Source organism: Delphinus delphis, chromosome 3 (assembly GCF_949987515.2).
Source record: "Delphinus delphis chromosome 3, mDelDel1.2, whole genome shotgun sequence".
Lineage (NCBI taxonomy): Eukaryota > Metazoa > Chordata > Mammalia > Artiodactyla > Delphinidae > Delphinus > Delphinus delphis.
In genome coordinates this window covers 17,794,843-17,866,931 of record NC_082685.1, presented here as the reverse complement: position 1 = coordinate 17,866,931, position 72,089 = coordinate 17,794,843, and the positions used below count along the sequence as shown (strand labels likewise).

The window sequence follows — 72,089 nt, the reverse complement described above, 5'->3', positions numbered from 1 at the left end:
AGCCCCTTCTCTCCACCTGCCTGTGTCACAGGCCTTTGCCCAGGCAGTCCCCTCCTGGACAACCCTCCCCTCTCCACAGTGGCTCTCAGGCCTGAGCATCCCACTCAATAGGCCAGGAGCCTAAAAGTGACCCTAACCTGCTAGAGATCTCAGTCAAGGGTGAGGCTGGGTGTGTCCTTGATACCATGTTGGCTCCTGCAGGTGGTGGGAGTGATGGCCTGGATGGGCGCCCAGCCCCCACACAGTGTGATTGACTATGAAGAGCAGCGGACGGTGGAACCAGAGCAGGCCAGAGGGGTGCTCAAGTGCGACATGTCAGATCTGTCCCTTGTCGGCTGCCTGGGCTACAGCCTCTTGCTCATGGTCACATGCACGGTGTATGCCATCAAGGCCCGTGGCGTGCCTGAGACCTTCAATGAGGCCAAGCCCATTGGCTTCACCATGTACACCACCTGCATCATCTGGCTGGCTTTTGTGCCTATCTTCTTTGGCACTGCCCAGTCAGCTGAAAAGGTAATCTGGGTCCCCCGTCAGTTTCATGACCTCGTTTATTTCCTGCCTGTCCACGGAAGGGCTCGATTATTCCAAGAGCTGGGCCACCCATATGAATGCTTGCTTGGTTGGCTGATTAATTCATGTACTCATTTGTCTTTCCAATCTCCCTCCAGTTGTTCTCTTAGTCCCCTTTCCATTGTTTATTCATTCATTTTTTTCATCCATGCTTCTTCCAACCATCAATTAACTTTATTTTATTCAATTATCTTTTCATATACTTTATATCTGCCAATCCATTCATCTGTCGGTCTATTTGTTTGACAGTCATTTATTCATGTGTACAGTGGAGCATTTGTTTATTCACCTCCGTCTTCCCTTTGTTTGCCTACTTGCTCCTTTATTCAGGTTTGGTTCATCCATTCATTTGTACATTTGAAAACATGTTCATTCATTCATTAACATTCTCTAGCACTTTTTAGGCATATGGACCATTTCCCCAGGTGTTGCTCTCTGTGAATGAACCTCTCACTTCCCTTGATCACTTGTCCACTCAGTCCTGTGTCGTTTACCCTTCTTCCTGCCTATACCAGAGCCAAACAGTGACTACCAGTTCTTCATGCCACGGGGCCTTTGCTTACACTGCTCTCCTTTATTGAGTGCTCATTCCCAGTCACTTGACTGAAATAGACTCACTTCCAGGCTGTGTGGGGGTGGAGGGCGGGAGAGACCTGGGCTGAGTCCCACCTGGTCCCTTCCTCCGTGGCCTAGATCTACATCCAAACCACCACACTGACTGTGTCCTTAAGCCTGAGTGCATCGGTGTCCCTCGGCATGCTCTATGTACCCAAAACCTACGTCATCCTGTTCCACCCGGAGCAGAACGTGCAGAAGCGGAAGCGGAGCCTCAAGACAACCTCCACAGTGGCAGCCCCACCCAAGGGTGAAGGCACAGAGGCCCCCAAGTAGCAAGTAAGGGATGAATGGGACAATTGCTCCCCATCCTCTGTTCTTTTCTTTCCCTTGCTTCATGGTGGAAGCTGTGAAGAGCCCAGATCTGCAGTGAGCAATCAGGGTGGGGAGTCCACAAAGGCCACGGCCACCAAGATGGAGCTGGCCTGGACCCACAGGACACCTTTTTCTGTTTTTCTGTGCATGATGGCATCATACTTCCTCACTGCAGACCAGACTTTCTACTCATGGTGGGAAACAGCCACTGAGAGAATCCTACTCTGGAGAGGGACTAAACTTATACTCACTGATTTGAAGTTCAGAGATCATGATGAAGCCCTGGGCTTGGCCCAGTGTGAGTGGATTTCCACCCCTTGATCGACCACCAGAATTTGGGGATTGGGCAGCATGTGAGAATATGTAGACCCCAGAATGAAATTCAGGGTTGGAGTCAGGGAGGAGCAGTTTCCACAAGAGCTCTGTGGGTCTGTATTTTGGACTAACTTGGGCTTGGGTAAATATTTTGCTGGTACAGAGGGATCGAGCCTTGGATGAGAGCCCTGTGAGAGAAGATGGGCCTGCACAGGACAGGGGAATGAGCAGAGGGAACTGGCATGCTCCCATGAGATTATTTGTGGCAGGGTCTTTTCCTCGAGATCTTTTCTCCTGGGATCTGGGGGATGTCACACTTAGAGAACTGCTTTTTTTTCCTTTCCCATGTGTATTCCCTTAAATGAACCCTGAACTTTAAGAAAATCAGATACACTTGTGTGGTGGTAGGGGTGTGAGAATAAACTAGCAAGGGTGGTGTTTGCCCTCCTCTGATGCCTGTAAGGGATGGTGTTCACAAGTTCTAGGTTGGGACCAGTGACAGAGAGAGTTGTGTCCATGGCGAAGATTAATTCCAAGTGGATAACTTAGGATGAACATCAAAACTGTTCTCTTCCAATATTTCCTGGGGAGATCCCCTTCAAAAGGCAAGCATGAGGCATGGGAAGGAAGATGCTTGGACTTCAAATGCATTTTTCATTAAACATTTTTTAACAAGAAGTTCAGTTTAAGTTAATGGAATTTTATTTCCCTGGGGTAGAATTTAAATTTGTTAAATTGACTCTTTTTATTTATCAGTATGAATTCTCTAGTATCTAATGTCTGGAACTGATTTTGAAGATCAACAACACTTCATACAACATGGAGACTCTTCCTTAGACAGAGTCTCTGCATAATCCATTTTGACCTTGGGACTAGGTGTTTCTGCATTCTTTAATAGGGCTTCTCCTCAGAATAACATTTTTGGTGTACAGATTCTCCTTCCTCACATTTGTTGCATTCCTAGGAATTCTCCACAGTGTGAACTATGACATTTCATATATTGCTGGATGCTTACCAAAATTCATTATTTCATACAGGTTTGCTCCTGTGTGGGTTTCCTGATGTACAATGAGGTGTGTTTTCTTACTGATGGCTTTTCCACATTAGTGCTTTGATAGGGTTTTTCTCCTATATTAACTCTTAGAGAACAATGAGCTCTGATCTCCGAATGAAGGTTTTCCTGTATTTATTATTTTCTTGGTGTTTCTCTTGGTATGAATTCTCTGATGTGCCGTGAGTCTTGACTTCTAGTTGAAAACTTTCCCACAGTTTTACATTTTTATGGTTTTACCCACTCTGAACTCTGTGACTTAGATTTTGGATGATTTCTTAGTAAAAGCTTTTCCACATTTAGAGGTTTTCTCCCCATGTGAAGTTTCAGACTGAGAGTCCTGGTTTCCTGCTGAAGACTTTCATATACCCCCACATTCATTCAGACTGGTCTCTCTGATGTGGATTCTTTGATGCACAGTGAGTTCTGTCGTCTTCTTCTGGGCCTTCTCACATTCAGTCCACTTGTAGAAAATGCATGCACCATTTTGTGTGCAGTGGGGGCATGCTCTATTGCTAAAGGCATTGTCATATTTAGTACATTTGTGAGATTTCTCTCCTTTCTGAATTCTCTAATGTGTACAAAAAGTTCTGACTCTTGGAAGAGGGCTTTTCCACATTCAGTGTGTACATAATGTCTCCACCTTGGATCATTTCTTTGATGTTCAGTGGGGGTTGACAAATCCTTGAAGGTTTTTTCCATGCTCTTTGCATGCATAGTTTGCCTTCTCTGATGTCCAATCAATCAATTTGAACCCCTGAAAAAAGTTTTTCCCCCAAATTTGTGGAATTTATAAGGCATTCTGCCTATGTGTTTCATTTTCTGTTGAATAAGAGCCAGGATATACCTATAGGCTTTCTTACATTCATTGTCCTTGAATGATTTCTCACCAGTATGGATTATATGTTCCAGTGAAAACGGGGTTCTGGTTGGAGGCTTTTCCACATTACAGTCACAGTATTTCTCTCCAGTGTGAGTTCTCTAAAGCAGAGTAAGATTACATTTTGTTATAAGCTTTTATTCACTATGTTCAATGTGTTGAGACTTGTACAGGAGGGATTTTTTTATATTACTTATACTCTTATGCATTTTCACTAGTGTGGTTTTTAGTGGACACATTTATAACATTTATTACAACTTTGTCACATTTATTACATTTTGTGGTCTTTGGAAATTTCTCCCAAATTCATTATATTCATTGTCTTTCACTTTATTCAGTAATTTCTCTGTAAATAAATGTAAATTTTCCCAAACGTTTGACTTGGGTTTTCTGTTCCTTTTGTATATAGTTATTAACTTGCAAGACTCCCTGTAAAATGGAATAAAATGATAACTCCAAGTGAAACATTTTATAGAAGGAAACCTCTTCAGGAATACTGTTATATTGACGTCTTTGCCTCTAAATATGAAAAATTCCTAAGTGTAAACATTTCCTACCTCTTGGGCTTTGAGGGGAGAAATCTGCTCCAGTGTGGACAGAGCAGAGTACTGAAAGCTATGACAAGTAGGTTGGGAGTTTCAGAGATGACATTTTAATCTGTGGAGGAAAGAGTAGGAATCAAGATGGGCTGCAGCTCTGAAAGGGGAAGACTGAGTGGGAGGATTGGATGGAAAAGGCAAAGAAAGGTAGAGAGAGGCACTAATGGTGATGGGACTGGGTTTGGACGTTTTTAGCCTCATCACTTCATTCATGGATTACTATTGCAAAACTTTAGTCTTTCTGCTTTCTGTATTTTCCCCCCTCTCATCCTACACACCAGTATCAAAATCATCATGCCAGGGCACCAGCTCCCCACACTTATAGGAACATTGCTGTGGGTCCTGCCCTCTCCCAACACCTGCATCAGGCTGTGATTCATTCTCATATTTACCTGTAGACTCAGAAGCAGAAATTGCAGGAAGGGTGCACTAGTCTAGAGAATCATGGCCTCATGCACTGTTCACTGATATAATCTGACAGATTAAGCATCATTAGGTTATTCTACCAGAGCTCTTGAGTGCTGAATTTACCTGTAGTATCAACTTTCTAGTTTTTTCCCCATTCTGATTTGCTACACAGGGAAAATTTCCAGGATCCGCAGACCTTGTCTTGCCCCTGCCCCTGTATACTTCCTTCACTCAGCTTTCACATCTTGACTTGTACAACACTGAGGTTAAGACATCTTGAGATCAATTCCAGCTCTGCCACTTACTAGATGGGTGACTTTGGGCAAGATAATTAGCCTCTCCCATAGCCAGTCTCCTTAAAGATCTCCACAGAGATGCCCAAGCCATTGACCCCATTTACCTACTACTGACCCTCCTAGTCCTACCAATCACTGTCCATGCAGACCCCATTCATTAAGCAAAGTCCTCAGCTGACAAGTCCCATCACCCCTCTCAGACCCACTAGCCCTCTGATTCACTGATCTCCACAGACTGCTCATTCATTGCTGCTCCAACAATTATCATTGGGTATTTCCTCTGTGCTAAGCACCTGGGATACATCAGTCTATAAAATAGACAAGGATTGTCTCCTTCATGGAACTTACATTCTAGTTGTGGAGACAAACAATAAACAAATGTAACACAAATAAATTATGAAATATGTTAGGAGGTGATAAAGTGCTGTGGAAAAAAGAAAACAGAGCAGGATAGGGAGAAAGGGAAAGACTAGAGGGGATGGGCTGCAATTTAAATAAAGTGGTTAGTATAAGCTTCCTTGAGAAGGTGGAACTTGAAGGAAGTGGAGAGTGAGCCATGGAATTATCTGGGGGAAGAAGGGTCTAGTGGATGGAGCGGCCAGTGCAGAAGCCCTAGGGCAAGGGCATGCATGTGTGTCTGAAGACCCAGTCAAGAGGCTGGTGCGGTTGCAGCAGGGCAAGTGGAGGAAACAATGTGAGAAAGGTAGGTGAGGTATATCAGTCAGAGTTCTCCAGAGAAGCAGAACCAATAGAACATATTGGTTTCTGTGGAGAACGCTGATAGATAGATTAGATAGAGATAGAGATAGAGAAAATATATAGTATGTATAGATATAGATAGAAAGGCTAAAAAAATAGATGGATAGATCTATCTATCTATCTTATCATCTTACTAACTATCTAACTTATACCTAATAGGATGTGTGTGTGTGTGTGTGTGCGTGTGTGTGTATGCATAATGTCAAGACATATATTTTAAGAAATGGCTCCCAGATTGGTTCAAGGTGGTGGAATAGAAGGATGTGTGCTTACTCCCTCTTGTGAGAGCACCGGAATCACAAGTAACTGCAGAACAATCATCAACAGGAAGACACTGGAACTCACCCAAAAAGATACCCCACATCCAGAGACAAAGGAGAAGCCACAATGAGATGATAGGAGGGGCACAATCACAATAAAATCAATTCCCATAACTGCTGGGTGGGTGACTCACAAACTGGAGAACACTTATACCACAGAAGTCCACCCACTGGAGTGAAGGTTCTGAGCCCCATGACAGGCTTCCCAACCTGGGGGTCCAGCAACGGGAGGAGGAATTACTAGAGAATCAGACGTTGAAGGCAAGCAGGATTTGATGGCAGGGTTTTGACAGGACATGGGAAAACAGAGACTCCACTCTTGGAGGGCACACACAAAGTAGTGTGTGCATTGGGACCCAGGGGGAAGAAGCAGTGAGACTGAACCAGACTTACCTGATAGTGTTGGAGGGTCTCCTGCAGTGGCAGGGGGTAGCTGTGGCTCACCATGAGAACACAGACACCGGCAGCAGAAGTTCTGGGAAGTGCTCCTTGGCATGAGCCCTCCCAGAGTCTGCCATTGGCCCCACCAAAGAGCCAGGTAGGTTCCAGTGTTGGGTTGCCTCAGGCCAAACAATAACAGGGAGGGAACCCAGCCCCAACCATCAGCAGACAAGCAGTTTAAAGTTTTACTGAGCTATGCTCACCAAAGCAACACTCAGCTCTACTCACCACCAGTCCCTCCCATCAGGAAACTTGCACAAGCCTCTTAGATTACCTCATCCACCAGAGGGCAGACAGCAGAATCAAGAAGAACTACAATCCTGCAGCCCGTGGAACAAAAAACACATTCACAGAAAGATAGACAAGATGAAAAGGCAGAGGGCTATGTATCAGATGATGGAACAAGATGAAATCCCAGAAAAACAACTAAATGAAGTGGAGATAGGCAAACTTCTGGAAAAAGAATTCAGAATAATGACAGTGAAGTTGATCCAGGACCTCGGAAAAAGAATGGAGGCAAAGATCAAGAAGCTGCAAGAAATGTTTAACAAAGACCTAGAAGAATTAAAGAACAAACAAACAGAGATACAATGACTGAAATGAAAACTACACTAGAAGGAATCAATAGCACAATAACTGAGGTAGAAGAACGGATAAGTGACCTGGAAGACAGAATGGTGGAATTCACTGCTGTGGAACAGAATAAAGGGAAAAAAAAAGAAAAGAAATGAAGACCACCTATGAGACCTCTGGGACAACATTAAAGGCAACAACATTCGCATTATAGGGGTCTCAGAAGGAGAAGAGAGAGAGGTGGGACCAGAGGAAATGTTTGAAGAGAATATAGTCAAAAACTTCCCTAACATGGGAAAGGAAATAGCCACCCAAGTCCAGGAAGTTCAGTGAATCCCATACAAGATAAACCCAAGGAGAAACAAGCTGAGACACATAGTAATCAAATTGGGAAAAATTAAAGGCAAAGAAAAATTATTGAAAGCAGCAATGGAAAAATGACAAATAACATTCAAGAGAACTCCCATAAGGTTAACAGCTGATTTCTCAGCAGAAACCCTACAAGCCAGAAGGGAGTGGTATGATATATTTAAAGTGATGAAAGGGAAGAACCTACAACCAGGATTACTCTACCCGGCAAGGATCTCATTCAGGTTTGATGGAGAAATCAAAAGCTTTACAGACAAGCAGAAGCTAAGAGAATTCAGCACCACCAAAGCAGCTCTACAAAAAATGCTAAAGGAACTTCTCTAAGTGGGAAACACAAGAAAAAAAAAGGACCTACAAAAACAAACCCAAAACAATTAAGAAAATGGTCATAGGAACATACATATTGGTAATTACCTTAAAAGTGAATGGATTAAATGCTCCAACCAAAAGACACAGGCTTGCTGAATGGAAAAAAAACAAGACCCATATATACGCTGTCTACAAGAGACCCACTTCAGACCTAGGGTCACATACAGACTGAAAGTGAGGGGATGGAAAAAGATATTCCATGCAAATGGAAATCAAAAGAAAGCTGGAGTAGTAATACTCATATCAGATAAAACAGGCTTTAAAATAAAGAATGTTACTTGAGACAAAGAAGGACACTACCTAATGATCAAGGGATCAATCCAAGAAGAAGATATAACAATTATAAATATATATGCACCCAACATAGGAGCACCTCAATACATAAGGAAACTACTAACAGCTATAAAAGAGGAAATCAACAATAACACAATAATAGTGGGGGGGGCTTCCCTGGTGGCGCAGTGGTTGAGACTCCGCCTGCTGATGCGGGGGACACGGGTTCGTGCCCCGGTCTGGGAGGATCCCACATGCTGCGGAGCGGCTGGGCCCGTGAGCCATGGCTGCTGAGCCTGCACATCCAGAGCCTGTGCTCTGCAACGGGAGAGGCCACAACAGTGAGAGGCCCATGTACCACAAAAAAAAAAAAAAAAAAAAAAAAAATTAGTGGGGGATTTTAACACCTCACTTATACCAATGGACAGATCATCCAAAGGGAAAATTCATAAGGAAACAGAAGCTTTAAATGACACAATAGACCAGATAGATTTAATTGATATTTATAGGACATTCCATCCAAAAACAGCAGATTACACTTTCTTCTCAAGTGCGCATGGAACATTCTCCAGGATAGATCACATCTTGGGTCACAACTCAAGCTCCAGTAAATTTAAGAAAATTGAAATCATATCAAGCATCTTTTCTGACCACAGCGCTATGAGATTAGAAATCAATTACAGGGAATAAAACGTAAAAGACACAAACATATGGAGGCTAAACAGTACATTACTAAACAACCAAGAAATCACTGAAGAAATCAAAGAGGAAATCAAAAAATACCTAGAGACAAATGACAATGAAAACTCGATGATCCAAGACCTATGGGATGCAGCAAAAGCAGTTCTAAGAGGGAAGTTTATAGCAATACAAGCCTACCTCAAGAAACAAGAAAAATCTCATGTAAACAATCTAACCTTACACCTAAAGCAACTAGAGAAAGAAGCACAAACAAAAACCAAAGTTAGCAGAAGGAAAGAAATCATAAAGATCAGAGCAGAAATAAATGAAATAGAAACAAAGTAATCAATAGCAAAGATCAATAAAACTAAAAGCTGGTTCTCTGAGAAGATAAACAAAATTGATAAAGCATTAGCCATACTCATCAAGAAAAAGATGGTGAGGACTCAAATCAATAAAATTAGAAATGAAAAAGGAGAACTTACAACAGACACCGCAGAAATACAAAGCATCCTAAGAGACTACTACAAGCAACTCTATGCCAATAGAATGGACAAACTGGAAGAAATGGACAAATTCTTAGAAAGGTATAACCTTCCCAGATTGAACCAGGAAGAAATAGAAAATATAAACAGACCAAACACAAGTAATGAAATTGAAACTGTGATTAAAAATTTTCTAACAAACAGAGGTCCAGGACCAGATGGCTTCACAGGAGAATTCTATCAAACATTTAGAGAAGATCTAACACCCATCCTTCTCAAACTCTTCTAAAAAATTGCAGAGGAAAGAACACTCCCAAACTCATTCTATGAGGCCACCATCACCCTGATACCAAAAGCAAACAAAGATACTACAAAAAAAGAAAATTACAGACCAATATTGCTGATGAATATAGATACAAAAATCCTCAACAAAATGCTAGTAAACAGAATCCAACCATGATAAAATGGGATTTATCCCAGGTATGCAAGGATTCTTCAATATATGCAAACCAATCAGTGTGATACGCCATATTAACAAATTGAAGAAGAAAAACCATAAGATCAACTCAATAGATGCAGGAAAATCTTTTGAAAAAATTCAACACCAACTTATGATAAAAAAGTCTCCAGAAAGTGGGCATAGAGGGAACCTAACTCAACATAATGAAGGTCATATACGACAAGCCGACAGCAAACATCATTCTCAATGGTGAAAAACTGAACGCATTTCCTCTAAGATCAGGAGCAAGACAAGGATGTCCACTCTCACCACTATTATTCAACATAGTTTTGGAAGTCCTAGCCACGGCAATGAGAGAAGAAAAAGAAATAAAAGAATACAAATTGGAAAAGAAGAAGTAAAGCTGTCACTGTTTGCAGATGACATGATACTATACATAGAGAATCCTAAATATGCCACCAGAAAGCTACTAGAGCTAATCAGTGAATTTAGTAAAGTTGCAGGATACAAAATTAATGCACAGAAATCTCTTGCAATCCTGTACACCAATGATGAAAAATCTGAAAGAGAAATTAAGGAAACATTCCCATTTACCACTGAAACTAAAAGAATAAAATATCTAGGAATAAACCTACCTAGGGAGACAAAAGACCTGTATGCAGAAAACTATAAGACACTGATGAAAGAAATTAAAGATGACACCAACAGATGGAGAGATATACCATGTTCTTGGATTGGAAGAATCAATATTGAGTAAATGACTATACTACCCAAAGCAATCTACATATTCAATGCAATCCCTATCAAATTACCAATGGCATTTTTTACAGAACTAGAATAAAAAATCTTAAAATTTGTGTGGAGACACAAAAGACCCTGAAGAGCCAAAGCAGTCTTGAGGGAAAAAAACGGAGCTGGAGGAATCAGACTCCCTGACTTCAGACTATACTACAAAGCTATGGTAATCAAGACAGTATGGTACTGGCAGAAAAGCAGAAATATAGATCAATGGAACAGGGTAGAAAGCCCAGAGAGAAACCCACACACATATGGTCACCTTATTTTTGATAAAGGAGGCAAGAATATACAATGAAGAAAAGACAGCCACTTCAATAAGTGGTGCTGGGAAAACTGGACAGCTACATGTAAAAGAATGAATTTAGAACACTTCCTAACACCATACACAAAAATAAGCTCAAAATGGATTAAAGACCTAAATGTAAGGCCAGACACTATCAAACTCTTAGAGGAAAACATAGGCAGAACAGTCTATGACATAAATCACAGCAAGATCCTTTTTGACCCACCTCCTATAGAAATGGAAATAATATCAAAAATAAACAAATGGGACCTAATGAAACTTCAAAGCTTTTGCACAATAAAGGAAACCATAAACAAGATGAAAACACAACCCTCAGAATGGGAGAAAATATTTGCAAATGAAGCAACTGACAAAGGATTAATCTCCAAAATATATAAACAGCTCATGCAGCTCAATATCAAAAAAAGAAACAACCTAATCCAAAAATGGGCAGAAGACCTAAAGAGACATTTCTCCAAAGAAGATATACAGACTGCTAACAAACACATGAAAGAATGCTCAACATCATTAAACATTAGAGCAATGCAAATCAAAACTACAATGAGATATCATGTCACACCAGTCAGAACGGCCATCATAAAAAATCTACAAACAATAAATGCTGGAGAGGGTGTGGAGAAAAGGGAACCCTCTTGCACTGTTGGTGGGAATGTAAATTGATACAGCCACTATGGAGAACAGTATGGAGGTTCCTTAAAAAACTAAAAATAGAACTACCATACGACCCAGCAATCCCACTACTGGACATATACCCTGAGAAAACCATAATTCAAAAAGAGTCATGTACTTCAATGTTCATTGCAGCTCTATTACAATAGCCAGGACATGGAAGCAACCTAAGTGTCCATCGACAGATGAATGGATAAAGAAGATATGGCACATATATACAATGGAATTATACTCAACCATGAAAAGAAACGAAATTGAGTTATTTGTAGTGAGGTGGATGGACCTAGAGTCTGTCATACAGAGTGAAGTAAGTCAGAAAGAGAAAAACAAATACCGTATGCTGACATATATATATGGAATCCAAAAAAAAAGGTCATGAGGAACCTAGGGGCAGGATGGGAATAACAACCCAGACCTACTAGAGAATGGACTTGAGGCCCTGGGAGGGAGAAGGGTAAGCTGGGACAAAGTGAGAGAGTGGCATGGACATGTATACACTACCAAAGGTAAAACCGATCGCTAGTGGGAAGCAGCCGCAAAGCACAGGGAGATCAGTTCGGTGCTTTGTGACCACCTAGAGGGGTGGGATAGGGAGGGTGGGAGGGAGGGAGACGCAAGAGGGAAGAGATATGGGGATATAGGTATATGTACAGCTGATTCACTTTGTTATAAAGCAGAAAATAACACACCATTGTAAAGCAATTATACTCCAATAAAGATGTTGGAAAATAAAAGAGAGAGAGAAACATCTTCTGTGCATGTGTCTTTTCAGAGTATATTACATGCAGACCAGTGTGGTGGACACATTCATTCATTGAAATAACACTGTTCTCAATCACGTATGCACTAGCATTCTTAGAAACACCTTTTGATGTCACCTTATATTTTGGGAAGTGTATAAAAAGGAAGAGAGAGAAGAGGTGAGTGGAGGACTCTGGCAGCCAGAGTGACAAAGTCTCCAATCCATGGCAGTGCAGTTTAGTGTTTAAGGGTTTGGTTTCTAGACTCAAAAAGACTTCACATTTAAACACTTCTGTTACTCTAACACTGTGACTTTGGACAACTCACAGATGCCTCATCTATAATGTGAGTATGATAATCATATCTAGCTGATAGATAATCATCCATCCCCACAAACCTGGGGGTTTTGTATAAATTTCTTGGCATAATGTAGGTAAAGTGTACAGAGCCTGACCAATAGTACGTGCTTAGTGAATATTACCTATGATGTGAACACATCTGTGACTCTATGATGGTAGGAATAAAAACAACTAGAAAGCGTAAGAAAAGTTGATGATTAAAGAAAATCTAAAAGATGAGGATGAAGATGAGGATCACGGCTTACTTCTCAAAGAATAGCCATAGACACTTTCTTTACCGATATTATCATTTAACTCACACAAATTATAGTAACAGCTGCATAACTGGACTCTCAAGATCCAGTCTCCCCCTAACTTCAGGTATCCACAATAATTTCCTGCCACAGAATCTGTTGGAGTAGGGCCAAAGACATAAATAGATACATTTTTTAACACCTCCACAGGTAATCCTGATAACCATCCTTGCTAACAAATCACTTCCCTAATGAAAATGCGTAATCATGACCTTCTCTTCTCTTATCATCCCAATCCATCCCCACTGCCTACTTAATAAGATCAAACACATAACATTGGTAACAAAAGCCCTTTAAGATTCATTCTCAGACTACATCCTCATTGACAAAGAATGGCAGAAATAATATAAGTGGATAGGATATTTAAAATTCTCTGGTCTGCTCCTTTTTTTTAATCAGTAAAGAAACTAAATACTAGAAGATATAAGATTTGCCCCAAGTAACACACCTAGGAAATGCCAGAAATGAAAGGCAAGTCTGTGTCTCTGAGTACATCACCCCTACAAAAACAGCATGACTCTTTCAAAAGTACCCACGCATAGCTTCTTCCACATTGCTTACCACGTGATTTCAGTTTTAAAGATCTTACTGTATGTAACCAAGTTTCATGAAGCCTTTGCCAAGACTTCTGTCATTTCTGTGAATTCCAACAACAATTTGTTCTTATCTCCTCATGGCACCTCATGTATTGTGGCTGCTTGTGACCATCAAACCAAATGACCTCTAATAGTTCATGGCTCATTCATCTTTTTCATCCCCAGTGATTCTGAACATTCATAATCAAATCTCAGGAGAAAATACTTGCAAATATATTAAATTTAAACCCTTAATTTTTTAACAATTCTCATCTCTAAAAAACAAATTGGGTAAAACTTAGTATTAGGACAAATAACAGAACTGTGTGAACAATAACATTAAGGTGGAGGAATTACTTCTGCTGATACTAAGGCCCAGTAATTTTCATTCAGTATTTATTCATCTCAGAATTTTTTTCATACAAACGCTTCATAATAATACAGTAACATCAGAGGCAATATGATTAACTAATCAAGATTGGCCCCATTAGAACTGATCGAAATTTAACTTCACCTTATGTTCAAAACTTATTACACAATTTCTCCCAAATGATGTACCTTAGTTTTCTGGAAACATATATTTTCCAGAAACAGGTTACTGAATATCCTTGTTTACATGAAAGCCAGACTCTACTTACAACTATTCTACTCCAACTTTAGATATTCTTTGCCTAAAAGATAATTTCCATGTAATGTATTGACCTACGGAAAGCTTCTGATTTGCTATACTGTTAGGTTTCAATGTTGATCCCTGGATATTAATGCCCGTTTCAACTTTTAATATAATGTCATGAAAAGAATGAGGGTGGACATGTGCATACAGAACAAATTTCAGTTCTAAATAGCATAACACAAAGCTATGACAAAGGCCTACTTTTCTTTTGTCTTCACCTCTGTAAACTGATACATAGCCTTTTGGTTTAAGTGGCCAATTAAACACACACCTATCTTCTCACCTACTTAAGGCCCCACTCAAATGACACGTATAAAAATTATATAAACTCAGATGAACAAAGAGAGTATAAAAAGGGACAAAGTAAGCAACAGTACTATGGAAAATGTAAAGCAGAGAGGGCTAATTTGCACAAGAGTCTCCCATAAAGACTGAATGCTTAGAAGTAGTAGGTAAAGAAAAGAGGGGGAGTGTGCCTGGGCAGGGACAGAGAAAACAGGGAGTTATTTTGAAAGTCCATCTATGACACAGTACACCTCTACATTCACACCAGATGCAGAAAGCCACCAATAGACACCTACTCACCAGGGATGAGAGAAGAAGATAGATTTTTTTCTTAGAGACATTGACTGGCAAAGACTGAGGTCTTAGATACAGGGGCAGGGCATGGCAGGGTACAGGGGTGAGGCAGGGGACTAGAAACAAGGGTATTATTTACAAACCTAATTACAGAAAAATTCATCTGCCCCTCACCCACCCTTAGAATTCTATAATCAATCAACTACCAATCTGAAACAAAGGCAGAATGAAGACATATTCAGACATGCAAGGACATGAAGTTCATCTCTCATGCTTCCTTAGAATGCTTTTGGAGGATATCCTCCAACAAAAACTACATAGTAGGGACTTCCCTGGTGGCGCAGTGGTTAAGAATCCACCTGCCAATGCAGGGGACATGGATTCGAGCCCTGGTCCAGGAAGATCCCACATGGCGCGGAGCAACTAAGCCCGTGCGCCACAACTACTGAGCCTGCACTCTAGAGCCCGTGAGACACAACTACTGAGCCCACATGCCACAACTAATGAAGTCCTCGCATCTAGATCCCGTGCTCTGCAACAAGAGAGGCCACCGCAATGAGAAGCCCACGCACTGCAACAAAGAGTAGCCCCTGCTCACCACAACTAGAGAAAGTCCGCACGTGGCAACAAAGACCCAATGTAGCCAAAAATAAATAAATAAATTTATAAAAAAACAAACAAAACCTACAGGGTAAACCAAGAGAGAAGTGTACATGGGATCCAAGAAACAATGGATCCAATCCAAGAAATTAGTGAAGAGAGCCATTACCTCCCTTGAGTGTTCTAAAATATCCCAGATCATGAGGTGTTTCACACAGGCAAATGCAAATCTTCTCTGGAAGAATGCACCTTCAACTAGGCTTCAGAATTCCTCCAATATAGTTATTCAAAAACAAGGAACAGCATAGCATCAAAAAGTAATCAGTCAAAGAGGGAAATAAAGCACCATGATAAACAACCAGCAGAAAACTATCTGGAGCAAATACTCCAGATATTGAAATTATCAGACACAAATTAAAAAAATAACCTGCTACACTTTCCCAAAATCACTTTGAGCCTGGGAAATAAGCCTCTCAACCCCTGCACTAGCATTGCTTCTTTATAAACTGCTATGTAGAAAAATCTGAACTCTATTTCCTTTATAAAAATATGAATTCTTCAACCAGACTCCTAGTGACAGACTTAGGTTTCCTTTAAGTCCAAGGTTATTTTTTGTAGCTTTCTTTTTTCCTTTTTTATACTAAACAAAAGCTAGTGATGACTTCCCTTGAAGTATTCACATGGAAAAAAAGGACCACATTTTCAAGAAAAAATAATAAAATAACCTGCTTACTATGAAGACAAGCTTGAAAATATCATCCATGAAGGGGATCACACACAATCTAGCATTTCAAGTAGAATAAGAGGTCTACATTAGCTTTGATATGTAACATTTCATTACCATCAGTTTTCTGCAGGGGTCAATGATGCATTCTGTATATAGTCCTATAAGGTCAAGTTTGTTAACCATGATTTCTTATATCATACTGACTTTTTGTCCAATGACTAAAGTTAAAAATAAAGCAAGAAAAGATAAAGGGCTAAAACCACATAGAAACAAAGACACATGGACGCCCTTAAATGTGCCAAAAGCAGTGACTCTTGAGCTCCATTCAGAGTTTCTCCTTAGACTAGGTTGGTTGTCAGGGAATTCAACTGTGAAGGAAAAGGATGTGTACAAAGGACTGAAACACATCCTTGAAAACTGGGTCTAAAAGGTAAGACCCAGTTTCTCACTTTTTAAATCTTCATTGAAGTGAAAGACTTAAAATCTTCATCGACATTCTTCCCAGCATTAAAATCAAGTTATAAGGCTTCCCTGGTGGCGCAGTGGTTGAGAGTCCGCCTGCCGATGCAGGGAACACTGGTTCGTGCCCCGGTCCGAGAAGATCTCACATGCCGTGGAGCGGCTGGGCCCGTGAGCCATGGCCACTGAGCCTGCGCGTCCGGAGCCTGTGTTCCGCAGTGAGAGAGGCCACAACAGTGAGAGGCCCACGTACCACACACACACAAAAAAAATTAAGTTATAATTATCCTCTTAAGTAAAGTGAAGAAAGATTTTGAGATAAATTACTTCAGAAATACATAAATTTTATTGTCTGTATTTTAAGGTCAATCTATATAAACATATATACATATATACACACATATATATCAAGCTATAATAATTCAAAGTACTGCTTCATAGATCATAGACCAATGGGACAGAATGGTCCAAATAGACCAAAATATGTGTGAAATGTGGTGAAAGATAAAGATGACATCTTAAATCAGCGGGGGGAAATATGGCTTAATTAATAAACAATGTTGTGACATCTGGATAGCCATCTTGAAAAAATTTAAATTTGCCCTATAGTCTCACATCTTACCCAAAATTATTTCAAGGGCTCAAAGATTTTAAAGTAAAAAATAAAACTGGAAAACAGTGGACAATTTGAAAAGTAATCTTGGTGTGGATAAGTACTTTTTACCTGTGATTTAAAACTCAGAAGCCATGAAAGAAAAAATTAATCAATTTTGTTTAAAAATAAAGCTTTGTAACAAATAAAAACACCATTATGTACAAAGTTAAAAGACCAAAAACAAAACTATAAAATACATTTGCAACTCATGACAATGGGCTAATTGCCTGGTTATGGAAGAGAACCTACAAATTGATTTCTAGAAGCCAACAAACCTAGAATGAGATATACAGTGGCTCTTAAGCACACGAAATGATGCCCAATCTAATTCATTGTAAGACAACTGCACTCTCAGTTATGAGTAAGTGCCAGGATCTAATGTTCAGCATGGTGAATGAGTTAACAATACTGCATTGTACATTTGAAAGTTGCTATGAGAGTAGAGCTGTAATGTTCTCACCATACAATGAGAACAACATGGTAATTATGTGAGGTGAAGGCTGTGCTAACTAACCTCATTGTGGTAAACATTTTGCAATATATATGTGTATCAAATCATCACATTGTGCCTTTTGGCCATCTGTATGTCTTCTTTGGTGAAATATCTATTTAGGTCTTCTGCCCATTTTTTAATTGAGTTGTTTGGAGTTTTTTTGATATTGAGCTACATGAGTTGTTTGTATATTTTGGAGATTAATTCTTTTTCCATTGCTTCATTTGCAAATATTTTCTCCTATTCTGAGGGTTGTTTTTTCGTCTTGTTTATAGTTTCCTTTGCTGTGCAAAAGCTTTTAAGTTTAATTAGGTCCCATTGTTTATTTTTGTTTTTATTTTCATTACTCAAAGAGGTGGGTCAAAAAAGATCTTGCTCTGGTTTATGTCAAATAGTGATTTTCCTATTTTTCCTCTAAGAGTTTTTATAGTGTCTGGTCTTACATTTAGGTCTTTAATCCATTCTGAGTTTATTTTTGTGTATGGTGTTAGGGAGAGTTCTAATTTCATTCTTTAACATGTAGCTGTCCAGTTTTCCCAACACTACTTATTGAAGAGGCTGTCTTTTCTCCATTGTATATTCTTGCCTCCTTTGTCATAAATTAGGTGACTATATGTGTGTGGGTTTATCTCTGGGCTTTCTGTCCTGCACCATTGATCTGTATTTCTGGTTTTGTGCCAGTACCATACTGTCTTGATTACTGTAGCTTTGTAGTATAGTTTGAAGTCAGGGAGCCTGATTCCTCCAGCTTCATTTTTCTTTCTCAAGATTGCTTTGGCTACTCAGGATCTTTTGTGTTTCCATACAAATTGTATGGAATTAGAAAATTAGAACAAAAATTTTTGTTCTAATTCTGTGAAGAATGCCATTGGTACAGATAGACAAGAGGCACATGAAAAGATGCTCAACATCACTAATTATTAGAGAAATGCAAATAAAAACTACAGTGAAGTATCACCTCACACTGGTCAGAATGGCCATCATCAAAAAAATCTACAAACAATAAATGTTGGAGAGGGTGTGGAGAAAAGGGAACCCTTTTGCACTGTTGATGGGAATGTAAATTGATACAGCCACTATGGAGAACAGTATGGAGGTTCCTTAAAAAACTAAAAATAGAACTACCATATGACTCAGCAATCTCACTACTGTGCATATACCCTGAGAAAACCATAATTCAAAAGGACACATGTACCCCAATGTTCATTGCAGCACTATTTACAATAGCCATGACATGGAAACAACCTAAATGTCCAATGACAGATGAATGGATAAAGAAGATGTGGTACATATATACAATGGAATATTACTCAGCCATAAAAAGGAACGAAATTGAGTCATTTATAGAGATGTGGATGGACCTAGAGTCTGTCATACAGAGTGAAGTAAGCCATAAAGAGAAAAACAAATATCGTATGTTAATGCATATATATGTGGAATCTAGAAAAATGGTACAGATGAACCTATTTGCAGGGCAGGAATAGAGATGTAGAAGTAGAGAATGGACATGTGGACACAGGATGGGAAGGGGAGGGTGGGGCGAATTGGGAGATTAAGATTGACATAAATACACTACCATGCATAAAATAGCTAGTGGGAACATGCTATAAAGCACAAGAAGCTCAGTTCAGTGCTCTGTGATGACCTAGATGGGTGGGATTGGGGGTGGGGTAGGAGGGAGGTCCAAGAGGGAGGGGATATAGGTATACACATAGCTGATTCACTTCACTGTACAGCAGAAATTAACACAACATTGTAAAGAAATTATACACCACCAACAAAAAAATCATCACATTGTACACCTTAAACTTACAGAATGCTGTATATTGATTATATCTCAATCAAGCTGGAACAAAAACCCACCTTAAGACACCCTTTTTATCAGATTGGCAAAGATCAGAGAGTTAGCTAATGTTCTGTGCTGGCAAGTTGTGGGGCATGGCCCCCACCTCCCATGGCCCGTGGAATACACACAGTACAGCCTCTAAGGGGGGCTAGATGGCACTGTTTTGCTAAATTTAAAAATGCGCACACCCTTTGAACCTAGCAGCTCACTTCAGGGAGTTTTTCCACCAGAAATACTTGCACGAAATGGCACATATCTAAGAACATTAATTGCAGCATTGTTTGAAATAATGAAAGATTGAAAACAACCTCACTGCACCTCAGTTGGGAGCACTGATTTAAGTGTATTATGGTGCATCCATGTGTCGATGAGGCCAACCAATAAATAATCTATAATAGGAATAGAAAACAGTTTTATTTGAGCCAAACTGAGAACCATAGCCCAGAAGACAGCCTCTCAGATAACTCTGAGGAACTGCTCCAGAGAAGCATGGCTTTCAGCACAGTTTTATATCTTGTTAGAACAAAGAACATTAAACAAGTCAGGGATACATTCCTTCAAGTTTTCAAAAAACAGATCAGCACATACACAGTAAGTCAGTATGGCCTTGGCACCTGGAAAGCAGCCTTATCATAGAAGGAGTACCAGTATTGGTGTCCCAGGAAGGGAGGCATTTAATCTTTATTTTTAATATGGACATTACTTTTGGTCAATGTGTCCTTTTCTTTAATAATTAAAGCAGATGTACAATGTATGTTTGATAGGCCACAAACAGGCTGTTTTAGTTAGCATCAAATTCAAGTTAACACATGTATAAGCCAGAATGACTTCCCCATACTTCAATATGTGAATATTTCCTTTATCACAAGCAATGGAATATTTTGCAGCCACCGGAAAGAATGAGGAAGTTCTATATGTACTACAATGAAAACATCTTTGAGATATGTTGTTAAATAAAAGCAAAACACAGGACAACATATCTAGTATCTGTGTTATAAAAAAGTTGGGGAGTGCTTCCCTGGTGGTGCAGTGGTTGAGAGTCTGCCTGCCGACGCAGGGGACACAGGTTCGTGCCCCAGTCCGGGAAGATCCCACATGCCGTGGAGTGGCTGGGCCCGTGAGCCATGGCCGCTGAGCCTGGGCCTCTGGAGCCTGTGCTCCGCAACGGGAGAGGCCACAACAGTGAGAGGCCCACGTACTGCAAAAAAAAAAAAAAAGTTGGGGGTTGTATATGTATAGACTATCTCTGGAAGAACACATAGAATCTGGTAACTGCTGTTGCCTCTGGGGAGAGAAACTGGGAAGGTGGAGGAATGGGAGAGAGGCAGTTGCTTTTCACTGTACAAGTTTTGAATTTGTACCACGTGCTATCAAAAAGGAAAAAAAGAAACCACATTAAATCACTTTAAAAACAGTGATATATCTACTGAATAACATTCAGAGGATAACGCAGCCACTCCTCCCACTTCCTTTCTCCTCCCCAACATTTATACACAGGGTAGCTGGCTGAGTACAGAATTTTCCCTTATAATGTAGCCCTGGGAATAGAAGTGCATTTTATAACCCATAAGCCAACTGAAGGCATTTTACTTTAAAGAGATATGTCATAAACCATACAGGCCTCAGCAAATTATTTGTTGGAAATAGTGAGGATCACCTGTTTACTAATTTAACACATATCTGTTGACACCATTATGTGCTCAATTTGAGTTGGGTTCTGGGCCAAGTTCTTAACATTAGCTCACAGCCTTCTTGGGGAACTAGACAAAGAGATGATGATAACCCAATCTGGCATGCCAGGAGCTACTGGCAGTTCCATTTTTGCAGGGTAAGGTAGGGAGATGAGGCTGGAGAGTCTACATGGATCTGGTTGTGAAGGGTCTTGAAGGCCTTGCTTTTAAGTGGGTGAGACCTCACCATCTGCAGGGTGGACACATCACTGGTTGCTGGAGTGGGAGATGGACTGGAGCACACCAGAAAGATTGGTCAGGAGCCTGGGGCAACTTACCAGGAGGAATCTGGCATATGCCTGCCTGAAAATATATTTATAATTCTTTATTTTTTGTAGCTAAGAGCTAGAAATTATAAAATAACATCAGGTAATAATCAGGGTTGTGTCAGAGAGCAACCCTGTACGTTGGTTAAGGTATATTGCTGAAATAAATTAGCAATTGAACTTTAGGTGGTTAAATAGTTTTTCCAACTTTGGAATTTCTTATTCATTACAAGGGAAATTAATTGGGAAAGAAAAAAATCAGAAAAATTTACAATCTTTTATGCTCTAGTAAAATTTATATATCAGTGGGAACTCTCTGTAGCTTAGAAGTTTGAAATGCAAAAGCTAAAACCTGACAGTAGCTTCCTTTGTGTTAAACTGCCAAAGCTCATCGCACAGGCTGGTCCGGCTGTGTGGTCTCACCTCTTCTCATCCGATCTCACCTTGCTCACATGGTTCCCAACTCTCCCTACCCACACGCCCCACTTTTTTAAAAAATTTATTTTTTATTTATTTTTGGCTGCGTTGGGTCTTCGTTGCTGCGCAGGCTTTCTCTAGTTGCAGCGAGCAGGGGCTAAACTCTTCCTTGCAGTGCACGGGCTCATTGAGGTGGCTTCTCTTGTTGCAGAGCATGGGTTCTAGGCATGCGGACTCAGTAGTTGTGGCACACGGGCTCAGCAGTTGTGGTTCACAGGCTCTAGAGCTCAGGCTCAGTAGTTGTGGTACACGGGCTTAGTTTCTCTGCAGCATGTGGGATCTTCCTGGACCAGGGCTCGAATGCATGTCCCCTGCATTGGCAGGCAGATTCTTAACCACTGCACCACCAGGGAAGCCCCAGACCCGTTATCTTGAGATGGCATAGTCGTGGGTGTGCTGGGAAGTGTTTGTGCCAGTAAGGAGTAGTGGGGGTTGGGCTGGATGTGCTAAGGACGGCACATCTAACCCTGGAGTGTCCCAAACAGTGGTCCTCATCTTCTGTCATGGTGTCTATCAGTAAAACTAGAAAAGCGAGGTGCAGAATGAACTGCTCCTCCTAGGAGGTTGGTGTAGAGAAAAGTCCCTGTCAATAATTGCTCAACTCTTGTTAGGCACAGATAAGACAATTCATATGAATATATTTTTTATAAACTAATTCACCAATATAAGCTTAATATTATCTACATTACTTTAGACTTTTTCTATACAAGATATTCACGAAAAATTACTATGAGATAAAGTATGTTAAAGAAATTTTTAAAAATAAATAATTGCTCAACTCTTGTCTAATACCATGCAGATCAGCTGGCAGAAGAAAAGGTGGCTGAGGGACTTTAACTCAGAGTTCTCAAAAACGCACTTTTGGGGGGTTAAGCCCAAGGTTAGACTGTCGGTGTGGAGAACCTACTTCAGATTTAAAAAGTATGAAATAGCACCCAGGCGAATTTTGGCTCACTTAGTTGAGGTGGTCATACCATAAGTTGTTAATCATATGGCATAATGTAATAAAGCCAATGCTAATGGTCTGGTCAGATGAACAGTACTATCATAAATATATCCAAGTTGACTCAGGCATTTCTAATAGGCCATTTACTTTTTGTCTCCCCAGCCAGGGGGCATCTCAGAGGCATCTCAGAGGTCTAATTTCATGAAGACCCAAGCCTGACAGTGGTGGGCTCAGGGAAAGTGGACTGTAATCATATGGAGGGCCTTCAGACTGCACTAATGCTGGTGGAAGCACAGCTGCTGGAGCTGCCACTGGGATGAGTGGCAGAAGGTCTTGGCCTTAGCCCAAATGCAAGCACATTCCAAGGGGCAGCAGCTCTCATTAAAAACAAAAGGAATGGGCTTCCCTGGTGGTGCAGTGGTTGAGAGTCCGCCTGCTGATGCAGGGGACACGGGTTCGTGCCCCGGTCCGGGAAGATCCCACATGCCGCGGAGTGGCTGGGCCTGTGAGCCATGGTCACTGGGCCTGTGCGTCTGGAGTGTGTGCTCCACAATGGGAGAAGCCACAACAGTGAGAGGCCTGCATACAGAAAAAAAAAAAAAAATAAGGAACAACAAAGTTAGCTGAGAAATATGTTCCTTGTGAGGGATTCAAGGCAAGGAGGTAATAGTGAGGACAAGGCGGGCCATAGGGATAGTACTGAAGGCAGATCTCTGTAGCAGTGAGCAGCTTTCCAAGTTTATTGTGGAATCTGGGGTTGCCAGCCATGTAAGGCTGCAGATGAACATGTGTGGGCCCAGGGCATGGAGAGTTCCAAGCAACCTCTTGAAATGCTGCTTCACCTGAAGCACAATAAGGAAGAAAGGATGAGTTGCTGATCTAACAGGAGATGCCTACCCACACCACTGGCCTTTATTAGGTGGGAGCTGAATTTAGAGAACTTGGGTATTTAAAGCTGCTGGAAGCTTCCAAGTCCATGTTCAACCTGAAGTCCTGATTCCACCATGACAGACTATCCTCTCCTGTAACTTGGAGCTGAGGTGCAGCATTCGTAGGGGCCGGCAGTTGCCCAAATTGATAGAGAGCACTTCCACAGACCAGGAACCTGTCACACTGCTTCCCAGACAACAGTTGATTTGCTCTTCCACCTTCATGCTGTAGTATGCTCCAGTCTGCAGTAGTGCAGGCTCCACATACTTTGTGGTGGGGAAGGGGAGGTGCCCCCAGAGGCTGTGTGTGAAGGGACACATGTTATTTTATCTGTGACTTCTACAGACAGCACTGAAGAATTAAAGATAGTGAAGGAACTGTACCTGCAGGACTAGAGTATTACTCAGACTTCTGGGCATGGACACTGCCCCTGCCAGAGAATGTCATGGTGCTGTTGACTACTCCATGGAATTACTCAACACGCTGCTCACCACTGTCAGAACGGAGTAATCTTTAAGTGGTGGAATACCCAGGTGGAGGACACGAAATGGCCACTTCCAAATGCAAAATCAGAAATTCAAAGCTCTCTGTGTTTTCTGTGAACAGAGTTGATACCTTCAGAAAAGTAGACAAAAGCAGGGCAAGAACCAGGATGCAGCAGTTCAATATTCTGGGAGTAACAAATATACACTAATGCAGTGGACACAGAGGATTGCCCAGTCAAGGGAAAAAGTGGGTGAGAGCCTTTTGACAACTCCCTTGAGGCTCTAACCTCCCTTGTCAGATGCACATCAGGAAATGGCAAGTCACAGAAGTAGCAGTGCCCAGAACATCTCTAGGTGGCTGGGATCGTCACACCCGAAGCTGAGCATGCCCCTGACTGCCATGTGTAGTGTAACTACAGTGCAGAACAACTGGCGGGGGGAATGTCTGCACAGATTAAGCCCCTACTTTAGGGATTATCTGAGGGTCAGAGTCAAACTGAAGCCCAGAGGACCTGGGTTACTCAGGAATTTTTATCAACCTCTGCCTTCCAGATAGGGGTCCTGAGTTCTGAAAGCTGGGTTTGGAACAACATCCAGAATCATGGACTGTGTGAGGTCAGATAACCACAGTCTTCAAGGGCAAACTGGGTGGTAGTAACTGATGTGATGTTATCAGTTAGGAGTTGCTAAATCAAAAAGGGACACACAGTTCAAATGAATTGTCCCAGGAGAAGAATACAGGTAAGAAGCCAGTGGACACATGAACCAGGGAAATCTGACAAAAGTTGGTTTGAAGCAGAAGGTGGGAAGCATAATTTAAGTAACTCCTGGGCCAGTGCACAGGTGATTGCACTTTCTTTACACTGGGTGTAAATAGTGGGGGTGAGGAAAACAAAGCATTCCATTAAAGGTAGAAACCCTCCTACATAAGAGAATCAAGTACAGTAAAATGCTTATAGACCATTTTCTTACTTTTTTGTTCCTGTGCTTCTCAATTTTTACAATTTTATAATTTATCTTAATGGTCAACTAATTTCTATATTGTTAATGAAGGTCCATGTTGGTTCTGATACTTGGTAATTCAGACTAATTCAGACTATTCAACTGAGGCAGTTCTGAATTATGAGGAGTGTTTGACATTCTTAAGTTCTCAAAACCCACACTACTGTGAACCTTGACTCTCAGTAAATAAAATGACTATCTTCATGTAAGCTTTCATGGTTATTATGTAGAATGGAAATTCTCTTGCATTCAATAATTAATACACTTAGTCTCAAAGCTCTTCCATATCACTTTTCTCCAATATGATGTCTCTGATGCTGAATGAGGTTTGCAGTCTGGTTGAAAGCTTTCCCACATTTATTACATTTATAGGGTTTCTCTCCCGTGTGAATCCTCTGATGTTGAGTCAGATGTGTACTTCGGATAAAGGCTTTCTCACAGATTTTACATTTATAAGGTTTTTCTCTAGTATGAATTCTCTTATGTTGAGTGAGGGCTGAATGGTCACTGAATGCTTTCTCACATATATTACACGCATAAGGTTTCTCCCCAGTATGAATTCTCTGATGCTGGGCTAGGGCTGATTGGTCCCTGAAGGCTTTCTCACACAAACCACATCTGTAAGGTTTCTCTCCAGTATGAATTTTCCGATGTCGAGCAAAGGATGAATTATCCCTGAAAGCTTTCCCACATTCGTTACACTTATAAGGTTTCTCTCCAGTATGAATTCTTTGATGTTCAGTAAGGGAAGAGTTCACCCTGAAAGCCTTCCCACATTCATTACATTCAAAAGGCTTCTCCCCAGTGTGAATTCTCTGATGCTGAAGAAAACTTGTACTCTGATTGAAGGCCTTCCCACATTCATTACATTTATAGGGTTTCTCTCCACTATGAATATTCTGGTGTTTGGTAAGATGTGCCCTGCACACAAAGGCTTTGTCACATATGTTACATTTAAAAGGCTTCTCTCCAGTATGTATTCTATGATGGTGGGCAAGGTGTATGTTTCGGATAAAAGCTTTTCCACATAAGTTGCATTCAAAAGGCTTCTCTCCAGTATGAATTTTCTGATGATAAGTAAGTGAGGAACTCACTGAGAAGGCCTTGCCACATTCCTTACATTCATACGGCTTCTCACCAGTGTGAATTCTTTGGTGATGGATGAGGTGTGTGCTCTGGTGAAAGGCTTTCCCACATTCTCTACATTCATATCGCTTCTCTTTAATAAGAATTTTCCGATTTGCATTAAGTTTTTCAGTATGAATCTTCTGATGTTTATTGAGGGTTGAACTCTTAGTGAAGACTTTTCCACACTCACTACACTCAAAGGCTTTTTTGCTAGATTGAAATCCCTGACTCTGAACAAAGGATGAGCTCATGGTGCAGTGCTTCCCAGATTCATCACATTTCTGGTTACCAACCACAGATGAAGTTTTCTCATGAGCAAGCATCACTTGCTGCAACTTTATCTCCTGGCTTCCATGCTGCCATTCCAACAGTGTATCATATTTCCAGTGAGTATCTTTAGTGAATCTTTCCTTTATCATCCACTGACCCAATTCTCCTTCAGGAATATCTGCCTTGAGAGTTGATTTCTTACTCACAGGTGTAGTCATCCAATCTGAAAGACATCAAAAATTCAAATGTCTGTTTTATCTTAGTAAAACATCTAGTTGGGATAAGAACGTGACCTTGTTTATAATGCTAACAGAGAGGTTGTAATTTTGAAGATTTCTTGAAGTGAAGATAAAACAGGAAAAGGGAGAAGAGGTGAACAGAGGACATGGCAGGAAGGGGTTGACAACTATACAATGTATGAAGCAGGAGAGCTTGGAGCTGACATTCAGAAGTCACAGGCCTGAGCTGGGATCCTGAGTACAATATTTATTTTCTTTGTGATTACAGAGAAGTTACCTGAATTTTGAAGCCTCAAAAATACCTGTAAGACCACACTATGCTAACAGATAAGAAAAAAATGTACCTTATCTGTTTTAGTGATATGGTCTTTAAAATAACCTAGATGTGACCTTAAGAAACCATTGAAACTAGAGGTCAACACTTGGTAGAAAAAAAGTTCAGCTTCGGAGTAACTACTAAAACCGGCATTTATGTTTTATAGACACATTTTAGCATTCAGATGGAAAATAAAAAGTTAGGCTACTATAGAGCCTGTGAAACACTGATACCTACTAATAAAGTTAGAACCTCCTGCTACCAGTGAGGAAGCAACATCTTCAAACCTATATGAATAATGTGACATTGATATAAGGAAAATGTACCATGAGGATGTATATGTGAGCATAAAAAATTAGGAAGAAAGCAGCAAATCTGCCAGGATATATCCAGTATGTCTTGGAGGCAAGGCCCTGAACTTGGGGAAAGGAGTATAATAGTCATTAGAAATGGGACTCTGCTACTGGGATCTGGGCCAAGGTCCCATGAATTGTCTGACAAAATTATTCCTCTCCCCCAAAACAAATTCCACACTTACTCAACAACAGTCTCACTTGGTCTCATGGGTATCCTGATATTAACAAGTAGAGTTCTGAATGCATACTAGTTTTCTGTACGTATTTGTGAATATCTGTCTTTTGTGTTAAGTCTATTTAAGACTTTGTACTAAGAAATGCAATGATAAGGACTTGATACTAACACAGATGATGCAAAGATTCCTGGGAAAGCCTATCAAGAACAAGCCTCCCTCAATGCTTTTTTCTCCTACTCACTCCAGAAAATCTATAAAGAGCTATAATAATAATAATAATGAAACTCCTTGTACTTACCTGGAAAAGAAAGTTAAACAGGTGCACTTTAAGGCTACAATCCTTGTGAGCTTAGAATAATATATCCTTGCTCAAAACAAAGAATGTTTAAAGTTAAACACCAGTTTTGCCAAATCTCAAAATCTTAAGAACTGACTTTCGCTTCTGGACCTGACAAAGTAGCCTGTGGAAGACCAGGTTCTTGCAAAAAACACCCAAAAAATCTGAATTGAAAAAAAAAATCTGTCTAAAGGCATCAGATATCACTTGAAGCCAACTTGATAGTCTAATATTTGGGATAGAAGGGAAATACAGAGGTGATTCTAACAGTGTTTTTTTTTTCGTCAGAGAATTTGCTGAATTCTTAAACTTCTCAGGGCAAGAGACTAAGCTAAGCAGAAATTCAGAATTCTCTATAGTCTTATAGTACTGTTGAGCCAAAAACTGGAGTTCAGGACCTTCTGGGGGGCTGTGGGGTAAACAGTGGTCAGAGTAAACATGTAAAGCTCTCAGTTGGGACTCCTGGAGGTCTACAACCTAACAGCAAGGGCAAACAAGAGATAGGTAAAGCTTCATAAACATTCAACCCAATCTCCAGCTAATGAGTCCCTGGGTGGATGGATTAGGGTGGTTTGCTTGTACTCCAGCTGTCTACGAGAGGGAAGGAAAATTTTCTCTGGAGGAACATAACATCATCCAGAGCGTATTCACTCCTTCACACATGATGTCAAGGATTCAGTCAAAAAGTACCAGGAGTACTAAGAAATTATTGAATCAAGAGAAAAAACAGACAATAGAGAAAGACCCTCAGAACTCAGATACCAAAATTATCAGACATGGGGTTTGAAATAAGTGTGACTAACATGTTCAATAAAACAGATAAGAATGAGAACTTTAACAGAGAATTGGAACCAAAGAATCCAATGAAAATTCTAGAACTGAAAAATATAACTGAAATTAAGAACTCAATAGATAGCTTTAACAGTATATTGGACATTGGGACTTCCCTGATCGTCCAGTGGTAAAGAATCTGCCTTCCAATGCAGGAGACAGGGGTTCGATCCCTGGTCAGGGAACTAAGATCCCACATGCCACGGAGCAACTAAGCCTGTGCGCCACAACTACTGAGCCTGTGCGCAACTAGAGAGCCCGTGTGTCACAAACTACAGAGCCCACGTGCTCTGGAGCTCAAGTGTCACAACTAGAGAGAGAAAACATGCACGCCACAACTAGAGAGAAGCCCACGTGCCACAGCGAAGAGCCTCTGCACTGCAACAAGAAGATCCTGCATGCCACAACAAAAACCTGACACAGAGAAAAAAAAATTTTGAATAAATAAATAAAATGAATAAATATTTTAAGAAACAGTATATCAGACATAGCAGAAGAGAGGAATAGTGAACTAAAAAAAATACATAGGCAGAAAATATCCATGGTAAAACCTGGAGGAAAAAATTTAAAAAGACATATAAGACATGGTGAAAACATTTATTAACATATGTGTGACTGGAGTTCTCGAATGGGAGGAGGAAAAGAATGGGGCAAAAAACACTATTTTTTAAAAAAAAGGTTGAAAAATGAATTTGAGAAGCACAACAGACTGCAAGCAGGATAAATTCAGAGAAAATCCACCTAGGTACACCATAGTCAAACTACTGAAAACATAAGATTAATTTGAAATTTCCTTGAGAGGAAAAATATATTACCTTTAAAAGAGAAAAAAAAATAAAACTGATAGCTCTCTTTTCAACCAAAAACAAGGGAAAACAGAAGACAACGAAATAGGAACTTCCCTGATAGCACAGTGGTTAAGAATCTGCCTGCCAATGCAGGGGACATGGGTTCAAGACCTGGTCTGGGAAGATCCCACATGCTGTGGAGCAACTAAGCCTGTGTACCACGACTACTGAGCCTGCGCTATACAGCCCATGAACCACAACTACTGAGCCCTCATGCCACACCTACTGAAGCCCACACACCTCGAACCTGTGCTCCGCAAAATGAGAAGCCATGGCAACAAGAAGCCCACGCACCGTAACAAAGAGTAGCCCCTGCTCACCACAACTAGAGAAAGCCTGCGTGCAGCAATGAAGAACCAATGCAGACAAAAATAAATTAAATAAATTTAAAAAAATAGCTCTGTAATTGTCTAAAAAAAAAAAAGACGACAATGAAATAGCATCTGAAGTGCTGAAAATTGCTAAACTAGAACTCAATAGAAACAAAATGTCCCAAAAAGGTAAATATGAAATGGATATTTCTGTACAAATAAAAACAGAGATTGTGTCACCAGCAGGCCCATATTAAAAAAAAACAATAAAAGGAGTGTTCCAGGCAGAAGAAAGATAATCCCAGGTGTAAAAGTAAGAAAAGGCAATGGAAAGAGTAAATAAAAATATTATTGCACAAAACAATAATTATAATGTCTTGAGAGGTTGAAAATATATACATAATTAAAATACATAGCAAAAACACCACAAGACATGAAAGAAAGAAATAGTATTGTTTTAAGCTATTAGCATTGCCTGGAAATTATTTATTTTGGATAGTAATAAGCTGGTTTTACTTATTAGACTTACCAATAAAAGACTGGTTAAAGAAGATACAAGCTCATACAGTCTTTAAGACTAGTTAAAGAAGGTACAAGCTCATTGGAATATGGAACAGTAAAAATAGTTGATTCAAAAGAAGACAAGAAAAAAAATGGACTTAAAGCAGGTGAGTAAAATTAAAATTAAATAATGAAATAGCAGACGTCCAATCCTATACATATTAGTAATTGGTCTAAATTCTCCTATTAAAAAACTAAGGTTGGGCTTCCCTGGTGGTGCAATGGTTGAGAGTCTGCCTGCCGATGCAGGGGACACAGATTCATGCCCCGGTCCGGGAAGATCCCACATGCCGCGGAGCAGCTAGGCCCGTGAGTCATGGCCGCTGAGCCTGCGCGTCCGGAGCCTGTGCTCCGCAACGGGAGAGGCCACAACAGTGAGAGGCCCATGTACTGCAAAAACAAACAAACAAACAAATAAAAAACTGTTGTGAGGCTGGATTAAAAAAATAAAATCCAACTATATGGCACTCAGGAGAGAAATATCAAAAATATAGATCCAGAATTAAAAGGAAAGAAAAGAATGGAAAAGGATTTATCAAGCAAGCACTAACCACAAGAAAGCTGGTATACCTACACTAATATCAGACAAATCTCATAATATTAGAGAAAACAGGCTTTAAGATAGTTCATATTGACAAAAGGTTCAATTATCTAGGAAAATATAACAAATCTACATTTTCACATAATATAACTTCAAAATGTATAAAGTAAAAATTGAGAAAATAAAAAGGAAAAATAGAGAAACCTTAACAATGATAGTGAGATATGTTTACATACCATTCTCAATAACTCACAAATCAAACCATTAAGAATAGGGGATCTGAATAACAAGATAAACAAACTTGATCTAAATGATATACTTATAACACTATACCCAACAATGACAGAATATACATATTTAAGTGCATATAGAACATTTACAAAAACTGAACATATACTGGGAGGTGAAGTAGTATGAACACATTTCACAGGACAGAGATCATTCAGAATGTGTATTCTGAACTCAGTGGAATTATGCCAGAAGTGAATAACAAAATACCAAAAAGACGGTTAGAAAATCCAGATATTTTAAAACTAGTCCATACATTTCTAAATAACTGATAAAGAAATCAAAACAAAAATTAGAAAATATTTTAAACTTAATAGAACCATGAAATGAAACTCACAAAATGCAGCTACAGCATGGTTAGAAGGAAATGTACATCTATCTATCTGTATCAATTATCAATCTCAAGAAATCAGAAAAATAGCAAATTAAATACAAAGGAGAAGGAAAGAAATAATAAAAATAACAGAAATCGATAACTTAATAAAAAATTGATAGACCTCTATCAAGACTAATGGAGAAAGAGAGAAGGCACATATTACCACTATCAAGAATGATAAAGGTGACATCAAGACAAATTCTAAAGAGATTTATAAGATAATAGCATAATGAGGAAACTTTATGCCAATAAACTAAAAGACTAAATTCTAGGAAGATATAGTGTATCAAAACAGATGCAAGAAGAAAGAGAAAATCTGAATGGTCCTACATCTAATAAATAAATTGAATCTTCCATTTAATACCTTCTCACAAAGAAATTTTCAAGCAGAGATGGCTTCACTAGTGAATTCTTCTGAACATTTAAGGAAGTCCAGTCTGTATACAAACAGGCCAGCGGAACAGATTATAGACCCAGAATCAGACCTATGCCCATGCAGTCCCCTTATGTATGACAAAGGTACACTGCAGTACAATGGGGGAAATGATAGTCTTTTCAGTAAATGATCCTGGGTCAACTGAATACCTTTATGGAAAATAATGAAAATAAATCTTCCTTGTGGACTGTAGACCTAAATATGAAAAACAAAAGAATAAAGGAAAACACAGAAGATCTTCATGGCATTAAATGTCTTAAGTAGGACACAAAAAGCATTAACTTTAAGAAAAACCCCAATTAATTGGACTATCCTAAATATTTAGAACTTCTGTTTACCAAATAACATCATTATTCGAAGTGTGAAATAATATTTATAATGCATTATGTATCTATATGACAGAGGATCAAATCCCAAATGTACAACCCTAAAATATATCAATAAGGTAAGATTAGACAACTAAATAGAAAATAGGGGAGAGACTTATAGATACTTTACAAAAGAGGATATTTAAATGATCAATAAAAAAATAAAAAGATGATCAACTTCATTAGTCATAAGTTGAGATACAATGAGATACTCCATATATCCTCTAGAATGGTGAAAAACAAACTTTTAATGACAATACTAAGTATATAAGAGGACATGGAACCTTCGTATCCTGCTGGCTGGAGTATAAACGGGTATAACCACTTTAAAAAACTATTTGGCGGTGTCTATTAAAGCTTGCAGGGACTTCCCTGGTGGTCCAGTGGTAAGGAATCCACCTTACAATGCACGGGACGCAGGTTCGATCCCTGGTCAGGGAACTAAGATCCCACATGCTGCGGGGCAACTAAGCCCGCAAGCCACAATTACTGAGCTCACGTCCCTCAACTAGAGAACCTGCATGCTGCAAACTATGGAGCCCACATACTCTGGAGCCCACACCACAATTACAGAGCCCACGTGCCCTGGAGCCTGTGCGCCACAACTAGAGAAGAGAAAACAGTCACACCACAACTAGAGAGAAGTCCGTGCACTGCAACTAAGACCCAAAGCAGCCAAAAAAAATAAATTAAAAAAAAAAGCTTGCCTACTCATGAACATAGTACTCCTAGCTATATGCTCAAGAGAAATGTATAACGTACATTCTCTAAAAGATGTACAAGAATGTTCATAATAGTTCCAGTATTACTGATAATAGCTCCAAGTCAGAAATATACCAAATGTCTAGCAACAGTAGAATGTATAAATAGTGGTAGGTTTACAGAGTGAAATATCATACCTCAATAAGAATGAATCAACTATTGCTACATAAGACAACATGGATGAATCTCAAATACACTGTGAAAGCAAAGAAGCCAGACACAAAAGAGTAGACACATATGATTCCATTTATAAAAAGTTTTAAAATAGGCAAAACAAAGCTATGGTCAGGGTAGTAATTATCTTCAGGACAAAAGAAACAGAGGGGATGGGAGGGGATATCTGGTGTTCTAGGAACATTTTATTTCCTGATATAGGTGCTGGTTATACAGATGTATTTATACTGTAAAAATCTGATGAGCTGTACACTTATAATTTATGTATTTTCCTGTGTTAGTATTACTTCAATAAAAGTTTACTTTAAAAAATCTGGGAGTGGCTTTCAAAAATAATAATTTGGCTCAATAAAAACAACCAATTGCTAGCTTTCTTTTCTAGCAGCTATTAGATAGCTATATTTATTAAAGCCTTTTCTGGATTGTGATCATTAAACATATCACCTATATATAAGAGAAAACTGGCTTTTTAACGTTTTGTGTTACAGGAAAACACTCATCTAATTGTGTTATCAAGAGGGGGTCAAACACACCCTGGTTTCACGACGCTGAAGATAAACTGAGATGGGGAAAGACTGGACCCTCAGAGTCAGTTCTCACTGGGGCCCAGGTTACTTCATGGGGGCTGAATTAGGAGCAGTACCTGTAGCTGCATTGGGCCGCACTAAAAAAAGTATGGGTTTAAACTATATATCGATAACTCTAGGGTATCAAACAAGGTATGCAAGTAGTATGATCCAAACCCTATACAATGTAGTCAAGAGGTCACCCCCAGGGAGAGACCAGAAACTGACCCAATTTCCTCCAAATCATCAAAAGTTTCAAGACTTGGCACTATCAAGTACATCTGAGAGTGGGGGTGGATAAAATAAGGAGTTTTGGATTAAGGTCAGTTTATGAAGCCTTTATGCCCTCAGATCCCTTCCCCAACTCAGAGGAGCTGGAAGGTTTCCCTCTTCCAACTGAGGAAAGCCTCTAACAAGAAAGAGATACCAAAGAGATATCAAAACAATCAAAGAGAAAATTTGAGAACACAGTGCCTATAAAGGGAGATGAAAGTGTTTTTGGAAATCATTACCTTTAGAGGTAAGATATTACCATTGTAAAACACGAATAAGAGCTTACAAATAAAACAAGAGTTTTTGGAAATTAAAAAGGATGGCAGAATTTGAAAACTCAACAGAGAATTCCCACCATAAACAATTAGAAAACCAGGGAAAAAGTGAAACAACTATTTTTAGGCAATGGAAAAGTAATCCTGGAAAAGTAAACTCACAGTGACAGAAGCAGATCTGTGGTTGCCAGGGGCTGGGGACAGGGGATGGGATTAATTGCAAAGAGGTAAGAAGGCATTTTTGGTTAGAGATGACAAAAATGTTATTCCTTTGATTTGGTGATAAATTTGTCAAAACTGATCAAATATTACACTTAAAATGGTGAATTTTATTGCATGTAAATTATACTTTAATGAAGCTCATTAAAAATATTTTAAAAATCTCAGTAGATGAACTGGAAGACATAACTGAAGAAACCTGTCAAAAGTAGAACAAAAAAAATAAAGATGGAAATTTTAATAAAAAGATAAAATTAGGGCTTCCCTGGTTTTTCAGTGGTTGAGAATCTGCCTGCCAATGCAGGGGACACGGGTTCGAGCACTGATCTGGGAAGATCCCACATGCCGCAGAGCAACTAGGCCCATGAGCCACAACTACTGAGCCTGCGCGTCTGGAGCTTGTGCTCCGCAACAACAGAGGCCGCGACAGTGAGAGGTCCATGCACCGCAATGAAGAGTGGCCCCCGCTCACCGCAACTAGAGAAAGCCCTCGCACAGAAACGAAGACCCAACCCAGCCATAAATAAATAAATAAATAAATAAATATTTTAAAAAAACAAAAAAAACTTACTGGGGACAGTAAGATTTATATATATATATATATATATATATATATATATATATATATATATATATATATAAAAGATAAAATTAGAAGACCAGTCCAGGTGGTATCAGGCATTCCATCAAGAGAAAATAGAGAAAACTGAAGGTGGAAATTAAAAAATGCTAGAAGAAAATGTCCAAGATCCACAGGGCAGAAATTTAGATGGAAAGGCTCACCAATCCTCAGTGGATCCAAGTATAGGAGCACACCAGGGTACACCACTGAGAAACACTGGAGTAAATGAGGAGATCATGCAAGCTTTCAGAGAGGAAAAACAGGTCACAAGTGATGAAGAACCTGAAGATTTTGGATTTCTCAATAGCAGACTTAGGTCTAGAAAACAACAGAGCAATGTCTTCAGAATTCTGAAGAAAAAAGATTTCCAGTGTTGAATTCTATCTAGTCAAACTATCCAGAAAGTGTTACGGCAGGAAAAAGACATTTATAGACTTGCTAGGTTACCAAAAACTTATTCCTGTGCATCCTTTCTTAGGAAGCTACTGGAAGACATGTGCAAATGAAGAGATAAGCCAAGAAAAAGGATGATGTGGGACGTGCAGGCCGGGAAAGACGGGATTTGCAGGAGGATGACAGCTAGGCACCTGCCATTCCAGAAAGGAGCAGGTCAGATGGCTCCAGAAGAGACTTTTCCAGGAAAATGAAATTGTCAGAATGACTTCTGATCTAAAAGTCTTGAGAATCGAGATGCAGACAACTAGAGAAGGTCTGAGATTAAATTAAATTAAATTAAACTAAATGAACCCTGGGAAGATTGCTTAGGAAAGCAAAAGCAAAAGTTGCCAGGACTTACTTCATGGATCAGCTGTGAATAGTGCTTCAGAATGTAAACAATGACTATTTCTCTGACCATTAAGTACACTATAACCCTACTGGAAGGATAGGGAATGGAAAAGGTAGTAAGACGAATAGTCGGGGAGGTGAGTTTAATCCTCACTTTTATAGAAGGAATTCAGTAAATAATGCCTAAAACTGAAAAGTCAAGAGGTAGCAATATAAACACATTCCTTAAAGACATGGAAACAAATGTACCAAATAATCAACTGAAAGAAGAGAAAATGGTTACTTCTAAAGAGGAGAGAATGGGGATAAGGGGGGATAAGAGGCCATCAGTTTTCATAATAAACATTGTAGTTTCGTTAAACTAAATGCATTATTGTTATGACATTTAATACTAAAAATAAAGAAAAAGGACAGAATAAGCTCCAAAAAATTCAAAGGAAAGAAATAATGAAGAGCAAAAATTAATGAAATAAAGATAAAATAGAAACAATCAGTAAAGTCAAAAATTATTTATTAAATTTATTAAAAAGGCAAACCTCTGATAAGATTTATACAAAAAAAAAAGACAAAAGTAAATTATTATTAGAAAAAATTCATGATTTCATTCAACAAATACATACTGGGACCTGGTGAGCTGAGATACAAGAGCAAACATGGCCAAGTCCTTCCCTCATGGAGCTAAGGGTAGAAAGCATTATTTAAACAGGACACAGAAAGCACTAAGATAAAGATCATTAAGACAAAGACTGATTACGAACTTCTGCTAGTAAAGAAAGAGAAAAGATAAGCTATAGACTGGCACACATATTAACTGATAAAGTATTCAATTCCTAATTATATATAGAAGTCTTACAAGTGAATAAGAAAAAGATAAACTATAACAGAAAAATGGATGAAGAATATGTCACAGAACACAAATAATCAACATATGAAGATGTTCAAGTCCACCAGTAAACAAGGAAGTGCAAATTAAAACCACAATGAGATACCATTTCTTAGGAATTTTGGTTCAGTTCCTGTTACTTGCCAAAGTAACATCAACTGACCTGAATTAACTATTAGTATAATTTGTATCAACTAATTTAATCAGCAATCTGGGACCACGTAGTAGACCTGAAGAAGCATATACTCTTAAACCCACTATTTCTACACCTATGAATACACCTAAAGAAATTCCCAAACAAGGCCCATGTGTATAAGGAAGTATGTACAAGAATATTCAGGTCTGGACTTCCTTGGTGGTGCAGTGGTTAAGAATCCGCCTGCCAATGCAAGGGACACAGGTTCAAGCCCTGGTCCAGGAAGATCCCACATGTTGTGGAGAAACTAAGGCCATGTTCCACAACTACTGAGCCTGCACTCTAGAGCCCATGAGCCACAACTACTGAGCCCTCGTGCCACAACTACTGAAGCCTGCACGCCTAGAGCCCATGCTCTGCAACAAGAGAAGCCACCTCAATGAGAAGCCCACGCACCACAACAAAGAGTAGCCCCCACTCACCACCACTAGAGAAAGCCCGTGTGCAGCAATGAAAACCCAACGCAGCCAAAATTAAATAAATAAATTTAAAAAAAAAGAATATTCAGGTCAGCATCATTCAAAAGGCAGCAAAAAGTCTGGAAACAACCTACAGGTCTATCAGCAAGAAAATAGTTAAATAAAGGTATAGCCATTGAAGGAGTATCAGAGTGCAGTTAAAAATGACTAGAGCTACACATCTCAACAAGGATTGAAAAAAATGCAAGCTGTGGAAAGGTATCTATAGTACAATACATATATATATGTATATATCAACTTTAAAGTGTGCAAAGCTAAACAATATTGCTCAGAGCTATGGATAAATGTGGTAAAGAGCAAGAAGAGCAGCACAGGAGCTAATGTAAAATTCAAGCTAGTGGCTCTCTGGTATGAAAGGAGGAAGATCTGATGAGGAGGGACACATCGAATTTCACATATGCAGTTTGTTCTGTTTCTTCAGCTGGACAGCAGGGTATGGAGGGTGTTTGCCCATTCTTCAGGCTGTTCAAAAATGTTACAGATTCTGTTCTGTAGATAGGATTACAGTATCAAAATATATTTGCTTTAAGTAAAAAAAGGAAATGATAATGCTAAGTGTTGAAATAAAATTATAGCATGTAAGAGAAATAGGAGCTGGTTCTCTACAAAAAGTCTCAACAAATTTTAGAGGAAAAATACACAGATAAAGTTGGAAATGAGAAAGAGGATATAATGTAAAATGTTAAAATTATAGATGAACCTGGAAGAAATGGACAAATTCTTAGAAATGCACAACCTGCCAAGACTGAATCAGGAAGAAATAGAAAATATGAACAGACCAATCACAAGCACTGTGATTAAAAATCTTCCAACAAACAAAAGCCCAGGACCAGATGGCTTCACAGGCGAATTCTATCAAACATTTAGAGAACAGCTAACACCTATTCTCCTCAAACTCTTCCAAAATATAGCAGAGGGAGGAACACTCCCAAACTCATTCTACGAGGCCACCATCACCTTGATACCAAAACCAGAAAAGGATGTCACAAAGAAAGAAAACTACAGGCCAATATCACTGATGAACACAGATGCAAAAATCCTCAACAAAATACTAGCAAACAGAATCCAACAGCACATTAAAAGGATCATACACCATGATCAAGTGGGGTTTATTCCAGGAATACAAGGATTCTTCAATATACGCAAATCAATCAACGTGATACACCATATTAACTAATTGAAGGAGAAAAACCATATGATCATCTCAATAGACACAGACAAAGCTTTCGACAAAATTCAACACTTTTTGAAAAAAAAATTTATGATAAAAACCCTGCAGAAAGTAGGCATAGAGGGAACTTACTTCAACATAATAAAGGCCATATATGACAAACCCACAGCCAACATCGTCCTCAATGGTGAAAAACTGAAAGCATTTCCACTAAGATCAGGAATAAGACAAGGTTTCCCACTCTCACCACTCTTATGCAACATAGTTTTGGAAGTTTTAGCCACAGCAGTCAGAGAAGAAAAGGAAATAAAAGGAATCCAAATCGGAAAAGAAGAAGTAAAGCTGTCACTGTTTGCAGATGACATGATCCTATACATAGAGAATCCTAAAGATGCTACCAGAAAACTACTAGAGCTAAAAAATGAATTTGGTAAAGTAGCAGGATACAAAATTAATGCACAGAAATCTCTGGCATTCCTATACACTAATGATGAAAAATCTGAAAGTGAAATCAAGAAAACACTCCCATTTACCATTGAAACTAAAAGAATAAAATATCTAGGAATAAACCTACCTAAGGAGACAAAAGACCTGTATGCAGAAAATTATAAGACACTGATGAAAGAAATTAAAGATGATATAAATAGATGGAGAGATATACCATGTTCTTGGATTGGAAGAATCAACATTGTGAAAATGACTCTACTACCCAAAGCAATCTACAGATTCAATGCAATCCCTATCAAACTACCACTGGCATTTTTCACAGAACTAGAACAAAAAATTTCACAATTTGTATGGAAACACAAAAGACCCCGAATAGCCAAAGCAACCTTGAGAACGAAAAACGGAGCTGGAGGAACCAGGCTCCCTGACTTCAGACTATACTACGGAGCTACAGTAATCAAGACAGTATGGTACTGGCACAAAAACAGAAAGATAGATCAGTGGAACAGGATAGAAAGCCCAGAGATAAACCCACACACTTATGGTCACCTTATCTGTGATAAAGGAGGCAGGAATGGACAGTGGAGAAAGGACAGCCTCTTCAATAAGTGGTGCTGGGAAAACTGGACAGCTACATGTAAAAGTATGAGATTAGAACACTCCTTAACACCATAAAAAAAATAAGCTCAAAATGGATTAAATACCTAAATGTAAGGCCAGAAACTATCAAAATCTTAGAGGAAAACATAGGCAGAACACTCTATGACATAAATCACAGCAAGATCCTTTTTGACCCACCTCCTAGAGAAATGGAAATAAAAACAAAAATAAACAAATGGGACCTTATGAAACTTCAAAGCTTTTGCACAGCAAAGGAAACCATAAACAAGACCAAAAGACAACCCTCAGAATGGGAGAAAATATTTGCAAATGAAGCAACTGACAAAGGATTAATATCCAAAATTTACAAGCAGCTCATGCAGCTCAATAACAAAAAAACAAACAACCCAATCCAAAAATGGGCAGAAGACCTAAATAGACATTTCTCCAAAGAAGATATACAGACTGTCAACAAACATATGAAAGAATGCTCAACACAATTAAACATTAGAGAAATGCACATCAAAACTACAATGAGGTATCATCTCACACCTGTCAGAATGGCCATCATCAAAAAATCTACAAACAATAAATTCTGGAGAGGGTGTGGAGAAAAGGGAACACTCTTGCACTGCTGGTGGGAATGTGAATTGGTACAGCCACTATGGAGAACAGTATGGAGGTTCCTTAAAAAACTACAAATAGAACTACCATATGACCCAGCAATTCCTCTACTGGGCATATACCCTGAGAAAACCATAATTCAAAGAGAGTCATGTGACAAAATGTTCATTGCTGCTCTATTTACAATAGCCCAGAGATGGAAACAACCTAAGTGTCCATCATCAGATGAATGGATAAAGAAGATGTTGCACATATATACAATGGAATATTACTCAGCCATAAAAAGAAATGAAATTGAGCTATTTGTAATGAGGTGGATGGACCTAGAGTCTGTCATACAGAGTGAAGTAAGTCAGAAAGAGAAAGACAAATACCGTATGCTAACACATATATATGGAATCTAAGGAAAAAAAAAGAAAAAAATGTCATGAAGAACCTGGGGGTAGGATGGGAATGGAGACGCGGACCTGCTGGGGAATGGATTGGGGATATGGGGAGGGGGAGGGGTAAGCTGTGACAGGCGAGAGTTGTGGCATGGACATATATACACTACCAAGCGTGGAATGGATAGCTAGTGGGAAGCAGCCGCATAGCACAGGGAGATCAACTCGGTGCTTTGTGACCACCTAGAGGGGTGGGAGGGGGGGTCGGGGGGAAGGGAGATGCAAGAGGGAAGAGATATGGGAACATATGTATATGTATAACTGATTCACTTTGTTGTGAAGCAGAAACTGGCACACCATTGTAAAGCAATTATACTCCAATAAAGATGTAAAAAAAAATTATAGATGAATACCATGCACAGTTGTAAATGAATACATTTTATGGCTCAAGAAAAGATAATTTAAAGCTAAAGGGCAAATGTACAATTGATATAACAAAAAGAAACTAAACAGATTAATAAATAAGGAAGAAATGTAAAAAGTTATTAGCAATCTACTCAAATTAAGGGATCAGGTCATTTTCTTTAGGTTTACTGGGTAAACAATTTCTGAAGAATTAAAGCTATTTTGGAGAAGGGGGGGGAATGACACCATTTGAGGGTCACACTGGTTTAACCCTCATCCTGACTTGCAACAAAATGGCAACATTAAATACATTGATATTAGTTAACCATCCTGAAGTTGAGTTTTCTGGGTTTTCTGTAGTGGGGTTAATCATATTTGCCTCACAGGCTGTAAGGTTGAAATGGGGCAGCTAACAAATCCCCGGAGATCACCCAGCACAGTGCTGATCCACAGGGGCTCAAATGTCAGCTCCCTGCCTACACTAGATCATGGCCCAGGGAAGAGAAAAATTTTAAAAGAAAGCTATCAGAAGGACTTTTTCTTACTATTATTAAAATTAAGTGTCTTTCTAAACCAAGAGTGATAGATGCAACAATGGAAAAGTTCTAGATCCGATCCTTTGAAAAACCAGAGATAAACCTACTATCATTGTTCTACATGGTTTTTGAAGTCCTAGCCAGTCATTAAGAAGTGAAACAGAAATAAAAAACTACACTAAAAATAATTCAGTGAACACTTTAAGAATAAGAATTGGAGAGTGACAAGGGGAATAAATATTTGGAAATGACTACCACTTCTTTACAGCAGCAATTTCCAGTTGAAAAACAAGGAGGTAGTTCTATTAAAAAACAGCACTATAATTTTAATAGGAAATTGAAAGAACAACTATAAAACTTTACTGGGGGAATTCCCTGGTGATACAGTGGTTGGGACTCTGTGCTTCCACTGTTGTGGGCCTGGGTTCGATCCCTGGTCGGGGAACTAAGGTTGGGGCACTAAGATCCCGCAAGCCGCATGGTGCAGCCAAAAAACAAAAACAAACAAACAAAAAAAAAACCCACCAAACAAACAACAGCAACACAAAACCCCAAAAGTTTATTGGGAAATATAAGATTTCTTTCCATGTCTGACTGGCTGACCACTAATCATCCTTCGTGAATCAGCTCACAGCTTAGGGTGTCCAGGAAACAAGAGGTGCTGGAACAGAGGATCGTGAAAGGCATCTGGGAAGGACTGAACCATGACCTCATGGTTTTTCATGTCATTACTCATACCTGACTATAAAATCCCTTCTAGGCATAAAAGTCCTCTTCATCTTCACAATCCCCCCTCAAAAGTGCAATAAAGAATTAGTGTCAATGATGAATAATGGAAGAATAAATGATGTTAATAGGCCAGAGTACTAGGACAGTGGATTAATTTCTTTTAATTCCCATCCCTTGTCTTTTTTTGTTAAAACACTGCTTGTATAATATAATACTGAGTGAAATATTAAAAATGCCTTAGTTTGGGTGTAATAGAACATACAAATTCAGAATGCTATTGGGGTAAGTTAAAAGATTTTTTTGATAACTGAGTTTTGGAGTTAAGACATATAAATTCCATAACAGATTAGATCCTAGACATTCCAGTAAACAGTTACTTACTGTAGGATATAAAGTCCTGCCTACTTCATTGGGCTCCTGTGAAAAATCAGTAACAAAAGGTTTTTAAAAATATTTTACAATTGGCCAAATGCTGGCAGAAAGTGAAATGTAATGTCTTGAACATGCCAATAGCTCTCTAAAATATTGGGGGGTTTAGGGAAAGGCACCCCTGCTCCCGTTCTTAAGCTACCAGATCCAATGGGTTCCTCAAAACAAGTAACAGCCACTAAACTGTCGTGTTCTCTGTATCCCCAGGCAACAAGTCTTTGCCACTTACTAGGTGCCAAGCACTGTGCTGGGCATGAGCAATACAGCAAAACGGGCAAAAAATCTGGCTGTGCTCGTATGGTGCTTACAGCCCAGTGCAGCACCAGCAGAAGGTGGAGAATAATTAAATGCTGAATGTAGGTACACGTGGATGAACAAATATGAAGGTGGTTGAAGAAATGTGCAATGTTTAGCTAGAAGAGCTGCCTCAGTAGGCACATGGTGACTGGCCCTGAGGACCAGAAGCTGCTCAGCTGTGTGTAACCTATGCTGTTCCTCCTCACTGGAGAAGTGTGAGCAGAGACTGCACGGTCAGATGCTGAAGGGAACAACAGGACACACAAGCACAGTGGGGAGCTGTCCATCTACGCCAAATAGAGAGAGAAGAAAAATCATGGGGAGGAGGATCCAGGGAGGCACAAACTGCCACAAGACAGGAGTGCCACATGCACGTGGGGACAAATATGGCAACAAGGTATTGAGGTGAACATGAAGGGAAAAGATGCTCGTTTCTCAGTCCACAGGCCTGGCGCATGTGCTGTGTTCCTCCCAATGCCTCCCACATGCAGCATGCTTACCAAGACAGAAGCCTCCCAGGGAGTCCTCCGGCATCCATTCTTCCCCCTTTCCCAGCTGGGAAAACATATCTGGCTTGGGTCCTAAGAGTCCTGTTTTTGAGGGGAAAAAAAAAATGGGCCATATCTGTTCATACCAGAGATAAAATCATTGCAAGGATGAGGTATGGTCCATAGAACTTCCTGGAAAAGGTGACCTGATAGGGGCCCAGGGTACACAACAGTTCCCAGAAGGAGGAAAAGATGGTTTGGGCCTGACACAGAGAATCTGTTCCCGTCTTCCTCTCTGCTGGAAGGGAGGGAGGATTCGACCTCTAGTCACCTTTGAGACATCTGCACTTAGACTCCAAAGAGCCCTGTGCCCAGGACACAAAGGATAGGCACTGAGATAACATCCTCAGAACAGCTCACTCCCAACCCAAACTTCTGTATGGAACCAGTTTACGGGTCCCAAAGAAATCTCCAAATATGAAGATGAGACTTCAGAGGCTCCCACTTACCCAGGGACACCAGGTTGCTGTAGTTCTCCAGCATTACATCCCTGTACAGGGCTCTTTGAGCAGGGCTCAGCTGCGCCCATTCATCCTGGGTGAAAAGCACGGCCACATCCTTGAAGGTCACTGATTCCTGTAAGGGCAAACCCATCCCCGTTGACTGGTGGCTACTCCCTCACATGACTCTCTGGGAAATGCTGTGACCGTCTGCAGGGCTGTTAGCACAGAAGGGGGATGGTGTTCTGTGACAAGGGAAGCACTTCCTCAGGGTCTCCTAGGGGTCAAGCTTTTATCAGACTTCGTTCCCCTGAAGAAAAATACCTTGTGGAGAGGACAGGCCTCCTCAGCACTGGGACTTCACACTGGCTGTTCATCTTGCCCAAAACATTTTCTCCCATCTCCATCAATCTGCACAGCCCTGCCTGTACCCCCACCCCTATGACCAATCCTACCTAGGTCTTGGCTTCAGCATTACCTCTTCAGCACCCCTCCTCAACTGCTCCCATATCACCTGTGCAGGGCCATCCAAGCACTGTCCCACTCGCTGAGTTTTGGTTTACTTTTGGTTTCCCCCACTAGACTGTTAACTCCAAGAAGCTATGGACCATCTCCCTTGTCTTCCCATCATGTCTTCTAGAGCATGGCCCATGTACCCAGCACCTGTTACAAATGTGTTACTCAGCAACTCCTGCTTTTCTTCAGCTGAACCCAACACACATACACGGTTCCCATGGAAACAGTCCTTCTGGACAATGTGACCTTGTTCCCTCTGATCACAGCTAGTACCTTCTGTGGAAACACTTGGCTGAGAGGCCAAGAGAGCTGGTGTGAACTGAGAAGGAAGAGTTAAGTAGAAGCCCAGAGAAGAAAGGCAAGGGTCCAAGAGAAAGGACTTTTAGATTATTCTAGACCCCACTTGCCTAGCTGAAGTACAGGTGCATTTTGGCCTTTGGATTTTGGGCAATATCCCAGTATCCTTCCAATAAAGACCTGCTTTTGCTTAAGGTAGTCTGAGTTAGGTTTCTGTTACCTGCACCCAGATCCTTGCACAAAGTAGGCTGAACCAAGGAACATTTGTTGGACTGAACCCATGAACCAATCTGTCAGGGAACATTGTTCACCTTTCTTTCATGGGCATAGATCTAATACCTGGCACATTTTACATCCCTAATACAGGTCTGCTGAATGGCAACCAAAATTATGGCAGCCTGTAAACACAAGATCATTGTGTGACACCAACAATGAATTTGAGGAAAAGGCTAGGGAAGAGAAATATCACAGTGGACTGGCACCGTGAAGACAGGTTTCAAAACAAAAGTGGTGCCTGAGATGGGTTCTAAAGGACAAGCTAGAAACCAAGGAGAAGGGTGAGCAACCAGTGAGCTGGGACTGGGTTGACATGGCACTTTCAATCGGCTGCTCAGCCCTTCCAGTGATTTCTGCCACAGATTCCTGCCCTGGACAGGTTTAAGTGTGAATGAATTAGAACAAATTTACCAAATTCATCAGAATTTGTACACTCAAATGAACGCTGTCTCCTTCAAAGTGGAGTCCATACCCTTATTCTAATGAAGTTAGCACTGCTCAAAGCTTTTCAGTAATTTATTGAAATTGAAAACATACCACTTGAATGACTTCATTTGTACCCAATATTCCTCTGAAGTAAAAAGCCAAATATAATTTTTTTTTAAAGCCCAGTAAATCCCACCTTTCTAAGAAAGCATTCCAATTTCTCTCTTCTATCACTCCTATGTTAGGTACTGCCTTTACCACTTTAGACTCTTATTTTACTTGCTAGTGGAAAGAGTGCAGGTTTCCACTTTGGACCAACCTGGGTTTCACTTCCAGTTGTGTCACTTAGGTGAGCTTTAGCAAGTTCCTGAGCTCTGACACCCACCAGGATGTGCCCAAGATGGGGCGGGGGGGCAGGAGCGGGTCAGGCTCCTGAGAGAGACTGGACTGGGAGAAAAGCTCCTGGTCAGGGTAAACAAACAGGCCCACCCTCCTCAACTACTACATTCAAATCTCCTAAGGCAATTTAGAGGGGGAAGCCCACAGCAATCCCTCACTCACCTGGACCACGGTTGGCAGGCACCTGACTGCCATTCCTTCTTCTCTGATGAGCCTCAGGCTGGTAACACCTTCTACTGTTTATGAGGAGAGGACTGGGTCAAAAGATACCACACAGCAGTCCAGAGTGGGGCTTTGAGCATTCACACCCTGGGAATCCTCCAATACTCCAGGTAGTGAATTCTTAGTCCCTATTTGCTCCCAATCCTCTCTCCTCCTGGAGGGTCTTTCTGATGGCCTCCCCTGTAAAGGGAATAGCTCACCTTGCAGCTACTCCCAGCACCCCCCACCAATTTTCCCCCTAGCAATCTGAGTCAGATCCTCCATATCTTCCCTTCTGTATTTAAATACTTTGACTTTTCTTGAAGAAAGCATCCTCCAGCCTGTTTTCATACTTTCTACACACTCTCCAGCCTTTTGCCCTTAAATTATGCTGAGAGATCTCAAGAAAAGTGTGTCTCCTGCCTGGACGGCTGCCTAATCCTTGGGCAGGGAGTGAAAGAAGTAGAGAAGGAGGGTCGTCTTCTTTCTCCTAGAAAAGAAGCTAAGAAGGCTGGATTTTCATTGTCGAGACGTCTCTCAAGGCCATGCCGTTCTCTGGCCTCAAGCCTCTCCTTCTCTGGCGCCCAGTTTGGGAGACCTGGAGTCAAAGGTGGGAGAGAAGCTGTGTATTTGTGCGGGGTGGGGGTGGGAGTGGGCGTTGGGCGCCACGAATGTTAATCGTACAACCCACCCTCCCGCCCTCTGCCAGGTCCCCTGGGAAGCTGCTGCAGGGGCTGCGCAGCTGCTGACCCGGCCTCAGCGAGTTCCGGATACAGTGATCCGGACCACACCGGGAGCATCTACCACAGAGCGTAAATGGGCTTCCCGGAGTCGTTTCCAAAACACACGCCAGAGGCCCTGACCGCATCCTTTTCCACATGCACCCGCAGATTCGGACCCTAAACCCGAGAGCTCACACCTGGCCTTTTTGTCTTTGGAATCAAACCTTAGCCATACGTCCCGGGAAGTTTGGGGCATCAGATTACCGTCCTTCAGAACGGACCACGACCCAGACCTACTCGGTTTTCATCCGCCCTTCCCACCGGGCTCCACCACCCCAAGGCTGCTCCCGCTCTCCCGATGCGGCTTCGGCCACCGTGTCTAGTCACCACTGGGTTGCCCTTCGAGGAGCCTCTGCCCGCGGGGAGAGACCGCCACCGCCACATCGCAGGCAGAACACAATGAAGTGGAGTCTGCAGTCCGAATCCGAACTGCGCTTGCGCGTTGCCGGGAGACCCGCCGAGCCGGATTCCCTCAAGTCAGAGAGCTGCAGCGCTTCTGCTTCGCAGACTCCACTTCCCAGAGGGCGAATCGGCGGCAAGCGCCCGCACCAGCGCCGGGCGGAGAAACTGATACTGCGCGCCTGAGCAGATTAGGGCCCCGCCGCTCAGCACCCCCACCCCCCACCCCACCCAGGCCAAGGGGGTTTCCTTGCAGAAACTACATTTCCCAGGGACCTCGGCGGAGGCGTCACGGTTCCCTAGGCAGGTAACCACCCGCGCGCTAACCCGCACGTGAGGATTTGGTTCCGTTTGGGTCAGACTAGGGAAGGCAGAGACCAACGAAAAGTTAACAAAGGGATGAGGAAGGTCAGTCCGAGGAAGTGGCACCTGATCCGGTAAGTAGAGCTGATCCAGGACGGCGCCCAAGGACTCAGAAGGAGGCAACAAGTCGAAAAGCAGCGTTCCTGACGGAGGACCGCGCGGAGATGACTTGAGAAGGCAGCGGGACTGTGCCTCGGCCACGGGGATGCAAAAAAAGCTAACAGTGTGGCCTGGCGTTCGTGCTGGGGCGTGGTTCGGGCGATGAGTGGGGCCCGGGGACCGGGAGGACGGAGGTGCGGGCAGAAGGCCTGCGGACCAGTGAGGAGGCTGCTGCGGCAGTTCAGGACCCAGCGGATAGTGGCTGGGACTAGAGTGGTGGCCACGGGACCAAGGGCACGGCGCGAGAAACGTCGACAGGTAGAATAAACTTGGTTCTCCACGACTTATCAGGAGGAAGGAGCTGGATGCCAAGGAGTCTGTCTTGTACAACTGGGTGGTATTTAGCGAGGTGGTATTTATTTTTGTGGACAGTATTTTGCGGAGGCGGGCAAGGATGAGGTAAAATATAGAAAGATCCGACTGGAGATACTTAGTTGCCTTTGAATTTTCACGGAGCTCGGGAAGGAAAGATGAGAGAGTTTTAACTTTGTCGGTGGCGGAAAAAAAGCCAAGAATGGACCTCTCAGTGAGCAGTGTCAGTGACTTTACTTACGTAACACTATGGCATTCTGTTTTGGCTTTTACTGAAGATTTCATTCCATAGACACTTTTGGAGCATTTATGTGTCAGGCATTGTTCTAGGGGCTGGAGAAATAGTGAAACCCTGAACTTATGCAGGTGGAATTCTACTAGAGGGGGTACTCAATAAACAGAAAATATTGATGAGGTAGTGATGACACATTGAGGCTGTGTTACGGTTTAGAGTGTGACGGGGGTGGGGAGGTGGGAATTATTTTCAGCAGCGTTTTGAGAAGTTCTCTTTGAGGAGGTAACATTTGAGCAGAGATTTGAATGTAGTGAGGAAGGAAACCATGTGCATATCTGGGAAGAGAACAGAAATGCTGACCAGAGATAGAAGTGTGCTTGGTGAGCCTGTGGTTTAGCAAGGCCAGTGTGACAGGAGAGGGCATAGTGAACAAGGGAGAGTGGGAGAGGTGGTTGGAAGGGTAATTAGAGGGCTTGAAGGACATCGTAAAAAGTTTGCATGTATTCTCCGTGTGACAGAAAACCACTGAAGGGGTTTGAGCAAAAGAGTGGCTTGGCTGAACACATTTTGACAGAATCACTGGTCCGCTGTGGGGCGAACAGGCTGTGGTGCGGCTAGAGGGAATACAGGGAAACCAGTTAGGAGGCTGTTACACCAGTGGGGGTGGGGTGGGGGGAAGAGAGAGCCTCCTACAATTATATCACCTTCCTACAAGGCATTTGCTTTGAGAGCCTAAGATAATTAAGGGTTGTGGATGCCATGCTAAGGAGTTTGGATATTGTTCTGTTTTCAGATATATAAGGATAATAATAATAAAATATTTATTGAGCACTAAATATGTGTTGGGCACTTTCATAAGCACTTTACATTAGTATTGAATGTAATCCAAAGCTATGAGGTTTGCACTGTTAACAAATAAGAAAACTGAGACAGCGATATATTAAGTGCCTTGCCCAAGGTCTCATGTCTAGTAAGTGGGACCAGGAGTCCTGCTCCTGCTGATAGAGGAAAGGTGCAGAAGTTTCCTCCTGACTTGTTGCCCAGAATGGCTGAGCACTGACATACAAGGGCCCGAAGCTTCCAAAACTCCTGAAAAAGTAGTGAAACCTTCTACTGACCCATTTATCGGACCCATTTCTCCTGCTGCTCCCTCTAAGTGTTAATATTTTACCAGTTTGGGGTTATTGCATCCATCTTAGGCTTCAATACATTTTATTCTTCCTATCCCCCTTGTCTTCTGCCTTCTTTTGAGCCTTTAATTTTGCTACTGTCTTTATAATCTTCCATCTGTTTTCTACCCATCTCTCTGCCTCCTTCTTCCCCTCCATTTCTGTCTCGAGATCAGGTGGGGAACAAGAATATACATGAAGAGAAAGGAAGAAGCTGGATGCAAGGGAGAGACATTATTTAAAATCTTAAGTTTCTGAGGTTACAATTAATTCAGTGTTTCATTCCTCCTTAGTCCTTGCTTTTTCTAATCCCATAGAGGTCCTGTAGCCCAAAGAAACCAAACTGCTCAAATTCCAAACACTCAGAGTCCATGGGGAACCTCCTCCACTGCCACCCACAGATATCTTCTGTACCCATCGTTTCTTGATTCCCACCTCTCCCAGTGGAAAGTTTCCTTCCTCCTGTTGAAAAAAGATCCCTGCAGCCTCCACCTGTGCCCCAAATCTTATTTTCCCACTTTGAGTTGCACATCCCCTCCTTTCTGCACCTTCAGACTCTCCCATGCAGTGATAAACATGCTCAGTTCTTCTACCTTAAATCATACAAATGCTCTTGGCAGATTATTCGTTGGCTAAATCAACACCTTTCTCAATCCCCCTTTTTCCTTGCCTACCTCCTCTATAGAGGCTGGAAGAGCTAAGTACTTATTTTTTTCAGCCTCCTTTGCTCCTAGCCTCCATGCAACACAGCTGTGGTCAGTGAGGTTTAGGCAGAAGTCTGCTGAGGGGCTTCTGGGAAAACCTTTTCTGATAAAAGGCACAGATGTTGCTGGTACTACACACCCCCTTTCTTCCTGCTCTGAATGCAGATATTTTACCTGAAGCTATAGGAGCCATCATGTGACATGATGAAAAAGTCATGAAACTCAAGGCATTGAATTATTTTGTCTGAACCAATGCCAACCACCTCCAGATTTGTTATGGGAGAAAAACAAATCCCTATTTGCTTGTAAGCCATTGTTATCTGGGCTTTCTATTATTTGTAGCCAAAAGCTCTTCTGATATATACACTCTCTCTCAACCACAATCTCTCTCTAGTTATCTTCCTAAATCTCTCCTTTCTCAAACTACTAAGTCCTTTCAACCTTTAAGTCACTCTTCAACCCACTAAAATTTACAGAGGTTATCAATAACCAAAACCAAAGGCCATTTTCTATTTTTATCTTACTTTAATCCTCTGTGGCATTTGAAAATATGAAATATTCCTACCCCTATGCTAAAATTCTTTTTTCTATGCCACCATCTTCTCCTGATTTTTTTCATTTTTCTTTTGCCTGTTGTTTCCCCTCAGCTTCTACCGATGACGCCTTCCACTTACTGCATTCAAAGACAGTACTCCCAGAAAACCCTTTATCACTGCCCCTTCTACTTATTCTACTGCCTATCAGGAATCTTCACTTGGATACCCACAGACTCATAAAATACCCCCAGACCAAACTCATCATTGCCCCACAAAGTCAGTCAACGTTTTGTGTTAATTATGGCACCCATCCACCCAAATAAATTCAAGTGCTCACATTTAATTGATTACATTACCTAGATTCTACCTTATTATTGCTTGAATTCTTCCCTTCCTCTCCCATCCCACTGCCAGTTTCTCGGTTCAGCCCTTGGAAAACAAAACAATCTTATGCAGTTTGATTTCCTAATCATATTTATCACCTATTTAGTACTTAATAAATGTGTATAAAATAAATTGCCTTAACTATTCTCATAACTATAAATCTATAAAATCTTTCTCTATGATTGTTTTGAATATGTTGTGAGTAGCAAAGATTTTGTTAATATGTCAAATTTTCATGTCTGTTAGTGTTCAGCCTCTTCTGCTTTCCACTTTGATAGTTAGAGTACAACACAAAGATGTATTTGAATCCTGTGTACTCAAAGACTATATTTGTTATATTGTTTTCTAAGTAATTAGCTTATTTAACAATAGTTTAATGACTGTTAATTGAGAACTTAAAACAGCATGCTATTGCATTAAGATTTGCACAATTATTCTACCATCTGGTAGCAAGCAGCCAATATTTCAGAGGAGAAAATAACAGGGAGAGGGGGAAGGACATGGAGGGATAATAGAAGTTGGTAGAGGTAGAGAATTTTGACTCAAAACATTCAGGAAAACCAGATTATGGAATAGGAGCATCTAGATAACATATATAACATGGTGAAAAATCAAGCATATTTATGTTTGTAGCATTTTAGATCTTATAGGGACCTTGGAGCCTTCTAAATCTAAAATCCCTCATTTACCAAATAAGGACACTGGGACCTGGTGAAAGTAGGTGACTTGTCCAAGTTAGTGGCAGATCAGGACTACATACCAGGTCTTTGGGCTATCCAGTTAAGCACTCTCACATTTCCTCTCCAGTGTGAAGTCTCTGATGTCCAAAGGAGAATCTGCAGTATAATACAATAGAACTTATCTTCAGCATGAATCCTCATTGCTTAGAACATTAGCTACTTAAACCTTCTGGTATAAAGTTTTACTTTCTGAATCAAGATTTCTCCACTTCTATATGGTTTCTCTGCAGTGCTCTGTATTTTCTGATATGGTATATTATACTTCAACTAAAAGATTACTACAATCGTTACATTTATTAGGTTTCTACATCACATGACTGATCTGATTATCACTGAAGAGTTCATCACGGTGAAGGATCCCATGGAAGCTTCCCTCACGTATGAGTTCTCTGATGCCGTGTAAGATTTGTACTCCGACTGAAGGCTTTTCCACATTCATTACACTGATAGGGTTTCTCTCCTGTATGAGTTCTCTGATGCACTATAAGGGATGAATTCTTAATGAAGGCTTTTCCACACTGATTGCATTCATAGGGCTTCTCACCAGTATGAATTCTTTGATGCTCAATAAGGTATGCGCTCTGGCTGAAGGCCTTTCCACATTCACTGCATTCATAAGGCTTCTCTCCAGTATGAGTAACCTGATGTACAGTAAGGGATGATCGCCCAGTGAAATGTTTCCCACATATCATACACTCATAAGGTTTCTCTCCAGTATGAATTCTCCGATGCTGAGTAAGAGATGAATTCTTACTGAAAGCTTTCCCACACTGATTACATTCAAAAGGTTTTACTCCAGAATGAAGTCTCTGATGCTCTATAAGGTATGTACTTTGGCTAAAGGATTTCCCACATTTGTTACATTTGTAGGGTTTTTCTCCAGTATGATTTCGCTGATGCAGGGTAAGAGCTGAGCTCTTACTAAAGGCTTTTCCACATTCACTACACTCATAGGGTTTTTCTCCAGTATGGCTTCTCTGATGTACAGTAAGATGCATACTTTGACTGAAGGCTTTTCCACATTCATTACATTCATAGGGTTTTTCTCCTGTATGAGTTCTTTGATGCACTGTGAGATTCATACTTTGGGTAAAAGCTTTACCACATTCATTACATTTGTACGGTTTCTCTCCAGTATGAATCCTTTCATGCTGAATAAGGGATGAATTCTTGCGGAAAGCTTTTCCACACTCTTTACATTGATATGGTTTCTCTCCAGTATGAGTTCTTTGATGAACAGTAAGATTCATGCTCTGACTGAAGGTTTTCCCACATTCATTACATTTGTAAGGTTTCTCTCCAGTATGAATTCTTTGATGTACGGTAAGCGAGGAGCGTTCAATGAAGTGCTTCCCACATACATTACAGTTATAGGGTTTCTCCCCTGTATGAGTCCTCTGGTGCTTAAGGAGGGATGAACTCTGGCTGAAGGTTTTCCCACACTCATTACATCCATAGATTTTCTTTCCTGCAAACATTCTTTGAGTTTTAATTAATTCAGCATTTTGTTTAGTGTCTTTTCCATGTGAATTCCAACTGTGAGGACTTTTCCCCACAGGAATAGTTTGTTGTGTATCAATGATTGAACCCTGACTGAAACATCTTTCAAATTCATTACCTCCACATGTCCTTCTCACAGTGAGGGTTTCCTTATGGGTAATGTGCACTTGGCCCAGATGTCTATCCTGGTTTTTCTGTTGCCCCTCTAACCAATTATCAGGTTCCCAGGTTTCCCCTAAAGAAGAATGCCAGAGACCTTCTCTTTCCATTATTACCCCATAAGATAAATCTTCAGTAATTAGGGCTTTGTAGTTGACTCTTTGGTTTCAAGTCTTATCTCCCAGTCTGAAAAAAATAAAAATTCAAATATACATTGGTTTCTGTGCTGAAAACTGTATAAGGCAGGAAGAAGAGAATGAAACTGAGAATAACTATAGGGCACATCTGAGAGCTTTCAAAGATGTCCCTATAATTAGGAAGAGAATTGGAAGGGAGGGAAAAACAGTGAGCCGTCCATAAATAACAGGGAAACTAGAAGCAGGGTAAGCAGAGGAAAGAGTGAGCCTATGCAGGAGGGATAGATACTGAAATCACTGACCACTGGACAAGACTAAATAATGAAGATCGAACTAAGGGAAGATATACAGATGAGCTGGGATTGGGAGAGGCAGATCACAAAGCCCTGGAACATTTATCTGGTACTCCTACCAGCAGTTTCTTCCCTCCCGAAGGCTGCCTATAATTCTGATACTAAATCTTCATAAAATATCACAGTGTGACACAGTGAAAAGATTGTTTACCCTAGAGTCAGGCAAACGTGGGTTTAAACACTGGCTGTTAATCACTTATCATCTTAAGTAGTTGTTTCTCTGAGTCTGAGTTTTCAGAGATATAAAATGAGGATAAAATAATCTGATAAGGATTAAGTAAATTAATGTATATAAACTATGCTTAGGGAACATACTTGTCTGGAACACAAAATACCAGAACATACTTGAAACTTAAACTCTCAAGGGAGGATGACAAAATCTAAAAGCTCCTCTGCTCCACAAGGAGCATGTGATTTTCTCACTCTCTTTAGGTAAGAGAGTCCTAAAGGGCCCTACACTTTCCTAAATATCCATTCCTTACAGATAAGAACTAGTGGCAGAGGCAGGTAGGGGAGAATCTGTTGAACTGCTTGAGATGGGGCTGGAGGAAAGGCCTTGTAGCCACTCAGACTTTATTTTCTCAGATCCCATTTCTTATCCCAGACAAAACATCCTGGAGGCAGAGAGGCAGAGGACAGGGACTACAATCCAAGAATCACCTTGTTGGCTTGATCAAAATTATCAACACTGAACCAACAGACCAAAGGTCTGTGGGCAGGAGGTTTACTATGAAGCAAAAGATACACATGAACTGGACTTCCTCCTTCCAATCTGACCTGGTTACATAAAACAGAAAAAGTGGAAAGCCAAGCAGGCTCCACCTGTAAAACACACACACCACCAAGTAACCTCAGAGAGGACCTATCCAGTCAAGCATGAAATACCAACAGGTAACACATGAACTGGAGGCTGCCTCCTGCCCCACTTCACTCTATCATATCCAGCTATCCAACTGAAGTTCTTTGAGATCATTCCAAGTGCTACCCAGTAAACAACATAAAGGACATGGGACATCTATTCACATTGTTAGACAAATACAATGTCCAGACAGACAAAACTATTCAAAGATGAATGACACACAGAAAATATCAAATTTGGAAACTAGGTAGAGGTTCAAGAAAATTTTAAAATAATAAAAGCAGGAGAACAAGGGGTTGGGGGAAAGCGTTAAAACCAAATGGGAGAATAAACATTGGAAGAATAAATGCTTCCAGTCATCAAAAAATGTGGAAAAAAAAAAGATGTAAAAAAAAAAAGAGTTACATACTGGGAGAAGGGATTTGCAACACATGACCCAAAAAGAGCTCTAGAACTTAGACTTGGAAAACAATATCTGTTTAACACTAAGCCCACTAGAAAAATGGACAGAAGACTTGAATAGACACTTAAGAAAAGGAAACCTGGGGACTTCCCTGGTGGCGCAGTGGTTAAGAATCCGCCTGCCAACACAGGGCACATGGGTTTGAGCCCTGGTCTGGGAAGATCCCACATGCTGTGGAGCAACTAAGCCCGTGCACCACAACTACTGAGCCTGCACTCTAGAGCCTGTGAGCCACAACTACTGAGCCCACATGCCACAACTATTGAAGCCTGTGTGCCTAGAGCCCGTGCTCTGAAACGAGAACCACAATGAGAAGCCCACGCACCACAACAAAGAGGAGCCCCTGCTCGCCGCAACTAGAGAAAGCCCATGCACAGCAACGAAGACCTAATGCAGCCAAAAATAAAAATAAATAAATAAATTTATTTTAAAAAAAGAAAAAGGGCTTCCCTGGTGGCGCGGTGGTTGGGAGTCCGCCTGCCGATGCAGGGGACGCGGGTTCGTGCCCCGGTTCGGGAGGATTCCGCATGCCGTGGAGCGGCTGGGCCCGTGAGCCATGGCTGCTGGGCCTGCGCGTCCAGAGCCTGTGCTCCGCGGCGGGAGAGGCCGCAACAGTGAGAGGCCCGCGTACAGCAAAAAAAAAAAAAAAAAAAAAAAAAAAAAAAAAGAAAAGGAAACCTGAATAGTGAGTAAACATAAGCAAAGATGCCAATCCAACAGTAACCAGGAGAAGGGTGAGTAAAGCCTCAGTGAGATACTATTACCACATCCATCTGAGAAACAAAATTCAAAAATTCAAACAGCCTCAGAATTTAGAAAGATGTGCAGTATAGGGAACTTCACATACTGCTGGTAGGAGTGTAATTTTGTTCAAGTATTTGAAAAACAGTTTAGCACTACCTAGAATGCAGAACAGGCACACAGACTATAAGATTTAGCAAATCCACTAGTAGGTACATACACTTAGGTAAATCTATATTGTAAAGGTTCACCATGATTCATAATTTTTAAAGTAGCATTGTGTACAATAGCAAAAAACTGGAAACAACCCAAATGTCTACCAACAAGAGAAAGGATAACTAAATTGTCAAATACTTATACAAGAGAAATGAAAACAGTGAATGTTACGGATTTCATGTCTGCTTCTCCCCAAAATTCATATGTTGAAGCCTAATCCCTAGTGAGACAATATTAAGAAGTGGGAGTCTTTGGGTCATGAGGGTAAAGCCCTGATAAGATTAGTGCCCTGATAAGAAGTGGCACACATGAGGGAACTTGCTCTATCCTGTGAACCAGGAGGAGGGCCCTCACCAAAAACCCATCCATGCTAGCACCCTGATCTCAGACTTCCAGCGTCTGGAACTATGAGAAATAAATGTCTGATAAATTCAGTCACCTGGTCTATGGTATTATGTTATAGCAGCCTGAACTGCTTAAGACAGTAAACATTAATAAACTAAAGCCACACATATCAATATAAATGAATAATTTAAGCAAAGTCACAGAAAAATAAATACAGTAAGAGTCCATTTAGATAAAGTTTAAAAACAGACTATAACTAAATATATTGTTCATCTGTGGATAGCAATACTATAAAGAAAAGCAAGGGAAGGGAGTTATCACAGAAGTGAGAACAGTGGTTATGTCTTGGGTAGAGGAAGAGGATGGGAATGAGGAGGTGCATATAAAGCTACTAGGGTACTAGCAGTGTTCCGTTTCTGAATCTGAATCTGGGTTCTGGTGCCTGGGTGTTTTCTTTTGTTATTATTCATTCATTTTTATCATCATGAACTATAAAAAAAGCAGTACAATTAAGACAACAACTTTGGAGCCGGACCACCTGGCTCCATCACTGTTAGCTGTGCGACCTTGGGCAGATTACTTAACCTGTCCTGTGCTCCAGTTTCCTCATCTGTTAAATGGTACCTATCTAGTGTTGATATGTGAACAATAATTAGTTGATATTTATAAAGGGCTTAGAAGACTAGTCAGGTTTTTGCTAAGTAGTACCCATATTTTACACATTCTTCTGTATATATGACATTTCAAAAAACAAATGAGAAGAACAACAAAATATTTTCTATTTTGGAAAATACTGATCATTTTAAGTTGAAACATATACTGCAGAAAACTTAATAGTAAGGGTTCAGTATATCTTCATGGAATTTAGAGACCTAACTTAAAAAATTACCTCTGAAGATTTGTTGCTTAAGAAAAAGAAAAAAAATAGACTGCCCTACAGATTTTTTTAAAACTGGCCTAAGTGATCTCTCCAAGAACATGGGATCGCGAAGGACAGTGGAGTCATGTCTACAAACGATTGAGGAAAAACTGATGTGACTCAAGAATTCCACATAGCCAGTACTCTACACATGCATAGGAAAAAAACAATACATGTTCTTAAATATGAAAGATTCAGAAATTGCAATACTCCTAAAGCATTCCTGAAATGTTACTTAAATGTTTAAATGTTTGAACAAAGGATTTATCCAGGAATTCCAGAATGCTCACTATTAGGAATCTAGTAATATATTAATAGGTCATGGGAAAAAGGGCATATGATCAACCTGATGGATGCTTCAAAGTATTTGATAATATCCAACATCCAATCCTGATTCAAAAACAAAAATATTAGCATTGTACCAAGCATAAAAAGAAAACACTAGAAGAATTCACACTAAAAAACAGAATCAAGGGCTTCCCTGGTGGCGCAGTGGGTGAGAGTCCGCCTGCCGATGCAGGGGACGCGGGTTCATGCCCCGGTCCGGGAAGATCCCACATGCCGCGGAGCGGCTGGGCCCGTGAGCCATGGCCACTGAGCCTGCGCGTCCGGAGCCTGCGCTCTGCAACGGGAGAGGCCACAACAGTGAGAGGCCCGCGTACTGCAAAAAAATAAAAATAAAAAATTTTAAAAAATTAAAAAAAATAAAAAACAGAATCAAGGAAAGGATGCTTACTATTACTGCAACTATTTAATATTGTTCCAAAAGTGTGACCACTCGTAGACAAATGAGAGGGGAGGAAATTTCATTTTTCCCAGATTACATAACTGTCTCTGTGGAAAACATAGAATTGTTAAGGTGGCTTTACTCATATTAGTGAAGTATTGAAGCCTGGATCTGAGCACTAAATATCAAAACCATAGCTCTTTCAGGATTGGACGACATTTCCAATCCTTACCATTTTGCTCTCATTAAATAAGGACCTGTAACATGCACAGCCTTATGCTTGGCCACAATAAGAGGTCAATGATTGTTAGAGGTTATCATTATTATTTTATGTCAAACAATACACAGCTCTCTCTTCCGTTCCTTTATTCATAAGCAGTTCTTTCAAGTGATGGCCCATACTGCCTTATAGTCTTAGAATGCCTAGTTAACTTTAGGATTTATATTAACTTTGGTACTCATCAGGACATAAGAGTCCCCAGGACTAAGGGGTATGGGAAAGCACAGCTCTTTCAGTATTTATGGCTGGGACTGGCCACAGTAGAGGCCAAGAGCCTGCAGAGTATTTGACCAGGGGTCGGGGGCCTGGGTGAGAGACTTGGGCAGCAGGCCCTGCTCTGCCTAGAGCAAGCTGATTTCTTTCTTTTCTCCTTTTATATTTCTTCCAGCCTAACAGTTAAGTTACTCCTTCCATTCAACCAGACTATTTCAGTACTCACCTGACTGGACTTCCTACGTAACACTCTTGCTACCCTACAGTGCATTCTCCACAAAGCAGCCAGATCGATCTTCTGAACATGATAAATCATTCATTCAATAACTATTTATTGAGTGAGGCACTGTTCAAGGTGCTAGGGATACAGCAATGAACAAAAGTGCCCTGGAGGAACTTATATTTTAGTGAGAGGAAGAAGGGTAATCAACATAATAAATAAGTAAAATACTTAGTATTTAAGTGGTATACCTTATGGAAAAAATAAAAGCAATAAAATGGAAATAGGGAATATGATGGGTAAGGGAAAAAGTTTGTAATTTTAGATACAATCTTCAGGAAAGGCCTCACTGACAAGGTGACATTGAAGACAAGACTTTAGGGGCCAAGGAGGGTGTCACAGGACTATCAAAGGGAGAGCATCCCAGGCAGAAGGAACCACCAGTGCTGAGAGCCTGTGCAAGGATGAACAAACTTTTTGGATTCACCTACATTGATTACAGTCTTTTAGATTAGTTTTCCTACTGGAAGCAAAGATATGTGCCTGTACTAACCATTAATGAGGCTCATTATGAAGGTGGCATGAAGGTACATGGGGACTCGGTAAGAGCACATAAATTCTCTCCCTTTGTGTGTGCATGTATACACACATATACATTTACTCACACAGAGAGGTAAATCAGATGATACCTGGGGAAGAGCTGAGCACAGCACTTGGTTGCCGCTTTCCCCTCTTGGTTTTGGACAGCATAATGAGACTAACTGGCAGTAACATAAAAGAAAATCTAGAAAGAACAAGATCTGGAATTTGCACATCATCATGTTTTCTGAGCTCCGTTCTCTTCCTCCACTTTTCTGTGTCTTTATTTCCTTCTCTCCAACAGGTACCTCTCTGCTCTTGTAAATACATTCAAGTCTCTATCTCAGTAAAAAACAAATCGGAGGCATTCTACATCTGACTTCTTTCAGGTCCTGCCCTTTCTTCCTTTTCCTTCAAAGTTAACTTTGTTGAAAGGATAGTCTGTACTTAAAAGTCTCTCTTTTTTGGGGAGGTGGGGGGCGGGGTGGTGGTGGTGGGACTTGTCATACGGCTTGTGGGATCTTAGTTCCCTGACCAGGGATTGAACTTAGGCCCTTGGCAGTGAGAGTGCAGAGTCCTAACCACTAGACCGCCAGGGAATTCCCCATAAAAGTCCTCGTTTACTTCTTCACTCTTCTCCCCAGGCACATGTCCTGCAGCACCAGAGTGCTCCTCCCTGGGTTACAGGCCACTTCCTCTACACTAAGACCAATAGAGTTTCTCATTTCTTACTTGGCACTGTTGCACTCTTCTCTGTTTTTCTCTCTTCCCTTGGCCCAGCTCTCCATAACTCTCTCCTCTCCCTCTGACCACTTTTTCTGTCACTTTTGCGAGAGCATCTTTGGCCCCCAGTCAAACGTTATTCCTCAAGATTCCATCCTTGCTGCTTTGCCCTTCTTATTCGCTCTTCCTGATAATTAAAATATTCATTGATATGAGTGTAATAAATATAATTTTCAAAGCTATAGTTTTACCTGATTACTAAAAATTCTACTTGATGTCATCTAATATTCACTCAACAAAGATATTAAATACCTACTCTCACAGACAACATGCTAGGCAGGGCATATAAATAAAAGTAAGCTCAATCATGACAATTCAGTGAGCCTACATACTAGTGGCTAGATAGATATTCAAAGAGACAAGAGAAATACAGTGTGAAATGTAATCATATGCAAGTGATAAATCTTTAGGATTCAGCCCAATAGAGAAGTTGGAAGGTGGGTAAAAAACTGGGAGAGGAAAATCCAGTATGAGCAATACCTTTGTTTGCCTTTGATGCTTCTAGAAAACCCACCAACATGACAGTGAAAGAATGAAAAAGTCATAAATAAATGCACTAAAATAATCTAGGGAGCAAAATGCTGCAAAAGAAAACCAAAACCAAAACCAAAAACCCCTACCAAAAATATAATTCATATATCCTCATACAGACAAGATAATTTAATACATGCATTTTAAAAGATTGCTATTAAAAAAGAAGGAGCACTTAGAGATGAGAAGGCTCATAGAAATAAAAAATATGATAGTAGAAATAAATTTTTTCACAGAAGGACTGAAAGACAAAGTTTAAAGAAATCTTCACATCTCACATTTTCCCTTCAAACAATGCCATGCAATTTACCACAAGGTCTTTGCACCTGCTGCTCCCTGTGCCCAGAATCTGCTCCCACCATCACTTTGAGTATCTGTTCAGTAGTCACCTTAAAGAAGAGGCCTTCCCTGATCACCCCTATAAAAGAGCACTCCTGTTAACTGATTACTTCCCTTATGATGCTTTGTTTTTCTACGCAGCACCTGACTCTATGAATAGTCAGTCCCTCCCTTCTTCCTTCCTTTCTTCTCCCTTCTCCTTCCCTGCCTTCTTTCTTGATTAATTTATTGTTTCCCCGACTAGACTATAAACTCCACGTGGAAACTCTGCCTGTTTTGCTCATTGCTCTACACCCAATGTTAGGAACAGGGCCCAGTGCTCAAAAAACATTTGTTTGTTATTTATGTAAGAATACAAATAGCAATAGTAATTGAATCCACAGAAATCTGTAATAAAGTTAATTAAAGCTACCTTAAGCAATCATTCTATACCTAAAAATTAGCATGGAAAGCATAAGATAATATCCAAATTTGTACAATATGTAGCAAGAGCCAGAAAAATGTATATATCCTTTGACACAGTGACTCTTCCAGAATCCTGTTCTTTAGAAAGCTTAATGGAAACAAGCAGCGATGGTCACAAGATGATTTTTTTCCTATCAATATTTTTTTACTGATTTCTTTTATTGCTCTGTACTTAGATAGCCATACACTATCCAGACATCAAAAAATATCTGCCTAACTCTTTAAACAGTGTATGAAAAGAAGTGATCAACACTTTCACATGAGTAGAAAAGATAAAGGTATAAAATGCATTTTTTCAGAGAAAAGTCATGATAACATCTAATAAAGAAATTTCAGTTGTGAGGGGGATTAGTAGGCAGATAACAAAGATTACGAAGCATTAAATGCTTAGAGGAGAACGGGATTAAATAAGTAGTAGATTCAGATTAAAAATTTAGGAATGAGAAAGGAAATACATAAAATGTAAGGTTACTAGTAAAAAGAACAGGGCTAAACTCACTCGTCATTTGTTTTGAAATGAAGACTGTATAAAACACCTATATAATTCACAGGAAGAGAAATGTTAGTCTCCTTTTAAAAAGCTGACAAATGTTTAAATGAATAATGGAAAGGAAGCTATGGATATAGGTAATGGCCGAGAAGATTCACGAAAGAAAATAAAGAGAATAAAGTAGAGCGGGATAGAAAGACAGGGATTGAAAGTAAAGATGAGGGAAATCCCTGGTGGTCCAGTGGTTAGGACTCCACGCTCTCACTGCCAAGGGCCCGGGTTGGATACCTGGTCAGGGAACTAAGATCCCATAAGCTGCGCAGCATGGCCAAAAAAAAAAGAAAGAAAAAAAAGAACAGAAAGCACAGATGACAGAAGAGGAAATAATAACTGCTGATATTTACTGAATGTTCAGTATGTTCCAGGCAATTTAAAAGAGTCACAAATGTAGTAACTCATTTAATTCTCATAAGATATTACCTCCCACTGAGGTAAGGACACATGCAAGACCTCAGCAGGATGAGTGACATCAACAATGCAGAGGCATTTGAGAAACACACAGCAAATGGTACAGGTCTCAAGAGACCCAGGGACCTCTGTAGTGGTTTCTCCCCAAGGTGACACTCATGGAACAAGTTCTTGCAGCCAGATCCTTACCTGGGGAAATGCACCCTGGATGTTCTTTTGTCATCAGGCTCAGTTCTCAATCCAGCTGAGATATCACATTTGGTTTGGAAAGCTGATGCCCTGCTCGGGAGGAAAAACACTAAATTTGACTTCTGAACTGAGTATAAAAACCACTCCCAGCATATGTCTTATCCCTTCATCTTCAGGGCTTCTGTAACAAAGGAAGGTGTGGCTTCTGAGATTTCCCAGTTTTCCATTCTCTATAGAGAAGGCCTTTCACCTTGAAAGACAGGACACTAAGGAACTACCCTAAAACAATGTCCTGTAGTATCAGGATTTCAACTCCAAATTCACAAATTTCAGAGGCTGTACAAGATGTCAATAGTGGGAAAGATGGCAATAGGTAGGTTTTGAGTTACAAGGAGAAGCCCTTACCCAGCGAAACCAGGTTACTGTATCACTTTCCCATACAAGTTCCTCTGAGCAGAATTTAGATTGGACCCACTCCTCCCGGGTAAGATCTACAGACACATTCTTGAATGTCACTGATTCCTGAAACTATAAATTTCTACTGAACAAAGGATTATGCCAATAACACCCTCTATGGAAATTAAAAAACAAAAAAACAAGCAGCATTAGAAGGGACAGAAGAGATCTGTGAGAGAAAAATATTATCCTCCAAAAGAAACTAAACACCTGCAACAAAAACCGACATTATCATGAAATAATCAGAGACAAATATACAAAGTGCTCTGACATTTAAGGACAGGAAGAGGAGGTATAAGGAGTCATAGGGAAGAATAGTGAAGGCTGCTCTAGATTAGCACTGGAGAAGAGTAGGTGGTGTTCTGATTGTATCCTATTCACTCCATTGATGAAGGAGGGATTCCCCACCCTAAATAGCACACGGTGACCGAATATATGACACCCAGCACTGGACAGATGAGCCTGACAGGAGTTCATTAGTCACAAGTTGGCCTCACAACCCCATGCCATGCAAGACCACTCGGGGCCTGTACTCAGGCACAGTGAACCGCAGGGGCTGTGGGAGGCAGACTTGGTACTGACAGGAGGCTGAGGTGACCCTTGGTTCCCACGGGAAGATGTGACTGGCTTGTTTGAACACTTTCGTGGGCTGCTAGGGAGGTGAAAACCATTACGTTGAGGATTAGGAGAGGTGTACCTGGCCAGGCTGACAGGGGAGCTAGTTGGGTGTGGCACCTTTCCCAGTGGGTGGGGGCCTATCCAGGGAGAGCAGGGGAACTCACAACGAGGTCTTTGGAGCTCCCTAAGGCTCAGAGTTGTAGAAGCAGCACATGGAATTTTAGGCTTTACAATCACTGGGTGGGAATTCCAGTTAATGTGGGGAAAGCATGTGCAAACAGGATAAATCTAGACTGTGGTTGGTCTATGAGACAACCAACAAAACACCCAGCTGGACTTGAAAATGGCATTTCAAATTTATAAGCCCATTTGGGCTTTGTTTTCTAGCCCTTAGACTAGGAAATAAAACTCTGTAAGCATTCACTATCTGTTTGATGCATATGATGGTTAATTTCATGTGTCAACTTGACTGGGCTAAGGTATGCCCGGAGAGTTGGTAAAGCATTCTTTCTGGGTATTTCTGTGAGAGTTCTCCCATTTGAATCAGTAGACTGAGCAAAGAGGTGGGAGGGCATCATCCAATCTGCTGAGGGCCCAAATAGAACAAAAAGGCTGAGGAAAGGTGAATTTGCTCTCTCTGCTTGAGTTGAGATAGCCATTTTCTCCTGCCCTTAGACATAAATGCTCCTACCTCTTGAGCCTTCAGACTCAGACCAGGACTTAACACCATTGGTCCCTGGATCTCAGGCCTCCGCGTTTGGAGTGGGACTGCAGCACTGGCTTTCCTGAGCCCTACGAGTGTAGATGGCAGATCACGGGGACTCTTTGTCCTGCATAATTGTGTGAGCCAATTCCTCATAATCTCTTTCTGTACACCTACATATATCCTATTGGTTCTGTTTCTCTGGAGAACCCTAACTAATACAAGGAGGGAACACTAACTGAGTGGCAGTTACCATACATGATAACTCACATTGTACTCAGTTCTGTACTAATAGGAGGTTCGTATGCCTCAGCTCATTTAATCCAAAGGACAACCTGCTAAAGTGACAGAATTAAAGTCATCATTTTACAGATGAGGAATCTGAGGAACAAAAAGGTTAAATAACCTCTCCAAGATCATAGAGCTTGAACCCAAGGCCATTCAACTCCTCATGTTGTGAGGAGAAGGCCAAGAAAAGACCCTAGCAATCCTCAGCAAGAGGAAGAGCGAGAGAAAGACAGAAAGGGAGATGGAAGGAGACTCAGGATTGAAGCTCAGGAGAAAGAGGGTTTCAAAGAGGAGGGACTAGTCAACACTATCAGAAGCTGGGTGGGTCAAACAGAATGATGATTGAAAAGAATCTGCTGATTCGAAAATTAGCTAATTTCAGAAGAGTCATGAAGGAAGAAGTCAGCTTACAGTGGAGAAGATAAGGAAGATAGGATCAGGAATCAGAAGCAGCCAGATGAAATTACTTCAAACTTTTTGTGAAGATGAGAGATAACACTGTATGAAAAGAAGTAAGGAATAAGTCGTGTAAATAAAGCAATGGAAAAGGTTTTCCTTTAAGGACAGAGAGCACTGTAATATGTGAATAGGCAAAGGGGAGAAAGTTAGTGGAAAGAAAAGGACTGGAGAGACCAGAGATGGAATGAAACCAATTTCCAAGCAAGTTGTGTATTTTACATCCTACTGGCTATGAACTCCAGAAGAAAGTGTCAACCCTGAGGCACAGAATTTATCATATATCTTTCTACCTCATTATTTTCTCCTAATACTTTTAAATCAGTATATCAAAATAACAAAAAATATGTTAAAAATCACTGACAAATAGTGTCAAGAGAAGTAAAAGTAGCTACTAGCAGGATATAAATACATGGCAGAATTTTCATTTTATGAAAGGAAGAAAAGGAAACAAGAAAAATCATCAGTTCAAAAATTTAAAGCAAGGAGAAGAAAGGAAACAAGAAAGCATAATAAGGACAAATCATTAAATAACCAGAAAAAGACTTGATACATGCATAACAACAAATGTAAATGGGTTGACTTTGTCTATTAATAGACAAAAACTGTAAAATTGGTTTAAAACACAATTATATGGCACATACAAGAGATACACCTAAAACACAAACCAAAAAATTGTTAAAAAGGGGTGGTGATAGAGACGAGATATAGCAGACAAAAGCAAACAAACAAAAAGGCATGGAGGAGACCATATCAATATCAGATAAGGTAGAATATATGTGGAAACAAAACATAAGCCCCTTCTTTCTGAAAAACAACAGAGCAGAAATATGACACTCTTTCCAAAAATTACTCTACTTTCAATAAATTAGTTACAAGGCAATCGCCTTTTTAGCTGAACATATTGGGCAAAATTAAAAGCCCAAACTCAGACTCCTATGGGCTATATGCTGGTCTTCCCCACTTCCCTAGATTCTTCTATTCCCTAGATTCCCTTACGTGCAGAACCTACCCACCCCCAACCTCCAGCCCTCGTGCTGCAGAGCTTGTCCCTACTATGTAACGTACTATGGAGCCCTGGGTAGATTAGTACAGAAAGGCATTTTAAAAGGCTGAAGTGAAACTTAACTGTATCGTTCATAAAATGTATTTGTTGTTAATCCCTTAAAATGTTTTCTGCCTTTCTCCTTTCCACTTATTATGCGTTTTTTCTCCCCAGCACTACATTAAGCATGGGGTAACTCAGGGTGTTTGAAATAAGCAGCTTCATGGGTTTATCTCCTTTATGCAGAGGTTTTCTTAAACCTGAAACACAGGCTTTTTTGATATTGTTATTCTTTAAAAAGATGAATTATCAAATGGAATAAATAGGGATATTTTAATAATGAAAGTATACTTTATAAAGAAGATACAATAGTGATGAAGTTTTAGGCACCACAACAGCAAAGTGTCTTCAAATATAATTCTTAGCAACCCAATTTCTTCTTTTTTTTTTAACAAAGCCACAATCATGGATAAATCCCAATCACAGTGCAACAAAAATGAAACACCTCAGAATATACTTACTAGGAATAAGCAAGAGCCTCATGATCAAAGTTAACAAAATCCATAATGAAAGATCCAAATAAAATGAAGGGTAATTTTTTTACTCAGTAGGAAGAATAAACATTGTAAATATGGTAATCTTCCTCAAACTGATACAGATTTAATGAATCCAAATCCAAATTGCATATTTTTTCTTTTTAACTGTTTCTGTTAGAACTTGATTATAGTTAACAAAATTTGACCCTAAGGATAAATGTATAAGAACAGTACAGTAACCAAAATTTTGACAAGAAAAACAAGGGGGGGGGGTGGATTTTCTTTATAAAATAACAAAATAAATTCTAAAACAAATAGTGTGTTACTATAGTAGAAATAGAGCAATAGAACAGAATCCAGAAAAATAAACTCATGCACGTATGTATGTGTGTGAATATATTATATGTGCACATCTTATATACATATATAAATTTAGTATATTTTAAAGGTAGCATTTCAAATCAATGGATAATAAGCAGATTATTCAATGTATTATTTCAACAGATTTACAACAGTTTGAATGCCATCTCCTCAAAGGTGCCCCGTCACACTCAGCCAGGCCACCCTGCTGCGTGGCCATCACAGCACGTAACCTCGTCCTCAGCAGTATTTCTTCTTCACTGCTGCCTCCTCTTTCTAGAAGAGAAGATCCAGGAGGAAGGGGTATTACCTGTTTCATTCACTGCTACCTTCCTAGAACCCAGAACGCTGCTTCGCACATGGTAGGGAGGTGCTAAAAATCTGTTAAATGAAAGGATGGATGATGAAATGCCTCACCACACCATGTTAAATGAAGTTAGAATACAACCTCACATATATACAATAAATTCCAGATAGCTCAAGAATCTAAATTTAAAATGATAAAACTAATAAAAAATGTAGAAAAGTATTTCTATAACCTTAGGGTACAGAAAGCAACGATCCCAAAGCCAAACAAGGGAAAAGGAAAGTGAACTGCACAGGACTTCAAAACTTATTTGTAGAAGATTATAAAAAATTTTAGAAGAAAAATGACAGAGAACAAGAATGACAATTTATGGGAAAGGACTAATATCCACATTATATAAAAGGCTTCTTTTATATATAAACAACTCAATATAAAAAGGGGCAAAGGATATAAAAAGCTATCTTAAAGGCTAGAAGAATGTACATCCATAGTTATTTTTGAGGATTTGAGACCTAGAAATGTATCTTATGGCCTTAACTTCTTTTTAGAACTATATGCCTAATATTTATATTCAGAAAAGGAAGATAAAATTTAAAGGCAAACACAAGTCATACTTGGGCAATTCACAGGCACATCACTGGCCAATGTAGGAAAGATGAAAATATTAGTAAAGATGACAAAAGGAATACAGCTCTAATGCTGCACTGATACCTCCTAAATCAATCACTATACTCTTCGAAAGTGTCAAAAGTCGTCAAAGACAAAGACTGAGAACTGCTCCAGGTTAAGGGAGACTAAAGAGACAGGACAGCTAAATGCCAGATGTGATCTGGATTAGTTCCTGGACCAGATAAAGGACATTTGTGGCAAATTAAGAGTAAGGTCTGTAGATTAGTTAACAGTAGTGTATCAGAGTAAGTTTCCTCATTTTGATAATTATATTTTGGCTATGTAAAACAGGGTCCTTTGCTCAGCAAATGCCTTTTGGCTAAACTATTAAATATTTGTCAAGTTAATAATAGCCAATATATTCTCCACTGCATTCCCTGGGTGGGGCTCAGCACAGCCCTTACACTATATATATTTTTACTGCAGGCCTCAATCTATCACCATTCCCATCCTCTGACACTATGACAGCCGTTTTGCTGATGGGTCATGCCCCTCTCCCAGGAATGACCTTGCTTTGCTTATGCCTGAGTGAAAAATAAACATGTACCTTTTTCTACAAAAAAAAAAACCAGGGTCCTTATTTTTAGGAAACACATACTGAAGTATTCAGAAATCAAACCAGTGGTTGCCTGGGATGGGGATCGTGGACAGGAAGGGTATGGATACTTTCTGGGGTGATAAAAATGTTCTATAGCTTGACTGGGGTGGTGATGATGTTGGTGCATAAATTTGTCAAAACTCAATGAATTATATGCTTTAAGTGGGTTATTTTATGTAAATTATACCTGAAAAATAAAGCTGATTTAAAAATTTAGTTAGTGCTATTTTAACTAAATAAAATAAAATCAAGGCTATTGACAACCATACCACAACCTACATCAACCAAAATCTTCTGAGTGCTCCCCCCTTAAAGTTTCCCCTCTTCCAGAAACTCCCTCTCTCTGATACCTATTTTTGTGAGTTATGTTGCCTTTTAAAACTGAGCTTGATAACACTGAGAAGAGAAAGTAGTACAAATAGAAATCACAACAGCTGGACTTCCCTGGTGGTACAATGGTTAAGAATCCACCTGCCAATGCAGGCGACACAGGTTCAAGCCCTGGTCTGGGAAGATTCCACATGTCACGGAGCAACTAAGCCCGTGTGCCACAACTACTGAGCCTGTGCGCCTAAAGCCTGTGCTCCTCAACAAGAGAAGCCACTGTAATGAGAAGCCCACACACCACAACGAAGAGTAGCCCCCGCTCACAACTAGAGAAAAGCCCGCATGCAGCAACAAAGACCCAATGCAGCCAAAAATAAATAAATAAATAAATTAAAAAAAAAATCACAACAGTTAGTGCTTGTCTTCATGAAGCCTTTAAACTGGTTCCTCTTGTAAATAACCAAGTGACATATTTAAGAGAATCCTAACATATGATCTTATGAATAAAGAAAAACCACAAGTCCTTTGGGATGGCAGACAAAGTTAAGTAAACCTAACCCTAAAAACAAAAACAAAAACAACCCAAGAACTTAAGGTTTCCTGGGTAAAGTGCCCCGATGTCTTATTTCCTTTTCCAAAGAAGGAACAACTCCAGGTTCTAGCAAAAACTAGCAGGTTCCATTTTCAAGCAATCTCACAGGGCAAAAAGAGCCTAGGCTCCTTACTCACTTTTTTTCCTCTATGATTTCCTCTAGCTGACAGACACTGCTTCTTCTTTTTTTTTTTTTTTTTTGGTTATGCGGGGTCTTTGCTGCAGCATGCGGGCTTTCTCATCACAGTGGCTTCTCTTGTTGCGGAGCACGGGCTCTAGGCACGTGGGCTTCAGTAGTTGCAGCAGGCAGGCTCAGAAATTGTGGTGCTCGGGTTCGGTAGTTGTGGCTCACGGGCTCTAGAGGGTAGGCTCAGTAGTTGTGGTGCACAGGCTTAGTTGCTCCACAGCATGTGGGATCTTCCTGGACAAGGGATTGAACCCGTGTCCCCCGCATTGGCAGGCAGATTCTTAACCACCGCGCCACCAGGGAGGTCCAACACTTCTTCTTAGAAAAGCTCTTATCATGCCAACTCCCTTATTTAAATTCCTCTGACTCCTCCTCTACTCCCATGCCTACCACCCCACCAAACACACAAACTCCTCCTTCCTGGTACTTGACCCCAAACTGTATCTGATTCCCTCTCCCTTCCAGTCCCTTCTACCTTCGCTCCACCTCTAAAACTTGTCACCTACAAATTGGCACTTGCCATCTACCCCTACAAGGATCAAATTACGAGCCACTACAGCTGCTGACTTTCAACATCCCCTGAAAGGAGTTCAGGGTGGAGATCAGCACTCTGCTCTGGGAAAAACTGTTAGTACAGGTCTTCAGATAGTTAGATATTTTCAAGAGACAATTTTATGAGCCCAATTCTTATATCTCCTCACATCTAGATAAGCACTAAAATCCTTCATGGTGACGTCTGCTCCTCGTGACTAGCAGTAACCTTCACGAGACTAGCAGAAACCTTCTACAAAAAAAAAATATGTGCTTGATTGCATGCACCTCCCCCACCTCACCAAAATCACATATATACTGACCTTCCCCCCTGCTTCTTTGGAGCAGTTTCTCAGAGCTATCTGAAATGCTGTCTCCCAGGCTATAGTCCTCAATTTGCCCCAAATAAAACTTAACTCACAACCCTCATGTTGTGCATTTTTTTTTCAGTCGACAAACTCTAAAACACCAAGTTAGTGGCTGGAATAACGCTAAGAATGCCTACCGCTGAGCTAGTACCTTCAACATATCAGGAACCAAAGCTGGGCTCTTTTTACTTACATTACTTATTTCATTTAATAATACCTACTTCATAAGTTTGTTGAAAGTTCAAATGAAATAAGTCCGGTGAAATTCTTATCAATGTCAAGTATGTGGCAAACACTCAGTTAATGCTGTTATTTCTATCATCACATGAGGAACAGATGCTTCAAGGGAAGTCAAGTCACTCGCCCAAGACAGTGCAGCTATTAAATGGTAGTCGGAATTTAAACTTGGGACACTCTGACTCCATTACAGCAAATCCTCTCCAGGTATCCCTACCCAACCCTACTTCTGGTCACCACACTGATCTCCTCTCTTTCCAGGTCTTGGAACACTGACAATGTGGGTACTTAACCATACTTGTTCTTATTATCATATACATGTACA

General features: G+C 40.4%; 2 protein-coding genes across 2 annotated transcripts in view; one reads left to right on the top strand and one right to left on the bottom strand.

Moving 5' to 3' along the window:
- Positions 1 to 1,461, top strand: part of GRM6 (glutamate metabotropic receptor 6) — an 11,294-nt gene extending 9,833 nt beyond the window's left edge. The window contains exons 9-10 of the mRNA XM_060007134.1: positions 202 to 513; positions 1,264 to 1,461. Of these exons, the coding sequence (XP_059863117.1) occupies positions 202 to 513; positions 1,264 to 1,461 (510 nt within the window). The remainder of the gene's footprint in view (positions 1 to 201; positions 514 to 1,263) is intronic.
- A 24,212-nt stretch (positions 1,462 to 25,673) lies between these two features.
- On the bottom strand, positions 25,674 to 46,721 carry ZNF454 (zinc finger protein 454). The gene is made up of 4 exons (XM_060006748.1): positions 46,689 to 46,721; positions 44,622 to 44,748; positions 44,125 to 44,214; positions 25,674 to 27,007 (listed from the first exon to the last, which is right to left on the bottom strand). The coding sequence occupies exons 1-4, from the start codon at positions 46,719 to 46,721 to the stop codon at positions 25,674 to 25,676; spliced, it is 1,584 nt and encodes a 527-aa protein (XP_059862731.1).
- Positions 46,722 to 72,089: the final 25,368 nt, after the last annotated feature.

What these genes read in the sequence shown, in the direction of transcription:
- ZNF454 (XM_060006748.1), bottom strand. Translation starts at nt 46,721, where the DNA reads ATGGCAGTCAGGTGCCTGCCAACCGTGGTCCAG. An exon ending in GCCTGCCAACCGTGGTCCAG is followed by an intron (nt 44,749 to 46,688) that starts GTGAGTGAGGGA and finishes TTGCCCTTACAG; the next exon opens with GAATCAGTGACCTTCAAGGA. An exon ending in CCTGGGAGGCTTCTGTCTTG is followed by an intron (nt 27,008 to 44,124) that starts GTAAGCATGCTG and finishes GATGTCTTTCAG; the next exon opens with ATTGGATGACTACACCTGTG.